The sequence below is a fragment of the Lolium perenne genome, chromosome 5, assembly GCF_019359855.2.
Source record: "Lolium perenne isolate Kyuss_39 chromosome 5, Kyuss_2.0, whole genome shotgun sequence".
Taxonomy (NCBI): Eukaryota; Viridiplantae; Streptophyta; class Magnoliopsida; order Poales; family Poaceae; genus Lolium; species Lolium perenne.
The window spans coordinates 42176406-42248494 of NC_067248.2; the positions used below are offsets into that span (position 1 = coordinate 42176406).

General features: G+C 46.5%; 1 long non-coding RNA gene across 1 annotated transcript; it reads right to left on the reverse strand.

Annotated features, from left to right (window-relative positions):
• Positions 1-22179: 22179 nt before the first annotated feature.
• On the reverse strand, positions 22180-39639 carry LOC139831244 (uncharacterized). The gene is made up of 2 exons (XR_011745920.1): positions 39563-39639; positions 22180-22497 (listed from the first exon to the last, which is right to left on the reverse strand). It is a non-coding gene; the product is annotated as an uncharacterized lncRNA (long non-coding RNA).
• Between the last annotated feature and the right edge of the window lie 32450 nt (positions 39640-72089).

Here is a 72089-nt window from a genome sequence, read left to right on the forward strand (position 1 = left end):
ACCACACTTTCCTTGGAACCCCAACAGTACGCGCCTCCAAGTCAGCTACCCGGATCCTGAACGCCATAGTTCCGGCTGTGCCACAGTACGTCAGGTGGTCGGAAATCCCGTGCACATTTGATTGGAAGGATCACCCCGCAATTGTGCCAAAAGAATGCTACGCCTTGGTTGTAAGTCCCCGCATAGACGGGTATGACTTCTCCAAGTGCCTCATGGATGGCGGAGCCAGCTTGAACATCATGTACCTGGAGACTCTAGAGCGGATGAACCTCACCAAGGAACAGCTCAAACACAGTAACACTGAGTTTCATGGCGTGGTTCCGGGTAAGAAGGCGAATTCCCTCGGCAGCATCACACTTCCCGTGGCTTTTGGCGATGTTCATAATTTCCGCGAAGAGAAAATCATGTTTGAAGTTGTGCCCTTCAAGAGCTCCTACCACGTCATCTTCGGCAGGCCCACCTACCACAAGTTCCACGCAAGAGCGTGCTACATCTACAACAAGCTCAAGATTCCGGGTCCTAAAGGTATGATTACCGTATCCGGAGACTACAAAAAGGCTCATGAGTGCGAGTTAGGCGAAGCCGCCTTCGCAGAGTCCGTGATATCCGGAGAAGAGCTGAAAGGCTACAGAGCCGCGGTGGATCCGTCTGAGATGCAGACCACCAAGAAGCAAATCTCCGAGCAGAAAACCTCCTTCAAGCCCGCGATAGAAACCAAGAAGCATGACCTCATTCCAGGTGACTCTTCCAAGCAGGTTTCAGTCGGAGCCAACATGGACCCCAAATAGGAAAGCGCGCTCGTCGAGTTCCTCCGTGCTAACATGGATATCTTCGCATGGCAACCTTCTGACATGTCCGGAGTACCTAGGGAACTCGCCGAGCACTACCTCAACATAAATCCGGGGGCCAAACCAGTGAAGCAAGCTATGCGACGCTTTGGAGATAAGAAGCGCCGCGCCATAGGAATGGAACTAGCAAAGTTACTAGAAGCAGGTTTTGTAATAGAAGTTATCCATACCGATTGGGTCGCGAATCCCGTCCTTGTACCCAAAAAGAACACTGAAATACTAAGAATGTGCATCGATTACTCTGGCTTGAACAAACATTGCCCGAAGGATCCGTTCCCCTTGCCGCGCATTGACCAAGTCATTGATTCGACGGCGGGGGCGGAACTTCTGTGTTTTCTTGATGCGTATTCCGGGTATCATCAGATCCGGATGAAGGAATCCGACCAAAAGGCAACTTCATTCATTACCCCGTTCGGTACTTACTGCTATGTTACTATGCCCTTTGGTTTGAAAAATGCAGGTGCTACCTACCAGCGTACGATGCAGCGGTGCCTGAAGGACCAAATTGGCCGGAACGTGCACGCTTACGTCGACGACATCGCGGTCATGACCCGGAAAGGATCCGACTTGATCAGCGACCTCACAGAAACCTTCGACAACCTCCGCAGGTACAAGATGATGTTGAATCCGCTGAAGTGCGTCTTTGGCGTGCCAGCCGGAAAACTCCTTGGCTTCATAGTCTCTCACAGAGGCATTGAGGTTAACCCGGAAAAGATCAAGGCAATCCTGTGTATCAAAAGGCCAACTTGTCTCAAAGATGTGCAACGACTAACTGGTTGTGTTGCAGCAATCAGTAGGTTTGTTAGCCGTCTTGGCGAGAAGGCACTACCTCTGTACAAGCTGCTGAAGAAAACAGACAAATTTGTCTGGGACGACGCAGCTGATGCACCTCTTTGAGGGTTGAAGGAAATACTTACCTCCCCACCTATCTTGGCAGCTCCAGTAGAGTCAGAGCCAATGCTCCTTTATCTGGTAGCTACCAACAAAGTCGTCAGCCTCGTCATTGTGGTGGAGCGAAAGGAAGAAGGTCACGAATATGACGTCCAGAGACCTGTCTACTACATCAGCGAGGTGCTGACGGAATCAAAACAAAGATATCCTCACTTTCAGAAGCTAGCTTATGGCGTGTTCCTAGGCAGCCGGAAGCTGAGGCATTATTTCCAAGAGCATCCGATGATCGTGAGCAAGGCTCCGCTGTCAACAATTCTCAACAACGCTGACGCAACAGGACGTACGGCTCAATGGGGCATCGAATTATCCGCCTTCGACATCGCTTACAAGCCAAGGACTGCGGTAAAATCCCAGGTTCTGGCAGATTTCATTGCAGATTGGACAGAAGCTCCGGATGCAAGTCTGGAGCCGGAACCGGAGACATGGGTCATGCACTTCGACGGATCCAAGCAGCATCAAGGCTCAGGAGCCGGAGTCACCCTGAAGTCCCCTACCGGAGAAGAACTGCAGTATGTTCTGCAGATCCACTTCGAAGCTACTAACAACATGGCGGAATATGAGGCTCTACTACACGGTCTGCGCATTGCCAAGGAAATGGGGATCAAGCACATCATATGCTGTGGAGATTCCGACCTGGTGGCACAGCAAGTAGCCGGAACTTGGAACGCCAGAAATTCCGTCATGGCGGCCTACAGAGACGAAGTTGACGAGATTGCCAAGAGCTTCCTCGGATACGAAGTCAAGTACGTCAGGAGAGACAATAACACAGCGGCAGACATGCTATCCAAGCTCGGATCCGGCAGGAAACCAATTCCGCCTGGCATTTTCCTGGAGCATCTCCGGATACCCTCAGTTAAGGGCGCTAACCCGGAAAACCCAGAGGTGGCAGTGTCTCCGGCTAGGGAAGTGATGGTTATCATTCCGGCTTGGACCCAGCCTTTCCTGGACTACCTCATCGATCAGAAGTTGCCCGAGGACGAGGTCCTCGCACGACAGATCGTCAGACGAGCAAGAACCTACACAATAGCTGATGGTCAGCTCTACAAACGAAGTGCAGCAGGGGTATTTCTTAAATGCGTCTCCAATCAAGATGGCATTGAAATCCTCAGAGAGATCCACGCAGGGGATTGCGGGCATCATGCCGCTCCCAGATCACTCGTTGCAAAAGCTTTTCGGTTAGGTTTCTATTGGCTTACAGCTAAAGAAGACGCTGATAAAATAGTCAAGACCTGCCGAGGTTGTCAGTACTACGCTACTCAACCAAACGCTCCAGCCCAAGAGCTGAAGACCATACCTATCACCTGGCCATTTGCGGTCTGGGGGCTCGATATGGTTGGTAAGTTAAAAAGATCATCTCCTGGCGGTTTTGAGTACCTCCTGGTCGCTGTTGACAAGTTCAGCAAATGGATCGAGGCTAAGCCAGTGAGAAAAGCCGACGGTGCTACGGCACTAAAATTCGTCTGCAGCCTCGTGATGAGATTCGGCATCCCACACAGCATAATCACAGATAATGGCACGAACTTCGCTCAAGGAGAATTGAGGGATTATTGTGAAACAATGGGGATACGACTGGACCTCGCATCTGTGGCTCATCCACAGTCCAATGGTCAGGTTGAAAGGGCTAACGGCCTAATATTATCAGGAATTAAACCACGCCTTGAAGGACCGCTGCGACGAGCAGCTGGAGCTTGGGCTGATGAGTTGGAAGCTGTTCTGTGGAGTTTACGAACTACCCCTAACAGATCAACAGGGTTTACCCCTTTTTTCCTGGTATACGGATCCGAAGCCGTGCTTCCCTCCGACATCATCCACGATTCACCGCGAGTTTCCGCCTACAATGAAGAAACAGCTGACGAGGCCAGACAGCTATCTGTGGACCTGATCGAGGAGGCTCGGAACTTAGCAGACCAGAGATCCGCCATCTACCAGCAAAAGCTCCGACGTTATCACAGTCGTCGAGTTCGGAAACGCTCTTTCATGGTAGGAGACCTGGTCCTCCGCCTTCGACAGGTGAAAGACCATAAGCTGCAATCTCCATGGGAAGGACCCTTCGTCGTTAGCAAAGTGCTCCATAACGGGTCGTACTACCTTGTTGATTTCCGTGAGCTAAGGGACAGACCTGCTAACTGGCACCGGAAACGCAAGCGTGAGGATCCGGATGACATCTACGATGAAACAGATCGCCCTTGGAACATTGCACAGCTACGTCCTTTCTACACTTAGCATATATTTTCCGAGTTCTAAACTCTGTAATAGTTATACATGATCAATGAAATAAAGCTTCTGGTTCACTCTTTGAGTCTTTTACCTCCTTTACTTGTTCATTTTAGATCGTGTATGTTTTTTCCGACTAAAACCGCAGAGCTGGATATTTCCGCCTAGGCGTGTATGAAAGTTGTGATTTTCAAAATCGTCCTTTAGGACGTAAGCTTAAGTTTTCTGATTAAGTTGTTATCTGTTGCGAACTCGTGGATTCCTAGTAGCGATTTCCGGCACCTATGCCTGGGGGCTTGTTTCCGCGGTTATGGACGGACTGCCATTGGGCTTCGTCGCCGCTGGCGAGCATTTCCGGCTAAGGTTTTCCGGCTCGTGGAAGGTCAAGCGGGCAAGCCGGAAAATAACGAAGTCAGCACTTGCTTTCTGACATAAAACGAAACATGCACATAATATTTAATGGATAGCAGGATAAGTGTTTCCGCCCCATGCATAATCGTTTCGTTCCTAGCTACTTAAGAATTTAAAGTCTTATTACAAACCCACTCCGGGGCCAAAATGATGCAACTTGTTTCAATGTTTCAAACAGGAACTCTACTCGGAGTCCTCCTCTTCAGATTGCTGGTAGCTGGAGCCGTCGTCGCTGCCACCAGATCCGGCTTCAGAGTCGTCTCCAGAGTTTTCTCCGGAGTGCTCGCTGCTGGACCCGGATCCTTCCCCATAAAACTCTGGCTCGCCTGCTTCCTCCTCTGCATCGGAAAAACCTTCGGGCAGATTGTGCTTGTTGTACCAGAACGAGTGATCCACTCGCCTGACAAACAGCTCTTCATAGCCTTCAGTTTCCGCGAGGAGGGCGCTCATGTCGGAACTCTCGGGGGCTCCGCGTGCAACTTGCGCCAGGTTGAGTGAGGGGAAGAAAGCCTTGCAGGTGGCCAGGACTAGGGATGCGGCTCCGCGCGCTGAAGACTTCTGCCAGTCCTTGATGAATTCCGGCACCTGTCGCATAAGTTTGGTCATCGTATCGATGACTGTGGTCTTGGCCTTCTTTAGCGATAGAGCCGTGGCGATTCCGCGACAGGCTTCAAACAACGCATCAATTGAGATCCGCGCTTCATCGTACGCCTCTGTCCTCGTCAGGTTTGAATCTTTTGTCCACTCAAAGCCAAGGCTTGCTGTGAGAGAAAAGAGGTTCAGCTCCGTCAGAGAAAACATACAAGGTGGTCGGAGCAACGACGCGGAAAAAATGCTTACGGAAGATAAGCTTGTCAATGGCTTCCGCCTCCGCTTCCAGAGCTTTGTTCTTGGCAATTGTGGAGAGCACGCGGCCTTGGCTTTTCTCCATCTTATCGATCAGTTCCGCCTTCTCACGGGCATGCTTCTCGGAGAGCTCCTTCCTCGCCTCAGTCTCTTTGCTTGAAGATTCTTTCATGAAGTTTTGGAGGGACTCGTTCTCCGCCTCAAGCACCTTGACCTTGGCGGATAGTTCATCAAGCGAGGAATGCTTGGCAGTTTCTTCTGAAAGCAGAATTGAACATATTATGCACCTTGAACAACTGTCAGCACAAAAAAAAGTGAAGATCCGGATCTCGTACCTTGAAGTCGGGTCTCAAGCAGCTGGATAGCCTTTCGGCTATTTTCCGCGTGTTCGCGCAGTCCCTCGATCTCTTTGATTTGCTCCAGCACGTGAATGCGCAAATCTTCGTGCAGTTTCCGCGTGGACTGAGAAGCAGCAGAGAGTTAGTCGGATATTAAAATCTGGGGGGCTGGCGAAGATTTCAAAGACTTGGCGAAGATTTCAAATTTCCGCCTAGCAGTACAATTTGAGAAAGCATCGGCTAATACATGTTACATGGAACTATATCACCCAATGCTTGGGGGCTAGTATTACCTGCCGCACTTCCTTGTGCTTGGCGAAAAATTCCTTCAGGCTGTCCTCCAGTTCCGCGAGATAACCCACTTCCTCCTCCGGCTTCCCCCATACCTTGTTCAGCATGGCGGAAACTTCCGCGTGACGCTCTGCGAGGGTAAGTTTTTGGAGGGACGGAGTTGGCTCGAGGCTGACGCGGGTCGCATTGGTAACTTGGAGGAGCTTGGCCTTTTGCTCTTGCTCCTCATCAGTAGGTCCCGCGAAAGCGGAACTTGGTTGATCTGGTGGAGGCATGGGTGAGGAGGTCCCCTGGGCGGAGTCGCCATGGTGGGCAGGGTCTTCCGGAAGGTCATCAAGGTCAATGATGTCCTTCGGATCCGGCTTGCTGGCAGATGAAGCCTTAGGCGGAACTTCCACCTCAGGAGTGATAGGGAAGGAAGCCGGAGATGGTTTGGCCTTCTTCTTGATGACCCTTGGGGCCTTGGGAGGCTGGCTTCCGGAACTTCAGGAAAAACATACAAATATAAGAGCAAGTGTTAAACCAGAACTTGGGTCTCGGAAGAAGACGCTTACCCGGAAGGCTTGAAAAAGTGCTGGATGGCAGGCTGCCCTTTGTTGCTGGTATTAATCAGCGCGAGGCGCTTCTTTTCCGCCTCAGCTTTCCGGGTAGCCGCGATGCTGAGCGTTTCGCGAGGGCGTTTCGCGTAAGGGCTGGAAGGGGCTGGCTTCTTCCTCTTCGCGGGACGTGGAGCTTCAGGAGCTTCCGCCTCTGACGTGGCTTCCGGATCCGCGTGGCCGGTGGATGGGACTCGGAGGAGAGTTCCGAGCTCATTTTCCTCAAGCGCCTCGAGCTAGTTTAAAGTTACGTTTAGCCAAAAGTTTGAAGAAAAATGATAAACCAAAGTCAAGACGACGTACCGCAGTTCCGGATCCCTCCGTGTGGATGTCTTTGTTGCATACGTGAACGTGGAGTTCACGTGGGATTTTGATGAGGACCCGGATCCTCTTGTCGATGGCGTCGGCGGAGAGATTATCCTTGGTGGCGCGCATCGGATCGTCGCGCCCTGTGTATTCGAACATCAGGCGGTCTCTATGTTGCAGCGGCTGGATCCGCTTCGTGAACCAGGAGAGGGTTAGGTCTTTCCCTGTCAGCCCCTCCTCCGTGAGCTTGCAGATCCGCCTGACAGCGCGGGTCAGCTGTGGCGAGTCGGAGAAGTGGGGGCAATGCGTCCATGACGGAAGCTCGGTGGCGGGGCAGTTCTTGAAAGGTGGTAGCTTCTTGTCGCTCGCGGGGTCGGAGACGTCCTTCAGATAGAAGAAACCCCCAGACCAGTATCTCGCGGATTCGTGGCGGTCGGTGGGGGGGGGGGGTAGACGCGGCCCGGGCGGATGATGAAGGTGACAGATCCGCAAGTCGCCAGCTCGGAAGTTTGGCGGATCTTCTCCTTCTTAACAGAGAAATAATATTGGAAGAGGGGAAGCTCTGGAGTTACCCGGAGGTGGCCTTCGCAGAGAAGCGACGTGGTTGCTGATGGCGAGCACGCTGTTCGGAGATATATTGTGGGGTTGGAGTCCATACGTCTTCAGAATCTCCCGGAAGAAATCCGAAGGCGGAAATGAAAATCCGCGCTCCACCAGTGCCTTCGTCAGCACCATCTCGTCGTCCCTTGGAGCCGGAGCTGGTTCGTCTGGAACGGACCTCCAGCTTCCGGGTTGCAGGAAGCCTTCCGACTCGAGATTCTTCAATTCCATCTCGGTGGTGGTGCAGGGCCACCACTTCCCCTTAGCTTCGGAGTCGCGCTTCCGAGCTTTTGATTTCTTGGCAGCTTCTTCTGTTTGCTGCTCCGACTGGCCCGCCCCAGAGGTTTTCTCCGGGTGAGCGGAGGTCCCCTCAGTTTCCTTGCCGGAATCCTTTGAAGGATCCAGCCTGATTGGGACAAAGGGAGGAGGGGCGGAGGAGATTGGCGTCGCCATGATCGGTTCCGAGCTCGGAGGCGGAGTCGTTGAAGACATCTGAAGAAAAAGGTTGGCGGAAACTTTCCTTAGTCGGATCCCACTTTGTCTTCCCCAAGTTCATCCCTACCAACTACGACACGAAGTTTGAGCTCGAGGACTTACCATAATGGCGCGTGCGGTGGTCGGAGTTGCCGGCGGCGAGTTTTCCGCGCGGTGGTTCTCCGGAGTTAAGAACACGAAGAACACTGCGGCGGAGGGCTCGTTCCGGCGATGTTCCGGCGACTTTCCGGTAGGTTCCGGCGCGGCGGAGGAACGGCTCTCGGGCGGCGCTCGGAAGAGAGGTGAAAGGGGGGTGAATGAGGGGTAAAGGGGTCGACGGCTGATATTTATAGGCTGAGGGGATAAGATTCGTGTTCCGCATCCTGTGGTCGGAATGCAAGCGTCGCGCCGTTGGATGTGTGACACGTGTCCCAAACCCTAGCGGTAAAAATGGCTAGAGATAAGTTACCGCGCAAATCGCGCAAAAATGGCGCCAGAATTGGCGGAACCGTTTGAGTCTTTTAAGATTCCGGGTAATTGCGTGAAGATAAGTTGGCTCTCGTTCGTGAGCAGGGAGTAACCCGGAAATGTTCTTTGGAACGTCGATGGATGAAGTCCCGCAGGATGAGAGCATTTTCCGGCTGTAAGTTGGAAAAAGAAGAAAATGCAAAATTGGAGCTCTTCAAGTTTCTCCGCGTTGCCGACGATGCCGGAAACCTAAGGAACAAGCATGGCGGAAACTGCAGGCGAAACTCGGAGAACTCTGGGGGCTACTGTTGTGGGTATACTTCATGGGTGTACCATCGACAGTGCCTAGATCCGGCAAGCCCGGGTGGCCCACAGACGGTGATGAGGCATGTGGCCCATCGGGCGGCCCAGTTGCTGTTGATCATGAAGGAAGAAGTCCAGCCCAGGATCAGCAGGCCGGATCCATACCGACCTAGGAGTGACCCAGATCCAGGGAGGCCCATGAGGAACCCGGATCCAGTACGACGTGTATGGAAGGCGGATCCGTGACGTGCACGGCAAGATATTGTACCGCAGCTAGGCTATCTGTAATCCGGCTAGGACTCTCCATGTAAACCCTAGATCCATGCGCCTTTATAAGCCGGATCCCGGGAGCCCTAGAGGCACAACCACAACTCATTGTAACAACGCGAAAGCGCCCAGATAATTCCAGACAAGCAGCAGTAGGCCCTGTCATCGTGCAGGTGTTCCGAAGCTGGGTAACTCGCGTACCTCCGTCCCGTGTGCACTCCGCCCTATGGCCCCTACTTCTTTTCCCCCTCGTGAGGATCCCTCCTCCGAGGTACCGTCGATTAGGCAACGACAGTACCGCTTGCTCCAAAGCGGTAGTACCGCTTAGGCCAAAACTGGGCATAACGGTTGGATTTGGAGGAGCCTATTTAAGGGCCCCTTCTTCCCCACCCGATTTTATCTCTTCCCCTTCTCTCTCCTCCATTGTTGCTGAGCTTAATCCTTGAGGATCTCCTTCCCCCTCCAACCAATCTTGCCCTAATTTTGAGGATAGGTGGGGGAGACCCCGATCTATAGTTCTACCAAGAGAATTTTCACAAATACTAGCTATTCCTTAGTGGATCTTGGTGGTAGGGTTCCTCTGGTGGATCTTGGAGAAGAGTTCCTTTGGTGGAGCATTGGGGAGTTCCTTTGGTGGAGCCTTGGAGAGTTTCTTGGTGGAGCATTGGAGGAGTTCCTATGGTGGAGCACTGGTGATGGGTTCCTATGGTGGAGCATTGGTGATGAGCAGCTATGGAGTCTAGCTTGGTGATGTACTAGCTCCATAGGGTGTTGGGAGCATCCTTGTGTGTGTGGAGCTCGCCCCAACCTTGTGAAGGAATCACCGCCTCGACCGGTGCCTTAGTGGAAGAGGGAGAGCACCTCCGTGGAGCTCTCTCGAGGAAGAGGGTGAGGCCTTCCTTCGTGGTGTGGCCACCTAGTCTCTTGTGTGAGACTAGCACCTCCTCAACGCAGACGTACCTCCTTTAGTGGAGGGAACTGCGGGAAACAAACCTCGACTCGCCTCGCGCCCCCCCGGTTGTCTCGCTCCTCACTTTGTTTATCTTGTTGATTCCTTTACTTGTTGCACATGCTCTAGCTTCATTGTAGGATCACCCCCATTGCTAAAAGTCACACCTTTACCTTCCGTTGCATAAAACTTGAAAAATACTAAAAATTGCCGTAGCGCCATTCACCCTCCCTCTTGTTCGCTACGATCCGTTCACCTTTTATATGTTGCCTGGAATTTTTTGAAAAAAGCGTCTACCAGATCGTCCCATGATTTGATGGATCCCTTCGGCAGGCCTCTCAACCAGGCTCGCGCCGAGTCTTCAGGTAAAGCTGCAAGCACTGCATCGCCGCTATTTGGTTTCCCTTGTGTAAGATTACAGTCTGCAGATAATCGTCTATCCAAGACCTCGGATCCTATTGCCCATCATATTTAGCGGCATCAGTAGGAGTAGGTTTGAACCTTTTGGGCAGCATTGTCTCGCAGATCTTGTAGCTTAAACAATCAGCTCCCTCATCTCGCCGTCGTACTCCTGGCTTTCCTCGGAATCATCACTGTCGTATTCTTCCCTTGCTGCTCGCCGTCGCCTGGCTCTGTCGATCCCGCTCTGAGTAACTTCATCTCGAGCGTCTCTCGAACGGTGCCTTGAACCGCTAGCTTGAAGCGTAGATTTTTCTTTCTGTGGAACTAGTTTATCTCCAAGGATTGCGAGGCTTTCCAGGGCACCCCGATGAGCTTGGGCCATAGGACCTTCGGGTGATGGTTGCTGGTTGATTAAATATGCCGCGAGGTTGGCGGTTGCTCCTTCGACGGTCTTTGACCTCAATATACCCGCAGTGTCTGTGGTCATGAAAGACTTGGATAGGTTTGACGTTATTTCCCTCGCATCATCCTCTGAGAGTCTAGATAACCTTGAACGGTGCCTCCCTACACCGTGACTGCTTCGAGAGGCGCTTCCATGCGAGGCCCTCCGACGCTCACTAGATTGATCTGCTGCGAGTATGCGACGATTGAGATTGGCTTGTTGTTATCACCAGAATTTGACCGAGTCAGAGGTGGGCCACGATCAAGATGGACTTGAAGGATATACATGGAAGAAATACGTGAATCGGCCTGTTATGCAAAGTTTGGGCTAGTTTGCCCGTGTATCTGTAATATAGTAGGATACGTGTCGGTTAGTTAGAGTTTGGCTCGTGCACGGTTGGGATTATTCCCACGTTAGAAAGTCTACGGACTATAAATATGTATCTAGGGTTTATGAAATAAACAACAATCACGTTCACCACAAACCAATCTAGGCGCATCGCCAACTCCCTTGTCTCGAGGGTTTCTTCCGGGTAAGCATCATGCTGCCTAGATCGCATCTTGCGATCTAGGCAGTACAAGTTTATTCGTCGTTCATGCGTTGCTCGTACTGAAGCCTTTTTGATGGCGAGCAACGTAGTTATCTTAGATGTGTTAGGGTTAGCATTGTTCTTCGTATCATATGCTGTCGGCGTGCAACCCTTAGACATCTAGCCGCCCTTACACCTATCTTAGGTGTAGGGGCGGCACCCCGCTTGATCATTATTCAGTAGATCCGATCTGTTATGGTTGCTCCTTGTTCTTCAAGGATTAGTTTAATATCTGCAATAGTTAGGCCTTACAAAGGGTTGAAGGATCCAGCGGCTCGTAGGGTGTAATTTGCTAGCCCTAGACAGGATGTTCCGGGGATCAACTTCGTGTTGGTTTTTAGGCCTTGTCTAGGATCGGCTTACGATCACCGTGCGTGGCCGCGAGGCTCAATCACGAGTAGGATGTTCCGATTATGCGGTGAAAACCCTAAATCGTAGTAGGTCGTTTTAGCTTTGTTTTGATCAAGCAGGACCACCATATATTCGTACACCTCGTGCGAATCATGGGTGGATCGGCTCTTTGAGCCGATTCACAGGACAACCTGAGAGCCGATCGAGGCTCGTATTTAATGTTTACGTGTATGCCATGCAGGAAACTAAGCGAGGCATCATCCATCACCTTCCTGACCAGGTATAGGTCAGGTGGCACGCCCTTGCACCAGCATCGTACGTGCGTGCCGAATCTTTGCGGGCCGTTGCTCGGAGGGACCAGGGCCAGCCGCAGCCCTAAGTTGTTCCCGGCTCTACTGTGTTGCCCGTCGCTGCTCGCCGGTGGGTTTCTGACCGCAACACATTCTGGCACGCCCGGTGGGACCATCTTCGACATCAACCACATCGCCATCTACATCTGAGATGGCGGACGGCACTCCAGTCACGTACGAGGATTTGACCGAGGAACTCAAGAAGAAGTATGACGAGGTCAAAGCGATCCTCGAAGCCGACCTCATCGGCTCTTTTCACAGAACCCGCTCACATGGCGTCAGGTGGAAAGGGTTCTCACCTGAAGGCGCGCTCGATGGAGTGGACCTGTCCGCCCCGTCCGAAGAACGCACCAGGTCCCTGCGTCAGGAGATTAACTACATGGTAGCTCACTCGCTGCACAGCCATTCTGAGAGCCTGGTAAACACTTTGGAGCGTGTCGCTCTTCGGGTGATCCAGGAAATCATGAGGCATCAGTACTCTCCGTCAGGACCAACTCTCGGGACTTACCAAGGAGAGATGCCACTCCAGTCCCGTCCACCGCTGCCATTCGCGTTGACAGCACCAGAAGTGCCGAGTTCACCGGCATACGTCGTCTACAAGATCGGTGGTGACCCTAGCGACTACTAGTTCTTGCATGAGGCGCCTAAGGAGATCCCTCACGGATACACGTGCACATACGTGCCGGACTGCGGTAACTGGGCACTCACAAACCAGGCTGCAACAGTAGGGACTTCTGGAACAACTGGAGGGACTTCGGGAACAGATCTTGAGAAGTAGACATGGCTAGCTAAGTATGCCACTCCGACAAACCTCCAGAGCTCAGCTCCTGCAGTTGGCTCAGAGCTGGAAAAGCAAGCATGGCTGGCTAAGTACGCCACTCCGGCGAATCTTCAGAGTTCGACTCCTACAGCCAGCACCGTGGATCAGATCAGTGCGATCCTGAGAGATCAGTTCGGCATGGTGCCGAAAAGGAGGACAATCGGCTATTCCAAGCCGTACCCCGATGAGTACGAGTTGATCCCGCTACCACCCAAATATCGGCTCCCTGATTTCTCCAAGTTTAATGGATCAGATGGTTCCAGCTCCATCGAGCATGTGAGCCGATATTTGGCACAGCTGGGCACGATCTCAGCATCCGATCCACTACGCGTGAGGTTCTTCGCACACTCCCTCACAGGATCGGCTTTCGGGTGGTACACTTCGTTGCCACCAGACTCGATCCGGACTTGGAAGCAGTTGGAAGAACAGTTCCACATGCAGTATCACTCAGAGGCTTCCGAGTCTGGCATTGCCGATCTAGCCCAAGTACGTCAGAAGCGTGGAGAAACCGTGGCAGAATACGTCCAGCGCTTCAGAACTGTTAGGAACCGATGTTACTCGGCTCGTGTGACTGAAAAAGAAGCAGTCGAGTTGGCAGTGGTGGGCCTTGCATCACCAATCAAGGATATGGCTTCCCAAGCAGACTACCCTTCGCTGGCGCACATGGTTCAGAAACTATCGTTATATGAACAGCGCCATCCAGACTTGTACCAGGACAAATTCAAGCGTGCGGTAGTCCTGGTTGAGGCAGATGAAGACGGAGGCTCTGCGGGAGATCAAGAGGTAGCAGTGGCTGAATGGACTCGGGGGGCAAGCCCCGTGTCCTGCAAATGGGTTAAGCCACCAGGTCCGCACAGAGGGTTTGATTTCGACGTAACTAAAACTGAGCAAATTTTTGACCTCTTACTTAAGGAGAAGCAGTTGAAGTTACCCGAAGGCCTCAAAATCCCCACAGTACAGGAGCTGAACGGAAAGCCATACTGCAAATGGCATAACTCGTTCTCCCATACCACCAACGACTGCAGGGTGTGGTGTCAGCAGATCCAAATGGCGATAGAACAGGGGCGTCTAATTTTCAACCAGTACGCCATGAAAGTCGACACGCACCCCTTCCCCGCCGTTAACATGGTGGAATGCACTTACCCTGGAGGGTGCCAGCCAGGATTCTCGTTCAACATCAACATGGTAGGACCTGGACACCACTCTGGTAAGGATGCAGATGAGGGCAGCTGCTCTCATAGCAAGGACACAGAGGAAGCCGCTCCACGCGATCGGCTCCGTCACGATGGCAAGCGCTACATCACAGAGGGAGAAGTAAGGAACGTAAGATATCAGCGACCTCTCTCTGATCACCTCCTCAACAAGTATGTGAGTCAGTATGACCAACGCCGACGATCCAACGATGAAAGAGATCGTCTGGCTAGGGAAGCCAGGAGACATCATCGGCATGATCGCGATGAGGAGGAGTACGAGCGCCGTGCCAAGGAAAAATCAAGGGAGCAAGACGACGAAGATAGGCACTGGGACTGTCCCTTCTTCATACACTGCTAGGATTCAGGAATGAGCCGATTGCCCACAATCGGCAACTGCCCAGAATGTAGACAGAAGAGGGAGGATGCAGCTAACGTGTCCGTGTTCCAACGTCTAGAACCTCTCCCGCCTCGGAACAAGCACGCTGAGTCCCCTCGAGTGGAAGATCTCGAGGATTTGGAAGACGATGTTGAAGAAGAAGAAGACAGGTACCACCGGCCAAGGTGGTGCCCTGATGGACTCAGCCGTTCCCAAAAGCGTAGGGTTCAGCGACTGCGTGGCTTGGAGGAAGCCGAAAGGCTATACCTGCACACGCTAAGGAAGGCGCGGCCTGACCTAGCCGCAAAAATTCAACGAACCCTAGATGAAGAGGGTCGACCACAAAAAATGGAGTGGCGCCCCAAGCAAAGGAAAGCCGATGATGAAACATCGGCTGGCACGAACATGGTGTTCATCCTTCCGACGGAGTTTAGTGCTCCAGGATTAGACGAAGCACCTGTGGCACAACTTGACTGCGGCCCACGGCCAGTTATCTTTGAGAAGCCACGAGAAAGAAGCTACAGACATCTGAAGGCCCTGTACTTGCGAGGTTATATCGATGGGAGGCCTGTCAACAAGATGCTGGTGGACACCGGAGCGGCAGTCAACATTATGCCATACTCCATGCTACGTCGGTTGGGACGCTCTAGCTCGGATCTGAACAAGACCAACGTGACATTGAGCGATTTCAATGGCCAAGCGTCTGACGCACAAGGTGTTCTGGACGTGGATCTGACCGTAGGAAGGAAAACCATCCCTACGACGTTCTTTATTGTTGATAGCAAGAGCACCTATGCTGTCCTGCTGGGAAGAGATTGGATCCACGCCAACTGTTGCATTCCATCCACAATGCACCAATGCGTAATACAGTGGGATGGAGATGAGGTAGAGATCGTCCAGGCCGATGACTCTGCCGAGATTTCAATGGCTGGCATGAACGCTTGGGAAACAGCAGGCCAAGAGCCACTCTCAGGCATCAATTTGGACGACTGCGAGCGCATCGATGTGACAAAGGATGGGGTTAGGCTGGTCTTATCTACCGGCCTGACCATGTAGCAAGAACGAGCCTATGGACAAACGTGGCGAGGCCGATCCTTGGGGTCGGCCCCAAAGATCTATGGAGGGACATTGCAAAACCTTCATTGAGCGCTTCCATCAACATGGAGGCCGATTCCAGCAATCGACCAAAATTATCCTCACCATACGTTCTGCCTGTGTTCAACGTCGATCTGATGGGCAGCGGTTTCACGTCGACTGATGAAAATCAACATTTGTTCTACCGAAGCCGACGTGCAAAAACAATATCTTGGCTAACTACAGAGCCGATATCTGCAGTTACCTGACAGATTCGGCTCGGGGGGCACCTAATCAGATGAACATGTGCGATACATGTGCAGTGAAATACTGGGGGCCGATAGAAAAATCGGCCAGTAAAAAAAAGAATCATCATCACGATATATAGCCGATGCACGGACATCGACTTTAGAGCTAAGAAACAAAGCCGATGCACAGCCATCGACTCTAGTACAGTTACGCAAGATCTACCAGCTGCGTGTTCAAAACGCGGATTTTCGCCAAGACGGTTTTCAGTTCAGCTTCAAGGCCTTCTGCCTCCGTGAGGGGGTGAACAAAGAGAGCTGCCTCAGTTGCAAGGAGCCGATTTTGCGCCAATTCAGCGGTACTGTCAGAAGCATCAGTTTTGGCATGCAAGGCAGCCTCTTTCTCATTAAGCTGCTGGTGTTTCGTCTGCAACATCGGCTTTCAGCGGAAGAAAGGTGGTCAATGGGGGCAAGTTTGGCTGACTCTGCATGGTGGCTGTCTCAGAATTACCTGAGTTCAAAGCTCTTTGTCTGATCTGTGCATCCTCACCGTTATTCTCGCCTTGACTAAGGCTCGGGGGCATAGTTTTAAAAACCGGACCGAACCGGCGGTCCAACCAGAAAAAACCGGAACCAATGCCTCTATCGGTTTTTTAAGCGCACTGGACCGCATGCGCTGGTGGGCCCGAATAAACCGGCTAAACCGTGGTCCAACCGCCGGGTTCACGCACTAAACCGGAAATCTGGTTCGACTGATTCAATTAGCTGAGTGTTGTAAAAATTTATTTGCACGCAATAGGATTCGAACCCAACAACACCTCACTTCCAAATACAGAGGGATAGCTGTCGCTGACCAGCTGGGCTGGTGTTACTTGATGTTATAAGTAGATATATACTTCTTTTCTATATGATCTATAAGAAAGTTCAACATTACAGCATATGTATGTGCATTCTGCCGGCTTCCATCGCATGCAAACTTCGTATATGTATATAGGCAGCGTGGGGAAGTTGGAAAAATGCATATAATTGGGTGTTGTAGTTTTTAGTTGGACGCCTGGTAGGATGTTAGTCTTGGACACGGCAAAAGTTAACAAGTTGTTGGTCAGCAGCTCACTACTCTTTTATATCATTATGTGGATTATTATGGAAAATTGCAATTCTAAATTGTTTTAAACAAATAATTATTTAATTAATGCATGATTTGTATGTAAAAGTATATTACTTTCTATCTAAAAAACCGGACAGTGAACCGGTGAACCAGTGCTCCAACCAGTGAAAACCTGAACCGATAACCTCACCGGTTCGATCACCGGTCCGGTTTTTAAAACTATGCTCGGGGGGCAGCTGGCCTGGTAGATGCTCTGTTTTGAAAGCCGATTGGGGCGTCATCGGCTGATCCTTCGTCGCAAATTTCTTCAAAAAATGGTGAAGTCTGGCAGAAGAAGATCACTGGACCTGGTGGGAGGAATTTAAGGGCTCTCTTGAAGACTCCACATTATCCACAGATCTCAAAGTCATCAGTTGAATTGAAGGATGGTTTGTGAAGGACCGATGCGTTGCTATCGGCTCATTAAGCATTGGCTAAGGGGATAAATCGGCAGAATCAGTATGAAGGGAGATCGGCTAAATTAGCTCGAAGGGAATCGGCAAAATCAAATTGGGGGAAATTCTTCATTGATAAGCAAGATTTCTTACAAAAAGAGCTGATTACTCTCAAAAGGAAGTACTAGGGGATACATTGCCCCATCTACTACTACTGATCCTATGCTAAGGGTCCTATCTACGGGCCGTCGCTGCCCTCATCGTCATCCTCGTCGTCGCCGCTGTCGGCGCTGCTCCCGGCGGGCTCGTCGTCGCTGCTCCAGCGGCCGCCGGCCGGGCCCTCGTTGTCCTCATCTTCCTCGTCAGCATCGTCGTCGTCGCTGTCGAAGTCGCTGAGGTTCCCCAGCCAGGGACAGAAGCGTTTGGCCGGCGGTTCGTCGGAGGAGGTGTCGTCCTCCTCCTCCTTCTCCTCCTCCTCCTCCTCGGGGGAGGTGAAGTCGTCACAGGAGAAGCGATCGTCATCGCTCTCCTCCTCCGTTTCCCCGTCGGCGAGGAAGTGGAGGTCACTTTCCCCGTCGGTTGAGGACTTGTCGTCCTCAGACCAGACGGAGAAATCGTGACTGGATTCCTCCCCGGCTGCGATGGCGCGGCGGATGTTCGCCGCGTGGGCCTCCTCCGGGTTCAACTCCGGCGTCGGCTCTCGAGAGGAGGAGGATTGGGTGGAAAGACCCGATGAGGCAGAGGAGGAGGAAGACATGGTGGCGCAGGAGGGCTTTTTGGAGTGCTAATGCGAAGGGGATGAAGAAGCAAACTGTTTGAAGCGGTTAAATAAAAGGGGATATAGTGGAAATTCAATGCCATAGCAGTTTTCGAGGAAGTGGTGCCCAACGGAAAAAAAAAACTGCCAAGTCACGCAGAGAAGTTGAGAAGGCAGGGCATCATGATGAAGAATGCTGCGACGGTTCTGCTCTGCCACGACATGACCCGACGAAGAAAAGCAGAGTGATTTTGGAATTATCAATTCCAAAACCAGGGGGGCATGTGTTATCACATGAATTTGACCGAGTCAGAGGTGGGCCGCGATCAAGATGGACTTGAAGGATATACATGGAAGAAATACGTGAATCGGCCTGTTATGCAAAGTTTGGGCTAGTTTGCCCGTGTATCTGTAATATAGTAGGATACGTGTCGGTTAGTTAGAGTTTGGCTCGTGCACGGTTGGGATTATTCCCACGTTAGAAAGTCTACGGACTATAAATATGTATCTAGGGTTTATGAAATAAACAACAATCACGTTCACCACAAACCAATCTAGGCGCATCGCCAACTCCCTTGTCTCGAGGGTTTCTTCCGGGTAAGCATCATGCTGCCTAGATCGCATCTTGCGATCTAGGCAGTACAAGTTTATTCGTCGTTCATGCGTTGCTCGTACTGAAGCCTTTTTGATGGCGAGCAACGTAGTTATCTTAGATGTGTTAGGGTTAGCATTGTTCTTCGTATCATATGCTGTCGTCGTGCAACCCTTAGACATCTAGCCGCCCTTACACCTATCTTAGGTGTAGGGGCGGCACCCCGCTTGATCATTATTCAGTAGATCCGATCCGTTATGGTTGCTCCTTGTTCTTCAAGGATTAGTTTAATATCTGCAATAGTTAGGCCTTACAAAGGGTTGAAGGATCCAGCGGCACGTAGGGTGTAATTTGCTAGCCCTAGACAGGATGTTCCGGGGATCAACTTCGTGTTGGTTTTTAGGCCTTGTCTAGGATCGGCTTACGATCACCGTGCGTGGCCGCGAGGCTCAATCACGAGTAGGATGTTCCGATTATGCGGTGAAAACCCTAAATCGTAGTAGGTCGTTTTAGCTTTGTTTTGATCAAGCAGGACCACCATATATTCGTACACCTCGTGCGAATCATGGGTGGATCGGCTCTTTGAGCCGATTCACAGGACAACCTGAGAGCCGATCGAGGCTCGTATTTAATGTTTACGTGTATGCCATGCAGGAAACTAAGCGAGGCATCATCCATCACCTTCCTGACCAGGTATAGGTCAGGTGGCACGCCCTTGCACCAGCATCGGACGTGCGTGCCGAATCTTTGTGGGCCGTCGCTCGGAGGGACCAGGGCCAGCCGCAGCCCTAAGTTGTTCCCGGCTCTACTGTGTTGCCCGTCGCTGCTCGCCGGTGGGTTTCTGACCGCAACACTTGCTCGTTCGATAACTGTACTCGATTCCTCTCCAAGATTCTCCGGTATGCATTAAGAGTTCCAACCGAAGTTCCGGCGGGAAGTGGCGTGTTGTTGGTTATGGCGTCTCGAGCTGCTCCGCGATAGTGTAATCTCTATCGTCGTTACCGGCGCTATTCTCGGAGTTGCGTCGCCTGTTGGCGTGTGGAGTGTGATCTCCTTCTTCTCCTCCTCCGTTCCCCGTGCTTCCTGCATTGAGGATAGCATAGATCTGGTGGTGCGCCATCCTCCAAGTGGTTGTCCTAACAGCGCTGTCGATGCTTTCTTCTCCTGACGAATATCCAGCACTGCAGACGAACGGGGTATCGCTTGATCCCAATCCATGCCTGGTATCACAGTTTAAGTATGAGGTCATATCGGATGACTCAGAGTCATCGGATCCAATTGACACAGATGATATCGACCGAGGGGCGGGTGATGGGTAAGAGTTTGTTGACGCTGTCAAACCAGCCGACAGATCAATTGACGACGACATGGTCGATTCTGCGATTGGCGAAGACGACTTCCTTGCTGATTCGGAGACAAACGGCTCAGGCAATCGAAGGATCCCTTCCGTATTGATGTTTGCTTGTGACGGTAAAGCACATGTCCATTGGGAACCCCAAGAGGAAGGTGTGATGCGTACAGCAGCAAGTTTTCCCTCAGTAAGAAACCAAGGTTATCGAACCAGTAGGAGATGAAGGCCACGTGAAGGTTGTTGGTGGAGGAGTGTAGTGCGGCGCAACACTAGGGATTCCGGAGCCAACGTCGAACCTGCACAACACAATCAAAATACTTTGCCCCAACTTAACAGTGAGGTTGTCAATCTCACCGGCTTGCTGTAAACAAAGGATTAAACGTATGGTGTGGAGAATGATGTTTGTTGGCGAAGAACAGCAGAGAACAATGATTGCAGTAGATTGTATTTCAGATGTAAAAGAATGGACCGGGGTCCACAGTTCACTAGTGGTGTCTCCAATAAGATAAATAGCATGTTGGGTGAACAAATTAGAGTTGGGCAATTGACAAATAGAGAGGGCATAGCAATGCACATACATATCATGATGACTAATATGAGATTTACTTAGGGCATTACGACAAAGAACATAGACCGCTATCCAGCATGCATCTATTCCTAAAAAGTCCACCTTCGGGTTAGCATCCGCACCCCTTCCAGTATTAAGTTGCAAACAACAGACAATTGCATTAAGTACTGTGCGTAATGTAAACAATACAAATATCCTTAGACAAAGCATTGATGTTTTATCCCTAGTGGCAATAACACACCCATAACCTTAGAACTTTCTGTCACTATCCCAGATTCAATGGAGGCATGAACCCACTATCAAGCATAAATACTCCCTCTTGGAGTTACAATTATCAACTTGGCCAGAGCCTCTACTAGCAACGGAGAGCATGCAAGATCATAAACAACACATATATGATAGATCAATAATCAACTTGACATAGTATTCCATATTCATCGGATCCCAACAAACACAACATGTAGCATTACAAATAGATGATCCTGATCGTGATAGGCAGCTCACAAGATCTAAACATGATAGCACAAGAGGAGAAGACAACCATCTAGCTACTGCTATGGACCCATAGTCCAAGGATGAACTACTCACGCATCAGTCCGGAGGCGGGCATGGTGATGTAGAGCCCTTCGGTGATGATTCCCCTCTCCGGCAGGGTGCCGGAGGCGATCTTCAGAATCCCCCGAGATGGGATTGACGGTGGCGGCATCTCAGTATGTTTTCTCGTATCGTGGCTCTCGGTACTAGGGTTTTCGCGACGGGGAGATTATATAGGCGAAGGGGCAGAGTCAGGGGACGCTCGAGGGGCCCACCCCATAATGCGGCGCGGCCAGGGGTGGGGCCGCGCCCCCCTATGGTGTGGCCGCCTCGTCGCCCCTCTTCGTCTCCTCTTCGGACTTCTGGAAGGCTCCGTGGAAAATAAGACCGTGGGCTTTTGTTTCGTCCAGTTCTGAGAATATTTCCTGTGTAGAATTTCTGAAACCAAAAACAGCATAAAACAGGAACTGGCGCTTCGGCATCTTGTTAATAGGTTAGTGCCGGAAAATGCATCAAAATGATATAAAGTGTATATAAAACATGTGAGTATTGTCATAAAACTAGCATGGAACATAAGAAATTATAGATACGTTTGAGACGTATCAAGCATCCCCAAGCTTAGTTCCTACTCGCCCTCGAGTAGGTAAACGATAACAAGGATAATTTCTGAAGTGAAATGCTACTATCATAATCTTGATCAATACTATTGTAAAGCATATGAGATGAATGAAGTGATTCAAAGCAATGGTAAAGATAATGACTAAACAACTGAATCATATAGCAAAGACTTTTCATGAATAGTACTTTCAAGACAAGCATCAATAAGACTTGCATAAGAGTTAACTCATAAAGCAATAGATTCTTAATAGAAGGTTTTTGTAAGCCCCAGGAGTAGGAAAACCCAGAGCGCGCAGGTAAGAGGGGTTTATGTGCATGAGGTCACTACAAAGGACTGTGAGGTCGCCTCGCATTCCCAAGCATATGGGTAGGCCAAGCAACAGCTCGACACGCCCATGCACACAACAGCCACCTCAAAGGCTCACGATAGGCTTTCCAAGCCTGAGTGCTTCACCTTCCTGTGCACTTCACACATACACACACTGTGCACATGATACGAGGGTAGAATACAGCTTGAATATCACAACATGACTATGTATGACACAAAAGATGGAAATAAGGTTCATATATATAGCAACGCTCTAATGAGCAAGATCCAAATGACACTCAGAGAACACATGTCCCAACATTACATCATACATAAGATAGCCAAATAGTCTAGGTACAGACAAGAACCAAATGGGACTAAGAGTCCTGAAAATAATCAAACGGTGTTTCCATAACCAACAAGCCACAAGCTGCTGCCTTAGGAACGATCCTGCTACGCAACGAAGTCGTCGTCCGTGAACTCGACAAAGTAGCCACCTGCATACTGCTCATCATCTGTCGTACCTGTTTGTCGAAAAGCGGGTTCCGAAAAAAGAGGGAGAAAAATGAGGGTAAGTACCAAATGGCACGTACTTGCGAGACAAGACCAGCTATGCTTGCTGGTGGGCGGTGTAAACTTCGCCCGGCTATATGTGGAGTTTAGCGGCAGCAAAGCACTAACTAATATAGACACGCTACAACTTCCGTCTAATAGAGAAGGTGAGAGAGCGCATAATCTAGCAGTTCTATACTCTGCAAACAACAACCCAGCCAGTGCGATCCCCCTTAGCCAAGAGGTACTAACAAGGCACTCACACAGTTGACAATTTTATATCATTCCATTATAATAGGGTTAACTTACTACGCAAGTAATTAGCAAGTTATTAGCGACAACTTTAGGTGTAAGTTGTTCTATGATCGAGTTAAACAGCTCCAAGTCGTCCATAACCGCGGACACGGCTTATCGATAAGATTTAACCCTGCGGGGGTGCACCAATGTTACCATACACGCATGCTCGAACCCGCTTAATTACGGCGGAGTCTCACAACAAGACCGTTCCCAGATCAACAAGAATGCCTAGGGGGGCCACCCGACTAAGCTACCCGAAACGAAGTTCGGCCGTACTCCGATGCGGACTCAGGGTTTGCGTCGGCGGCTAGGCGTGCAAACCACACGCTTCGCTAAACGTCCCGCAGGGTACAGTACAAAATATAAACACCCAAAGGCAACAGGAAGTAAACACCCGAAGGCAACAATAATAAAGCATGGCATAGGCAAATAAAACCAAGGTTGTGGCCCTGTTGCGGTCAGAAACCCACCGGCGAGCAACGACGGGCAACACAGGAGAGCCGTGAGCAACTTAGGGCTGCGGCTGGCCCTGGTCCCTCCGAGCGATGGCCCGCAAAGACTCCGGCACGCACGTCCGATGCTGGTGCAAGGGCGTGCCACCTGACCTATACCTGGTCAGGAAGGTGATGGAGATGCCTCGCTTAGTTTCCTGCATGGCATACACGTAAACATTAAATACGAGCCTCGATCGGCTCTCAGGTTGTCCTGTGAATCGGCTCAAAGAGCCGATCCACCCATGATTCGTACGAGGTGTACGAATATATGGTGGTCCTGCTTGATCAAGATAAAGCTAAAACGATCTACGACGATTTAGGGTTTTCACCGCATAATCGGAACGTCCTACTCGTGACTGGGCCTCGCGGCCGCGCACGGTGATCGTAAGCCGATCCTAGACAGGGCCTAAAAACCAACACGAGGTTGATCACCGGAACATCCTGTCTAGGGCTAGCAAACTACACCCTACGCGCCGCTGGATCCTCCAACCCTTTGTAAGGCCTAACTATGCAGATATTAAACTAATCCTTGAAGAACAAGGAGCAACCATAACGGATCGAATCTACTAAATAATGATCAAGCGGGGTGCCGCCCCTACGCCTAAGATAGGCGTAAGGGCGGCTAGATGTCTAAGGGTTGCACGACGATAGCATATGATACGAAGAACAATGCTAACCCTAACACATCTAAGATAACTACGTTGCTCGCCATCAAAAAGGCTTCAGTACGAGCAACGCATGAACAACGAATAAACTTGTACTACCTAGATCGCAAGATGCGATCTAGGCAGCATGATGCTTACCCGGAAGAAACCCTCGAGACAAGGGAGTTGGCGATGCGCCTAGATTGGTTTGTGGTGAACGTGATTGTTGTTTATTTCATAAACCCTAGATACATATTTATAGTCCGTAGACTTTCTAACGTGGGAATAATCCCCACCGTGCACGAGACAAATTCTAACTAACCAACACGTATCCTACTATATTACAGATACAAGGGCAAACTAGCCCAAACTTTGCATATAAGGCCGATTCACGTATATCCTTCCATGTATATTCTTCAAGCCCATCTTGATCGCGGCCCACCTCTGACTCGGTCAAATTCTGGTGATAACACATGCCCCCCTGGTTTTGGAATTGATAATTCCAAAATCACTCTGTTTTTCTTCGTCGGGTCATGTCGTGGCAGAACCGTCGCAGTATCCTTCATCATGATGCTTTGCCTCTTCCACTTCCGCGTGTCCTAGCAAATTTTTTTTTTCTTTTCGTTGGGCACTACTTCCTCGGAAACTGCTATGGCATTGAATTTCCACTATATCCCCTTTTATTTAACCGCTCCAAACAGTTTGCTTCCTCATCCCCTTCGCATTAGCACTCCCAAAAGCCCTCCTGTGCCACCATGTCTTCTTCCTCCTCTGCTTCATCGGATCTTTCCACCCAGTCCTCCTCTTCCCGCGAGCCGACGCCGGAGTGGAACCCGGAGGAGGCCCACGCGGCCAACATCCGCCGCGCCATCGAAGCCGGGGAGGAGTCTAGCCATGACTTCTCCGTCTGGTCCGAGGACGACAAGTCCTCGACTGACGGGGAAAGTGACCTCCGCTTCCTCGCCGATGGGGAAACGGAGGAGGAGAGCGATGACGATCGCTTCTCCTGCGACGACTTCACCTCCCCCGAGGAGGAGGAGGAGGAGGAGAAGGAGGAGGAGGAGGATGACACCTCCTCCGACGAACCGCCGGCCAAGCGCTTCTGCCCCTGGCCGGGGAACCTCAGCGACTTCGACAGCGACGACGACGCTGACGAGGAGGACGAGGACAACGAAGGCCCGGCCGGCGGCCGCTGGAGCAGCGACGACGAGCCCGCCGGGAGTAGCGCCGACAGCGGCGACGATGGCAACGACGAGGGCAGCGACGGCCCATAGATAGGACTTTTAGCATAGGATCAGTAGTAGTAGATGGGGCAATGTATCCCCTAGTACTTCCTTTTGAGAGCAATCAGCTCCTTATGTAAGAAATCCTGCTTATCAATGAAGAACTTCCCCCAATTTGATTTTGCCGATTTCCCTTGAGCTAATTTAGCCGATTTCTCCTCATACTGATTTTGCCGATTTGTCCCCTTAGCCAATGCTTAATGAGCCGATAGCAACGCATCGGTCCTTTACAATCCATCCTTCAATTCTTCAACTGATGACTTTGAGATCTGGTGGATAATGTGGAGTCTTCAAGAGAGCCTTTAAATTCCTCCCACCAGGTCCAATGATCTTCTTCTGCAAGAACTCACCATTTTTGAAGAAGGTTGCAATGAAGGATCAGCCGATGACACCCCAATTGGCTTCTAAAACAGAGCATCTACCGGGCCAGCTGCCCCCCGAGCCTCAGCCAAGGCGAGAATACTGGTGAGGATGCACAGATCAGACAAAAGGCTTTGAACTCAGGTAATTCTGAGACAGCCACCCTGCCGATTCAGTCGCTCTTGACCCCATCGATTGCCTCTTCCTCCGTTGAAAGCCGATATTGTAGATGAAACACTAACGGCTTAACGAGCAAAAAGCCGCCTTGCATGCCAAAACTGACTTCTAACAGTACTGCTGTAATCGGCTCATTGCAGCTGAGGAAGCTCTCATTGTTTGCCCCCTCGAGGAAATAGAGGGCCTCACAGATGAACTGGACTTGGTGAAAATCCGCGTCTTGAACACGCAGCAGGTAGATCCTGTGTAATTGTACTAGAGTCGATGGTTGTGCATCGGCTTTGTTTCTTAGTTCTAAAGTCGATGTCCTTGCATCGGCTGTATATCATGAAATTTTTTTTACTGGCCAATTTTTCTATCGGCCCCCAACATTTCACTGCACACATGTTCATCTGCACATGTTCATCTGACACACATGTTCATCTGCACATGTTCATCTGATTAGGTGCCCCCCGAGCCGAATCTGTCAGGTAACTGCAGATATCGGCTCTGTAATTAGCCAAGGCACTGTATTTGCATGTCGGCTCCGGTAGGACCAATGTTGATTTTTCCTAACTCATCAGCCGGCGTAAAACCGCTGCCCAGTAGATCGATGTTGAACACAAGCAGATCATGTGGTGAGGATAATTTTGGCCGATTGCTGGAATCGGCCTCCATATTGATCGAAGCGCTCAATGAAGGTTTTGCAATGTCCCTCCATATATCTTTGGGGCTGATCCCAAGGATCGGCCTCGCCACGTTTGTCCGTAGGTTGGTTCTTGCTACACGGTCAGGCCGGTGGATAGGACCAGCCTAACCCCGTTCTTCGTCACGTCGATGTGCTCGCAGTCGTCCAAATTGATACCTGAGAGTGGCTCTTGGCCTGCTGTTTCCCAAGCGTTCATGCCAGCCGTTGAAATCTCGGCTGAGTCATCGGCCTGGACGACCTCTACCTCATCTCCATCCCACTGTATTATGCATTGGTGCATCGTGGAGGGAATGCAACAGTTGGCGTGGATCCAATCTCTTCCTAGCAGAACAGCATAAGTGCTCTTGCTATCGACGATGAAGAACGTCGTAGGGATGGTTTTCCTTCCTACGGTCAGATCCACGTTCAGAACACCTTGTGCGTCAGACGCTTGGCCGTTGAAATCGCTCAATGTCACGTTGGTCTTGATCAGATCCGAGCTAGAGCGTCCCAACCGACGTAGCATAGAGTATGGCATAATGTTGATTGCCGCTCCGGTGTCCACCAGCATCTTGTTGACAGGCCTCCCATCGATATAACCTCGCAAGTACAGGGCCTTCAGATGTCTGTAGCTTCTTTCTCGTGGCTTCTCAAAGATAACCGGCCGTGGGCCGCAGTCAAGTTGTGCTACAGGTGCCTCGTCTAAGCCTGGAGCGCTAAACTCCGTCGGAAGGATAAACACCATGTTTGTGCCAGCCGATGTCTCATCATCGGCTTTCTTTTGCTTGGGGCGCCACTCCATTTTTTGTGGTCGACCCTCTTCATCCAGGGTTCGCTGGATCTTCGTGGCCAGATCAGGCCGCGCCTTCCTTAGCGTGTGCAGGTATAACCTTTCGGCTTCCTCCAAGCCGCGCAGTCGCTGAACCCTACGCTTTTGGGAACGGCTGAGTCCATCAGGGCACCACCTTGGCCGGTGGTACCTGTCTTCTTCTTCTTCATCATCGTCTTCCAAATCCTCGAGATCTTCCACCCGAGGGGACTCAGCGTGCTTGCTCCGAGGTGGGAGAGGCCCTAGACGTTTGAACACGGACACGTTAGCTGCATCCTTCTTCTTCTGTCTACATTCTGGGCAGTCGCCGATTGTAGGCAATCGGCTCATTCCTGAATCCCAGCAGTGTCTGAAGAAGGGGAAGTCCCAGTGCCTATCCTCGTCGTCTCGCTCCCTCGATTCTTCCTTGGCACGGCGCTCGTACTCCTCCTCATCGCGATCATGCCGACGATGTCTCCTGGCGTCCCTAGCCAGACGGTCTCTATCATCATCGTCGCTGGATCGTCGGCATTGGCTATATTGACTCACGTACTTGTTGAGGAGGTGATCGGAGAGAGGTCGCTGATATCTTACATTCTTCACTTCTCCCTCTGTGATGTAGCGCTTGCCATCATGACGGAGCCGATCGCGTGGAGCGGCCTCCTCTGTGTCCTTGCTACGAGAGCAGCTGCCCTCGTCTCCGTCCTTACCAGAGTGGTGTCCAGGTCCTACCATGTTGATGTTGAATGAGAATCCTGGCTGGCACCCTTCAGGGTAAGTGCACTCCACCATGTTAACGGCGGGGAAGGGGTGGGTGTCGACCTTCATGGCGTACTGGTTGAAAATTAGACGTCCTTGTTCTATCGCCATTTGGATCTGCTGACGCCACACCCTGCAGTCGTTGGTGGTATGGGAGAACGAGTTATGCCATTTGCAGTATGGCTTTCCGTTCAGCTCCTGTACCGTGGGGATCTTGAGGCCTTCGGGTAACTTTAACTGCTTCTCCTTGAGTAAGAGGTCGAAGATTTGCTCAGTTTTAGTTACGTCAAAATCAAACCCTCTGGGCGGACCTAGTGGCTTAACCCATTTGCAGGACACTGGGGTTGCCCCCGAGTCCATTCAGCCACTGCTACTTCTTGATCTCCCGCAGAGCCTTCGTCTTCATCTGCCTCAACCAGGACTACCGCACGCTTGAATTTGTCCTGGTACAGGTCCGGGTGGCGCTGTTCATATAACGACAGTTTCTGAACCATGTGCGCCAGTGAAGGGTAGTCTGCTTGGGAGGCCATATCCTTGATTGGTGATGCAAGGCCCACCACTGCCAACTCGACTGCTTCCTTTTCAGTCACACGAGCCGAATAACATCGGTTCCTAAGATTTCTGAAGCGCTGGACGTATTCTACCACAGTTTCTCCACGCTTCTGACGTACTTGTGCTAGATCGGCAATGCCGGCCTCGGAAGCCTCTGAGTGATACTGCATGTGGAACTGCTCTTCCAGCTGCTTCCACGTCCGGATTGAGTCTGGTGGCAGCGATGTGTACCACCCGAAAGCCGATCCTGTGAGGGACTGTGCGAAGAACCTCACACGTAGCTCATCTGCTGCTGAGATCGTGCCCAGCTGTGCCAAATATCGGCTCACATGCTCGATGGATCTGGAACCATCTGATCCATTGAACTTGGAGAAATCAGGGAGCCGATATTTGGGTGGTAGCGGGATCAACTCGTACTCATTGGGGTACGGCTTAGAATAGCCGATTGTCCTCCTTTTCGGCACCATGCCGAACTGGTCTCTCAGGATCGTACTGATTTGATCCGCGGTGCTGGCTGCAGGAGTCGAACTCTGAAGATTCGCCGGAGTGGCATACTTAGCCAGCCATGCTTGCTTTTCCAGCTCTGAGCCAACTGCAGGAGCTGAGCTCTGGAGGTTTGTCGGAGTGGCATATTTAGCTAGCCACGTCTGCTTCTCAAGATCTGTTGCCGAAGTTCCTCCTGCTTTTCCAGAAGTCCCTGCTGTCGCGGTCTGGTTTGTGAGCACCCAGTTACCGCAGTCTGGCATGTATGTGCACGTGTATCCGTGAGGGATCTCCTTAGGCGCCTCGTACAAGAACTGGTAGTCACTAGGGTCACCACCGATCTTGTAGACAACGTATGCCGGTGAATTCGGCACTTCTGGTGCTGCCAACGCGAACGGCAGCGGTGGACGGGACTGGAGTGGCATCTCTCCTTGGTATGTCCCAAGAGCTGGTCCTGACGGAGAGTACTGGTGCCTCATGATTTCCTGGATCACCCGAAGAGCGACACGCTCCAAAGTGTTCACCAGGTTCTCAGAGTGGCGGTGTAGCGAATGAGCTACCATGAAGTTTATCTCCTGACGCAGGGACCTGGTGCGTTCTTCGGACGGGGCGAATAGGTCCACTCCATCGAGCGCGCCTTCAGGTGAGAACCCTTTCCACCTGATGCCATGTGAACGGGTTCTGTGAAAAGAGCCAATGAGGTCGGCTTCGAGGATCGCTTTGACCTCGTCATACTTCTTCTTGAGCTCCTCGGTCAAATCCTCGTACGTGACTGGGGTGCCGTCCGCCATCTCAGATGTAGATGGCGATGCGGTTGATGTCGAAGATGGTCCCACCGGGCGTGCCAGAATGTGTTGCGGTCAGAAACCCACCGGCGAGCAACGACGGGCAACACAGGAGAGCCGGGAGCAACTTAGGGCTGCGGCTGGCCCTGGTCCCTCCGAGCGACGGCCCGCAAAGACTCCGGCACGCACGTCCGATGCTGGTGCAAGGGCGTGCCACCTGACCTATACCTGGTCAGGAAGGTGATGCAGATGCCTCGCTTAGTTTCCTGCATGGCATACACGTAAACATTAAATACGAGCCTCGATCGGCTCTCAGGTTGTCCTGTGAATCGGCTCAAAGAGCCGATCCACCCATGATTCGTACGAGGTGTACGAATATATGGTGGTCCTGCTTGATCAAGATAAAGCTAAAACGATCTACGACGATTTAGGGTTTTCACCGCATAATCGGAACGTCCTACTCGTGACTGGGCCTCGCGGCCGCGCACGGTGATCGTAAGCCGATCCTAGACAGGGCCTAAAAACCAACACGAGGTTGATCCTCGGAACATCCTGTCTAGGGCTAGCAAACTACACCCTACGTGCCGCTGGATCCTCCAACCCTTTGTAAGGCCTAACTATGCAGATATTAAACTAATCCTTGAAGAACAAGGAGCAACCATAACGGATCGGATCTACTAAATAATGATCAAGCGGGGTGCCGCCCCTACGCCTAAGATAGGCGTAAGGGCGGCTAGATGTCTAAGGGTTGCACGACGATAGCATATGATACGAAGAACAATGCTAACCCTAACACATCTAAGATAACTACGTTGCTCGCCATCAAAAAGGCTTCAGTACGAGCAACGCATGAACAACGAATAAACTTGTACTGCCTAGATCGCAAGATGCGATCTAGGCAGCATGATGCTTACCCGGAAGAAACCCTCGAGACAAGGGAGTTGGCGATGCGCCTAGATTGGTTTGTGGTGAACGTGATTGTTGTTTATTTCATAAACCCTAGATACATATTTTTTTTTTGAGGGTGAAACAGTAGGGAAAATCCCCACTGCAATTTTTATTAATATTATAAAAGAGTTACATGGGCACAAGAAGTGCAAAAAAATAAAAAGAAGAATAAGAAAGAAAGAAAGAAAAAAAGAAGAAAGAAAGAAAGAAAGAAAGAAAGAAAACTATGACTAAAGCAAAAAGACTAAGCTAAGAGGTCATGAAAAACTGAAGCCAAGATTTGAACGCTGGTTCCTTTTTCTTCTTCATTCTATAAGAAAGCAGTTGAATCTCCTGTTTAAGCACAGTCTTCCAGGCCATAAAAGATGGTGCTTGTCCTTCAAAGATCTTTCTATTTCGAATAATCCAAATGGACCATGAAGCAAGCATGATTATCTCCACCGCAAATGGCAGATTTAGCTTCTCTTTAATATCATAGAAGGCTTCCAGAATTGAGCTTTGGGTTGAGATTTGAGGACATAAGAACGACCAGCATTGTTGTGCAAAAGGACAGCTCCAGAAGAGATGAACTAAAGTTTCTTCTTGACTGCATTGAAGGACTGCACAATTAAAGGCTTGTAAATGACAATTTTTCCTCCTAAGCAAATTCCTTGTGTTTAGCCTATCATGTAGCAGTAACCAGAAGAAAAATTTGTGTTTTGGCTGGCATGAAGATTCCCATATCCAAGAAAAGAATTTAGGAGCATGTTGCACACCAATCAGAAATTTGTATGCCTGGGTGGTAGAGAATTTATCTGTCCCCCATATGTAACTCCATGAATCTGCTTGATGGGAAAGTGCTTGGAATTGGGTGGGTTCACATAAGATTTCTAATTGTTCAAACTCCTCAAAAGCTTGTTGTGAAAGAGGGAGATGAAACATGTCTTGAAGGAACTCCATTTGCATGACTTTGCCCACAGATATGTCAGTTTTTTTAGCAAAGGAGATAAGATGTGGGAATTTCAGGTGCAAGCAATTATCACTCCAAAGATCAGTCCAAAATAAAGCAGTTTTCCCATTACCCACATTGCATCTTGCCAGAGCTTTATAGGAATCTAGTAGCTTCAAGTGTGCCTTCCACCAGAAAGAACCTTCCATTTTAATTCCTGGTGGCCTGTCTTCATCATAATATGTATCTCTTATTAGATTCACCCAAGGAATGTCTAGATTATTATAGAATTTATGCAAATTCTTGAGAAGCAGAGTTTTATTTTGAACATCCAGGTTAAGAACTCCCAGACCTCCTTGTTCTTTTGGTCGACAGATTTTTTTCCATGAAACCAGAGCACTCCCTTTTGCTTGCACATCTGATGTTTTCTTTCTCCATAAGCAATGCCTCATGTACTTAATGACCTGATCCTTGATTGTGACAGGAACATCCAAACAGCACATAAAGAAAACTGGTAGAGAAGCTAGAACAGATTTTACCAACTGTAGTTTCCCTCCATAATTCAAGAAATCTGCAATACCACCTAGCCTTGATTGCACTCTTTGGACCATTGGAAGGAAGTATTCAAGGGAAGGCTTTGTGATGCCAAGGGGGAGTCCCAAGTAAGTGAAAGGAAGAGATCCAACTTGGCAGTTCAAAGTGGCAGCAAAATGTGCAAGTCTTTCAGGTGTCATGTTAATTGGCATCAGATTTGATTTCTTGTAATTCACTTTGAGTCCAGTGGAAGCAGCAAATGAGTGAAGAATGGCCTTAAGACAAATCAACTGATTTGCATCTGCCTTCATGATGAGGAGAGTATCATCTGCATATTGGATAACTGGAAAGTCTGGGCATGAAGGGCATGGTATAGGTTTTGCAATGAGATTTTGATTCATAGCTTTGTTCAGTATGGATTGTAAGAAATCTGCAGCCAACACAAAAATCAAAGGTGATAATGGATCCCCTTGTCTTACTCCTCTTTTACAGTAAAATTTTTTCCCAGGGACTCCATTCAACAGGACAGAGGAAGTTCCAGAACTTAAGATCATAGTGATCCATTTTATCCATTTGTCACCAAACCCTTTTGCCTTTAGAATGTGAATAATTGTAGAATGTTCAATCATATCAAAGGCTTTCTCAAAGTCAAGCTTCAGAATCAAAATTTCTTCTTTTGATTGGTGGCATTGAAAAAGGTACTCAAATGCCCATCCAAGGCAATCTTGAATAGATCTTTTCTTAAGGAACCCATATTGGTTTTTATGCACTAAAGATAGAATGATGCCTTGTAGTCTATTAGCTAGTAACTTTGTTATGATCTTGAGCACACAGTTCAGCAGAGAAATGGGCCTGAAATCACCAGAGGTGGAGGGATTATCTGATTTTGGAATAAGGGTGATATATGAAGAGTTTATACTTTCCAAGGCAATTGTCCCCTCATGAAAATCATATATCAACTTCTTAAAGTCTGGAGCAAAAATGTCCCAACAGTTTTTGACAAACTCATTGTTAAAACCATCAGGTCCTGGGGATTTTTCATTTGGCAGATGCTTGACAACTTCTTCAATCTCCTTGTCAGAAAAGGGTGCTTGCAGAGTAGCATTCATTTCTTCAGTAACATTTGAGTTGATGATTGTATCTAGATTGAACTCCATGAAAGGGTTATCTGTTTTGCCCATTCTCTCCTTAAAAGCATGCCACAAAATAGCAGCCTTTCCATCATGATCAAAAACTTCAGCTTGATCTGAATTTTGCAACATGGCAATGTAATTATGTCTGTAGTTAATAGTTGCTTTAGAATGGAAGAACCTGGTGTTTGCATCCCCTAGCTTAACCCACTTAATTTTCCCTCTTTGCTGCCAATAGGATTTTTGATTCTGTAACAAAGTGATAAGATGTGCTTTGAGCGTGTCCCTCAAATCCCATTCATAAACTGTCAAAGTTCTATACTCCTCTATGAAGTCCACCAAGGATATGACTTCATTAACTTTTGTGATCAAATTCTTCAAACAAGGGAGACTTTTTGCCCATAACTTCAAGCTTCTTCTCAGGTTTTTGAACTTGGCATTGATGCTTTTAGCACTATCTATGTGACCTACTGGAATATTCCAAGCAGTTTGAACAATCTGTTTAAAGTCACTATGCTGCAACCAGTGATTTTCAATTCTGAAGACTTTTGCTTTTGGGATTTTTGTATTGAACACAACAACACAAGGCACATGATCTGAGGTAGGTTTTACAAGGGGGTAAGCAAATGTTGCAGGGTAGGAGACAGTCCAAGATGCAGAAGTAAAGAACCAATCAAGCTTCTCCAAGAGAGGATCTTTTTGCATGTTGCTCCAAGTAAATTTTCTCCCCTTTAGAGGTAATTCTACTATGCCCAAATTACTAATTGCCTCATTAAAAAGTAGCATATCATTTAAATCCCCTCCAGGTTTGTTTCTGTCTGAAGGACTCCTTATGAAGTTAAAGTCTCCCATTATTATCCAATCAGTATCTTGAGGCATATCTATATTGGCAAACCAGTCAATGAATAAAGATTTCCTCTCAGGTTGACATGGCCCATAAATATTTGTAAGGATCCAGGAATCATTGGACAGATTACATTTAAAGTTCACTGAGAGAGAGAAGTCATTTTGAAAAGCCATTTCTCCTGTGAAAAGAGAACCATTCCAAATGATGATCAAACCTCCAGATGCTCCCACAGAAGGCACAAATTCAAACTTGTTAAATTTCTTTGGGCAGAATTTTTTGATATAAGCTAAGTCAAAGGACTCTCTTTTTGTTTCTTGAAGGCAGATAATATCGCATCCAGATTCTTCAATTTTACTAGAAAGTGCCACCCATTTTTTATCTGAGTTAATACCCCTCAGATTCCAGTTCATAATTTTCCATGATTTGTAATTATCCATATATAACATATTGGTTGATCAAGAGCAAGCCCAGAGTAAAGAAGTACTCTAGGCACCAAGTACATAAAAAGGGTGTCATAACATCTCTAGCAACAAACTTGCTCAAATAGTTCTCAGAGCCCAAAAGCATGCTGACACAACCACTGATAGACAACTGTTCAAACCAAACTGGTAACAAACCAAGCCCAACAAAAGCAAAATTACATAAGTTTGTCTGCATATTTGACTACTTGGGGGCTTTTTTCTTGGTCTGCTGCACAAAGCCAGCAGATTTTTCTTGCCCAGTAGATTTGTTCTGGGGAGCTGATGTTGCAATCTTGCTCTTCCTGGTTCCAATCACTCCTTTAGGTTCTGCATGCTTGTTTTCTTCCACAGGGAGCTTGCTCTTCTTCAGGATTCTTTTTTCAACAGTCTCTCCTGGCACCTTACAAAAGGACATGGCCAGATTTTTAACCACTTTAGAGTTGATAATAGGAGGGGCAGCATTACAAGTGAGACAATGTCTGTCAGAGCAGTTTACATGATTTTTATACCCATCATTTAACAATACAAGCCTGGGACTCCTTCTTACCTCAGACTCAACCAGAGGTATTTTCCCTTCCCTTCTTTTCCTCTTTGGAGTGATGAGAGCATCCTCAGAGAGAGAGCTAGGGAAAGGTAAATCATCAATTTCAGACAGAGAAACACAAGAGGGTGCCTTTGTGGTGACACACTGATCAGGAATAGCAAACCTGACAGTATCTTCCTTGAGTAAAGGTTCCTTGAGAATTCCCCAGAGCTGTGAGGAAAGAAACCCCTTAGTCCAATCAAATTTCTCAGGTGTTAAGAGCATTAAGGTTATAAAATTGAACCAACTGACAGGGATATCTACCATTGAGCAATTGGGTGTATTTGAGGAACCAAGCATATTAGGAGCAAAGTATTTCTCCCAGAGAGCCATGCCTTCAGAAGAGAACCTTGTTGACAGATCATGCTCTACAGGAATTGAGGTAAAATAAGTCTGAACTTTTCCAAGGGTCAGCTGCAGATGTGCTTCATTTGGGGGCACCACATTAACATTTGCTGGCAAGAACAAATCATCTTCCAGTACTTGTGAAGAAGGAATTGGTAATGAAGACTCAACCAAACCATTTTCTGAATCATCAGCCATGAGATCATCATGAGCAGAGTATGCTTGGAGGATATTAAGAAGACCATCTCCTAAGGGCAAGGTGGGTGCAGCAGATGACTGTTGAGGATTCTCATGTTGACCTTGCTGTATAGGAGCAGATGAAGAACCAACACCCTGGGGATCATGAGTAGCAGTATCTTCAGAGTTGGAAGAAGAAACATTGATGAAACTGTCAGTATCCAGGAGAGGAGGATCTTGATGTTGATCATCCAGGACCATTTCTTCCTGTTGCACAGGAGCCTGTTCCTCAACCTCCATTGGTTGAGGCAAATTCTCAGCCACCCCCATGGCCTAGTGGCCCCAACCAGCATCATCTTCTTGATTATCTTGCACTACAGGGTCCACTGGTGCAGGATTAAAAACAGGTGCAGGTAGAGCATGACCAGGTAAAGGGTGGGGGTCCACTCCTTCATCAGGTAGAGGATCTTCATCTGCAGGCCCACCACCCAGCAAGTTGTTTAGCAGAACTTCAACAGAAAAAGTCCAAGATTCAGCATCTGGCCTTGAGCTTTCTGTCATCCTAATACTTTTGGGAATATCCAGAATATCAGTGACCCTAACTTTAACCAAAACTCTTCCTTTTCGGTTAGGATCTTTTTCCCAGAGCAACAGAGAGCCAATGTCAGCAAAGCAAGCATTGAGATCTTCAGTAGTCATGTGATCTAGAGGGGGACCAACAAGAAGTAACCAAACATCTCTGTTAAAGGTGACCCCCCTCCAGTTAATGCCCTCATCATGCCTAACAAAAGAAACATTGACATCCCCAAACTGATTGGGACTCGAAGAAATGAGCCTGTCTCTGTCACTAACATTTCTGAACTGTACATAGGCGGCCCCAAACGGACAAGATTGCAGACTAACGAACCCAACTCTAGCCACCTCAGTAAAGAACTCTTGAAGAACATCACGAACATTTTGGAAAGGGACCAAACCTTCAGGGAAAGGATCAATGGTGGCAATGGCATACTGCTCGTGCTCCCTTGGGCGGTGCGGAACCACCACCCGCTTCACTCCGACACGGCCGGCGATGTTCTGTATCTGATATCCGTGGGGGATGAACGGCCTTGGATCGATAGGAATGTTGGCCATTGCCGATGGCCGTGCTTCCGATTGCTCGACAATGGCGGTCTCTGACAGAGGCGGTTCCGGAGAAGACGAGGGTGTCGAATGCGAGGAGTCAGAAGCGACAAAACCTGGGAGGATATTTTTTCCAGAAAGGGAAACCGAGAGGGCTCTAAAAGAGGAAACCTCCTGGATTAAAGGGGACGGCCCGTGGGCCTTGAACCAGGTAAGGTAACTGTCATTGGGCCAAGGAATGGCATTGAAAGTTGGAAATTTGAAAAAGGGAATCAAGCCCGGTAATCGTGCGGGAGAGGAAAAATTTGATGCTCTGTGATCTCCATCAACGTGATTAAAGGGTGTAACCGTTTGAGGATTCAAAATGGGAAGGGAATCAATGTGATTGGATGAATCAGGAGTAATGGGAGCCTGCATGCGATGAAAAACAGAAACACGTTTTGTGCCAAAAGCAGCAGATTTTTTCCTTTGTACTACTTGCCATTCTGACTCTGATTCTTTGTAAAATTTCTTTTCTTCAACCATCCAATTAGGACCACCATGTCCCCAAAGATTCAGGAATAATTCAAACATAGGAGTTGAAATCTTTGATAAGTTGTAAATTTCAAACCCTATCGCCGATGAAGCCACAACAAATTGAAATGTTCTATCTCTTAGTAGTTTGACCTTGTACAACGAAGCAAGACCTCCAAAGCAAGATTGCAAAGCAATGGCCACAGTATGATTGTCAAGTTTAAAGCATGCTCTCCCAAAAGAGACAACAAGCAAAAAACCTCGTCTTCTAAAGTGATTGATAAGATTAACAGAATGACCAAACTTACTTTTGCATGCTTCTTCAAAAGAAGATCCTCTTGAGAAATCCAAGGCAAGATTCTTGTGGGGCAACACTGAAGAGATATCCTTCTGATGATTTTCCTTAGGGCTTGTGGACTTCAACATTTGCACCCCAAAATCAATGGAATCAGAGATAATACGCTCACCCACAACCACAGTATGAAATTTCAAATCTAAAATCAAACCAGTATGAATCTTCTCATTTTCCAAGAGAAACCTAGCATCCAGAACTTCTTCTTGCGTATCCAAAAGAACCAACCTTTTAGCCTGTGGCCTTAACAAAAGAAAAGCTTGTGATGATGAAGATCCATTCTGAAAATGGGAGCACGTGGCTTTCCAGCGGACAAGAGGAGCTTCTGGCAAAAGGACATTTGAAGGATTCACTGATTTCACTACATCCACAAAGCTTCTGGTGCAATTTGACTTCTCAGTGCTAGATGCACGCAAGATATTCTCAAGATCGTAAACAGAAGAACCAATACATTCTCCCACCAAAACAGATAGATCTTTGAAGTCCACAATATTTCCAATCATAATATTTTCCTCTTGGTGCAAGAATCTAGCAGAGATCACCTGCTCTTTTGAGTCCAGCAGCAATAATCTTTTTGCATGAGGTTTCAGAATAAGGAAGGCAGATTTACCCATAGGGATTTTAGCATCCATTTTGCCTTTATCCGAGTAAGTGACCCTCCAACGAATAGGCGTAGGTTCTTTGAATGAAGAAAAAGTCGGTGGAGAAACAAGACATTCTTGCACAAAAACCAGATGGGAAGGAAATCTTATAGAAGATCCAGGGTAAAAAACTTCATCATCACGAAGGGTTTTGCCAACCAAGGGTGAATCCTTGTGATTAACAAGAGCCAACCAGTTCTTTGGCCACAAAAGGAGAAAACCAGAGCCAGAGACGGGAGAACCATCTTCGATGAGAGATTCAAAGGAGATCTTCCATCTGCCAAGGGGGGAAGGAGGGGGAGCCATGAAGGGATCACCTTAGGAAGGATCCAACGCTGCACAAGTTGATCGGAGAGGCTTGGAGAGATCACCGGAGATCCGACGATTCACCTAGGGAGACGCCGGGAGAGGTGGTGGTGGAGGAGCCATTCTTCCATGCTGTGGACAATTTGTTGATAGTCCGTAGACTTTCTAACGTGGGAATAATCCCCACCGTGCACGAGACAAATTCTAACTAACCAACACGTATCCTACTATATTACAGATACAAGGGCAAACTAGCCCAAACTTTGCATATAAGGCCGATTCACGTATATCCTTCCATGTATATTCTTCAAGCCCATCTTGATCGCGGCCCACCTCTGACTCGGTCAAATTCTGGTGATAACAGGCCCCCTTTTCAACAGACTTGAGAAATGGTAATGGGTGATGGGGGGTCCCGATAAATACTCCCATGAGTGGTTAGCGCTTAGTCTTAGAAACAAATAACAAGAACTCGGGTCCTAGGGGACACAAGCGAGACAAAAATCCGATGCTTTCGCAAAGGGGCTCAGCGATGCCTCTGCATATTATTATCCCTTAGCAATTTTAGTTGTAGCAAAAGTTATCCACTTCATTTTCGAAAAGGTAGTATATGTGTCAACATCCCAACAAGATATCCCAAACATTTCGAGATATCAACAAAAACCCTAAACTCGCCTACGACTCGCAAAGCTGGCAAACAACAAACAATAGGTAGGGCGAGGAGGTGTATCTCGGAGATATAGGTAACAGGTGGATAGGACACGTGACACAACAGAATCGCAACATAGGGATAGCAATAGATCAAAAGAGCATGTAAAATGTAAAATAGGTGAAGGGGTGGGCTCGCCTGTCAGATCAGAGGTAGAAGCACAGACACGATCCTCCTGGGGGTGCTCAAACTCCTGCTCGTACTGCTCTGCGTCGGTGTCTACTCGAGAAGACGCAAATAGCACATACAAGAAAGTAATAGCACAAATCAATACAAGGAAATGCAATGCGCAATATGATGCATGATGGCATGGCAAGATGATATGTGCAAGGTTTCATGTATATCAAAATTAAGTGGGGTGTTCAAATATAGCAAGAAAAGATAGACACCCTCACATAACATTTAGTTTCAAATGCAAATTTTATTTAGGCCGAGGCAGTAGTTGAGGAAGTGGGTGTTCTCGAGCAGATCTTGGTGATCCAGGTTCCGTGAAGTAGTCCAAGACGGTGAGGAGACCGAGGTGGTTCTTTTCCACGGCTCAGGTTGGATCCACGACGGCCATGGCATCGGCGGTGGAAGGTAGACGGCGGCGGTGGTTTTCTCTCGGTGGAGTTTTCTTGCAGAGGAGAACAGGGTGGCGGCGCTCGACGGAGGAGGATGGCCGGGTTAGGGTTGGCTAGAGTTGCCGCTGTGCTGCTTTTATACAGGAAGGGGTGGCCAGAGGATGAAAGGAAGAGGTTGCATGGCGTACAGGGAGCTTCCATGGCCTGATATGGAGCTCTCGTCGACGTGTAAAGGGAAGGACGAGGGGTCCTCGTTACCTCTTTGGTCTGGATGGGTTTGGGCCAGAGCTGGGGCTTCGGTGGAAGAGGGAAAAAGAGAAGGGATGTGGGCTGCTGTGGCTGGGTTGGGCTGCCGAGTGAGAGGAGAGAAAAGGGTTAGTCTTAGGTTTTCTTTTATTTCCTTTTAGTTCCCTGTTTTTATTTCTTCCTCCTTTCAGATAACTTTCTGATATTTTGAGAAGAGAAGAATTGGAAATGAAATCAGGGAAGAACTCAAGCATGGGATACCAACATGGTAGGCTTGAGAAATAAAAGAGAGAAAGTGAGAGGGAGCCATAGAGAAAATAAAGAGAGATGAAAATATGTGTTATTCAAATATTTGGCAAACCTTAATGGGCTCAACCATTTGAGAAGGAAGAAATCCAACTCAAGAACATCTTATTAGCATTGCAAAATAGAAAGAGAGGGAGGTTTATAGCAACCATATAATAGAAAATTTTGGCATGACCTATTTGAATTTAGATCAAGTAGAGGGATAGGTTTAGGCTTGTGCTTTTCTTGGAACATCACAAGAGGAGGGGATGAGCCAAGAGAGAGATAGAGAGAAACATCAAGCAACAAAAAGAAAACCAAAACCAAATGCAATTTTATAAAAGCCAAAAGTGGTGATATGTATGAATGCAACATGATGGTATGACAAAAATGCAAGAAAAGGTAAAAAGGATCTATGTATTACTCTTGGGATGTTACAAACGCCCCCCTTGAAGGAATCGCGCCCCGAGATTCTCAGGAAGAAGAGAAAAAGGCCGGGTACTCGGAACGGAGTTGATCTTCCCGCTCCCAAGTTGCTTCTTTATCGGAATGGTGCGACCACTACACCTTGAGGAACTTGACAGAGTTGTTGCGAGTTTGGCGTTCAACTTCATCAAGAATCCGAACGGGATGCTCTTTGTATGAGAGATCTTCTTGGAGGTCAATGGACTCGTGATCAACTGCACGGCCCGGATCTTTGAAGCACTTCTTGAGCTATGACACGTGGAAGACATCGTGCACTTTTGAGAGCTTCTTAGGGAGTTCAAGGAGGTAAGCGACTTCACCACACTTTGCTAGAACCTTGAAGGGACCAATGTATCTTGGCGCCAGCTTGCCTTTGATACCGAAGCGATGAGTGCCCCTCATAGGAGTAACACGGAGGTAGGCTTGATCACCAGGCTGATATAACATATCACGGTGCTTGCTATCATAATAGCTTTTCTGCCGAGATTGTGCTATCTTGAGATTGTCACGAATGATTCGCACCTTTTCTTCAGCCTCATTGATGACATCGTGGCCAAAGATTTGCCTTTCACCAGTTTCAGACCATTTTAGAGGTGTTCTGCATTTGCGACCATAGAGAGCTTCGAATGGTGCCATGCCCAAACTGGCTTGATAGTTGTTGTTGTAAGAGAAATCAGCGAATGGAAGGCATTCTTCCCATTTCATGCCGAAGGAGATAACACATGCGCGGAGCATGTCCTCGAGAATCTGATTCACTCTTTCGACTTGCCCACTTGTTTGCGGATGGTAAGCTGTGCTGAAGAGCAGATTAGTTCCCATAGCTTTCTGAAAGCTTGCCCAAAACTTGGAAGTGAAGATACTTCCACGATCAGATCTTATTTCCAAGGAAACACCATGAAGAGAAACAATCTTTGCAGTGTAGAGCTCAGCCAACTGACTAGCAGATATTGTTTCTTTGACAGGAAGGAAGTGAGCAACCTTGGAAAGACGGTCGATCACCACGAAGATAGCATCATTGCCTTTCCAAGACTTTGGAAAACCAGTCACAAAGTCCATCTCAGTCTTATCCCATTTCCACTCAGGAATCTTCAGGGGTTGGAGGACACCGGCGGGTCTCTGATGTTCTGCTTTGACACGGCGACAAACATCACATTCTGAGACATAGCGAGCAACATCCCTTTTCATCCTAGTCCACCAATAGGTAGACTTGATGTCGAGATACATCTTTGTGCTGCCAGGATGGATAGAAAGAGGAGTGTGATACGTCTCCGACGTATCGATAATTTCTTATGTTCCATGCCACATTATTGATGATATCTACATGTTTTATGCACACTTTATGTCATATTCGTGCATTTTCTGGAACTAACCTATTAACAAGATGCCGAAGTGCCGATTCTTTGTTTCTGCTGTTTTTGGTTTCAGAAATCCTAGTAAAGAAATATTCTCGGAATTGGACGAAATCAACGCCCAGGGTCCTATTTTGCCACGAAGCTTCCAGAAGACCGAAGAGGAGACGAAGTGGGGCCACGAGGTGGCCACACCCTAGGGCGGCGCGGCCCAGGCCCTGGCCGCGCCGGCCTATGGTGTGGGCCCCTCGTGCCGCCTCTTGACCTGCCCTTCCGCCTACTTATAGCCTCCGTCGCGAAACCCCCAGTACCGAGAGCCACGATACGGAAAACCTTACTGAGACGCTGCCGCCGCCAATCCCATCTCGGGGGATTCAGGAGATCGCCTCCGGCACCCTGCCGGAGAGGGGATTCATCTCCCGGAGGACTCTACACCGCCATGGTCGCCTCCGGAGTGATGTGTGAGTAGTCTACCCCTGGACTATGGGTCCATAGCAGTAGCTAGATGGTTGTCTTCTCCCCATTGTGCTTCATTGTCGGATCTTGTGAGCTGCCTAACATGATCAAGATCATCTATCTGTAATTCTATATGTTGCGTTTCTTTGGGATCCGATGAATAGAGAATACTTGTTATGTTGATTATCAAAGTTATGTCTATGTGTTGTTTATGATCTTGCATGCTCTCCGTTACTAGTAGATGCTCTGGCCAAGTAGATGCTTGTAACTCCAAGAGGGAGTATTTATGCTCGATAGTGGGTTCATGTCTCCGTGAATCTGGGGAAGTGACAGAAATCTCTAAGATTATGGATGTGCTGTTGCCGCTAGGGATAAAACATTGGTGCTATGTTCAAGGATATAGCCACTGATTACATTACGCGCAATACTTAATGCAATTGTCTGTTGTTAGCAACTTAATACTGGAGGGGGTTCGGATGATAACCTGAAGGTGGACTTTTTAGGCATAGATGCATGCTGGATAGCGGTCTATGTACTTTGTCGTAATGCCCAATTAAATCTCACAATACTCATCATAATATGTATGTGCATGGTCATGCCCTCTTTATTTGTCAATTGCCCAACTGTAATTTGTTCACCCAACATGTTGTTTATCTTATGGGAGAGACACCTCTAGTGAACTGTGGACCCCGGTCCAATTCTCTATACTGAAATACAATCTACTGCAATACTGTTTTACTGTTTTCTGCAAACAATCATCATCCACACTATACATCTAATCCTTTGTTACAGCAAGCCGGTGAGATTGACAACCTCACTGTTTCGTTGGGGCAAAGTACTTTGGTTGTGTTGTGCAGGTTCCACGTTGGCGCCGGAATCTCTGGTGTTGCGCCGCACTACATCCCGCCGCCATCAACCTTCAACGTGCTTCTTGGCTCCTACTGGTTCGATAAACCTTGGTTTCATACTGAGGGAAAACTTGCCGCTGTATGCATCACACCTTCCTCTTGGGGTTCCCAACGGACGCGTGTTGTACGCGTATCAAGCTCTTTTTCTGGCGCCGTTGCCGGGGAGATCAAGACACGCTGCAAGGGGAGTCTCCACTTCCCAATCTCTTTACTTTGTTTTTGTCTTGCTTAGTTTTATTTACTACTTTGTTTGCTGCACTAAATCAAAATACAAAAAAAATTAGTTGCTAGTTTTACTTTATTTGCTATCTTGTTTGCTATATCAAAAACACAAAAAAATTAGTTACTTGCATTTACTTTATCTAGTTTGCTTTATTTACTACTGCTAAAATGAGTAATCCTGAAATTGAAGTTCGTTCGTTTAAGCAACAAGGGGGAGAATGTTTAAAAGATGCTTGGTATAGAATTAGTGATGCTCATAGTAGGTGCACTAAGAAACACTCCACCACTATCCTGCTCAGGAATTTTTATGTTGGTATCTCTAGCTGGAATAGATATGTTCTTGATTGTCTCGCGGGAGGTAACTTCCTAGGCGCTCCCGCTTTAGAAGCTAGTTGCATTATTGAGAGTTTATTTGGAACACCACCTGTTAATGGAACTAAAATTGAAATCTCTCTTGAGGATGTTATGAAAAAATTGGAAACCATAGAGAAAAATTTTCCGAGTGTAGAAACTAAATTGGAGATGTTACTTGATAAAACTGATGCACTTGATAAATCCTTAGGAGGAATTGATAAAAGAATTAGTGTCCTAGGAACTTGTGTTGTCCATGATGATCAAATCAATAGGATTGGTGAGCTTGAAAAAGCCATGGGAACCTTGGGTTCAACCTTTTCATCTATAAAGTTCGGAGAAAAAGCTTATGTGGGTAAGGAGCAAAAGTTTATGTATGTCTCTAAAGTGCCTAAACCAAAGAAAAATTATTATAGGCCTAAAATTGACAAAGCCCTTAGTACCACTACAGATGGGGGAAATTATGATGCCAATGCATCATCTCTTGATAATACTTGATACACACTTTCTGCGCCTAGCTGAAAGGCGTTAAAGAAAAGCGCTTATGGGAGACAACCCATGTTTTTTACTACAGTACTTTGTTTTTATTTTGTGTCTTGGAAGTTGTTTACTACTGTAGCAACCTCTCCTTATCTTAGTTTTGTGTTTTGTTGTGCCAAGTAAAGTCTTTGATAGTAAAGTTCATACTAGATTTGGATTACTGCGCAGTTTCAGATTTCTTTGCTGTCACGAATTCCGACCTGCCTCTCTGTAGGTAGCTCAGAAAAATATGCCAATTTACGTGCGTGATCCTCAGATATGTACGCAACTTTCATTCAATTTGGGCATTTTCATTTGAGCAAGTCTGGTGCCATTTTAAAATTCGTCAATACGAACTGTTCTGTTTTGATAGATTCTGCCTTTTATTTCGCATTGCCTCTTTTGCTATGTTGGATGAATTTCTTTGATCCATTAATGTCCAGTAGCTTTATGCAATGTCCAGAAGTGTTAAGAATGATTATGTCACCTCTGAACATGTTAATTTTTATTGTGCACTAACCCTCTAATGAGTTGTTTCGAGTTTGGTGTGGAGGAAGTTTTCAAGGATCAAGAGAGGAGTATGATGCAACATGATCAAGGAGAGTGAAAGCTCTAAGCTTGGGGATGCCCCGGTGGTTCACCCCTGCATATTCTAAGAAGACTCAAGCGTCTAAGCTTGGGGATGCCCAAGGCATCCCCTTCTTCATCGACAACATTATCAGGTTCCTCCCCTGAAACTATATTTTTATTCCATCACATCTTATGTGCTTTGCTTGGAGCGTCGGTTTGTTTTTGTTTTTTGTTTTGTTTGAATAAAATGGATCCTAGCATTCACTGTATGGGAGAGAGACACGCTCCGCTATAGCATATGGACAAGTATGTCCTTAGTTTCTACTCATAGTATTCATGGCGAAGTTTCTTCTTCGTTAAATTGTTATATGGTTGGAATTGGAAAATGATACATGTAGTAATTGCTATAATGTCTTGGATAATGTGATACTTGGCAATTGTTGTGCTCATGTTTAAGCTCTTGCATCATATGCTTTGCACCCATTAATGAAGAAATACATAGAGCATGCTAAAATTTGTTTGCATATTTGGTTTCTCTAAGGTCTAGATAATTTCTAGTATTGAGTTTTGAACAACAAGGAAGACGGTGTAGATTCTTATAATGTTTACAATATGTCTTTTATGTGAGTTTTGCTGCGCCGTTCATCCTTGTGTTTGTTTCAAATAACCTTGCTAGCCTAAACCTTGTATCGAGAGGGAATACTTCTCATGCATCCAAAATACTTGAGCCAACCACTATGCCATTTGTGTCCACCATACCTACCTACTACATGGTATTTCTCCGCCATTCCAAAGTAAATTGCTTGAGTGCTACCTTTAAAATTCCATCATTCACCTTTGCAATATATAGCTCATGGGACAAATAGCTTAAAAACTATTGTGGTATTGAATATGTACTTATGCACTTTATCTCTTATTAAGTTGCTTGTTGTGCGATAACCATGTTCACTGGGGATGCCATCAACTACTCTTTGTTGAATTTCATGTGAGTTGCTATGCATGTTCGTCTTGTCTGAAGTAAGAGAGATCTACCACCTTATGGTTAAGCATGCATATTGTTAGAGAAGAACATTGGGCCGCTAACTAAAGCCATGATTCATGGTGGAAGTTTCAGTTTTGGATATATATCCTCAATCTCATATGAGAAAATTATTAATTGTTGCCACATGCTTATGCATAAAAGAGGAGTCCATTATCTGTTGTCTATGTTGTCCCGGTATGGATGTCTAAGTTGAGAATAATCAATAGCGAGAAATCCAATGCGAGCTTTCTCCTTAGACCTTTGTACATGCGGCATAGAGGTACCCCTTTGTGACACTTGGTTAAAACATGTGTATTGTGATGATCCGGTAGTCCAAGCTAATTAGGACAAGGTGCGGGCACTATTAGTATACTATGCATGAGGCTTGCAACTTGTAAGATATAATTTACATGATACATATGCTTTATTACTACCGTTGACAAAATTGTTTCATGTTTTCAAAATCAAAGCTCTAGCACAAATATAGCAATCGATGCTTTTCCTCTATGGAGGACCTTTCTTTTACTTTTATGTTGAGTCAGTTCACCTATTTCTCTCCACCTCAAGAAGCAAACACTTGTGTGAACTGTGCATTGATTCCTACATACTTGCATATTGCACTTATTATATTACTCTATGTTGACAATATCCATGAGATATACATGTTACAAGTTGAAAGCAACCGCTGAAACTTAATCTTCCGTTGTGTTGCTTCAATGCCTTTACTTTGAATTATTGCTTTATGAGTTAACTCTTATGTAAGACTTATTGATGCTTGTCTTGAAGTGCTATTCATGAAAAGTCTTTGCTATATGATTCACTTGTTTACTCATGTCATATACATTGTTTTGATCGCTGCATTCACTACATATGCTTTACAAATAGTACGATCAAGGTTATGATGGCATGTCACTCCAGAAATTATCTTTGTTATCGTTTTACCTGCTCGGGACGAGCAGAACTAAGCTTGGGGATGCTGATACGTCTCCGACGTATCGATATTTTCTTATGTTCCATGCCACATTATTGATGATATCTACATGTTTTATGCACACTTTATGTCATATTCGTGCATTTTCTAGAACTAACCTATTAACAAGATGCCGAAGTGCCAGTTGCTGTTTTCTGTTGTTTTTGGTTTCAGAAATCCTAGTAAAGAAATATTCTCGGAATTGGACGAAATCAACGCCCAGGGTCCTATTTTGCCACGAAGCTTCCAGAAGACTGAAGAGGAGACGAAGTGGGGCCACGAGGTGGCCACACCCTAGGGCGGCGCGGCCCAGGCCCTGGCCGCGCCGGCCTATGGTGTGGGCCCCTCGTGCCGCCTCTTGACCTGCCCTTCCGCCTACTTATAGCCTCCGTCGCGAAACCCCCAGTACCGAGAGCCACGATACGGAAAACCTTACTGAGATGCCGCCGCCGCCAATCCCATCTCGGGGGATTCAGGAGATCTCCTCCGGCACCCTGCCGGAGAGGGGATTCATCTCCCGGAGGACTCTACGCCGCCATGGTCTCCTCCGGAGTGATGTGTGAGTAGTCTACCCCTGGACTATGGGTCCATAGCAGTAGCTAGATGGTTGTCTTCTCCCCATTATGCTTCATTGTCGGATCTTGTGAGCTGCCTAACATGATCAAGATCATCTATCTGTAATTCTATATGTTGCGTTTGTTGGGATCCGATGAATAGAGAATACTTGTTATGTTGATTATCAAAGTTATGTCTATGTGTTGTTTATGATCTTGCATGCTCTCCGTTACTAGTAGATGCTCTGGCCAAGTAGATGCTTGTAACTCCAAGAGGGAGTATTTATGCTCGATAGTGGGTTCATGTCTCCGTGAATCTGGGGAAGTGACAGAAATCTCTAAGATTATGGATGTGCTGTTGCCACTAGGGATAAAACATTGGTGCTATGTTCAAGGATATAGCCACTGATTACATTACGCGCAATACTTAATGCAATTGTCTGTTGTTAGCAACTTAATACTGGAGGGGGTTCGGATGATAACCTGAAGGTGGACTTTTTAGGCATAGATGCATGCTGGATAGCGGTCTATGTACTTTGTCGTAATGCCCAATTAAATCTCACAATACTCATCATAATATGTATGTGCATGGTCATGCCCTCTTTATTTGTCAATTGCCCAACTGTAATTTGTTCACCCAACATGTTGTTTATCTTATGGGAGAGACACCTCTAGTGAACTGTGGACCCCGGTCCAATTCTCTATACTGAAATACAATCTCTTGCAATATCTTGTTTTGTTTTCTGCAAACAATCATCATCCACACTATACATCTAATCCTTTGTTACAGCAAGCCGGTGAGATTGACAACCTCACTGTTTCGTTGGGGCAAAGTACTTTGGTTGTGTTGTGCAGGTTCCACGTTGGCGCCGGAATCTCTGGTGTTGCGCCGCACTACATCCCGCCGCCATCAACCTTCAACGTGCTTCTTGGCTCCTACTGGTTCGATAAACCTTGGTTTCATACTGAGGGAAAACTTGCCGCTGTACGCATCACACCTTCCTCTTGGGGTTCCCAACGGACGCGTGTTGTACGCGTATCAGAGTGTCGTGAGCTTCTTTGAGAATGAGATTTCTCAGGTATGGATCATTCGGAACAAAAAAAAACGATCTTGGAAGAAGAGAGTTCCTTGATCGTCGAGAGAGAAGGACTTGTACTTGGGCTTGTGCATATTCTCTTTGATATTCTTGCTGCAAATATCTCGCAACTGTCCTTTTCGGATCTTATCTTCAAGAGTTTGCGTAATCACCAAGTTTGCAAGGTAACCTTGGGGAACAAGCTCAAGATTCAATTTCCTGAATTCTTCATAAAGAGCAGGTTGACTTTCTTGAATCATGAGATTGTTGCAATAGGACTTGCGACTAAGGGCGTCAGCCATGACATTAGCTTTGCTTGGAGTGTAGCTGATAGAGAGATCAAAGTCCTTGATGGTTTCCATCCATCTCGTTTGACAGAGGTTCAAGTTGGGTTGTGTGAAGATGTATTTGAGACTCTTGTGGTCGGTGAAGATCTCACATTTGTTGCTCAACAAGTATTGGCGCCATGTTATTAAAGCATGTAACACGGCTGCAAGCTCAAGATCATGTGTGGGATAGTTGAGTTCATGCTTTTTCAACTGACGAGAAGCATACGCCACAACTTGACGTTCTTGCATGAGGACATCACCTAGACCATGAAGAGTGGCATCACAGAATATCTAGAAAAGGCTTAGAAGTATCTGGAAGAACAAGGACAGGTGTGGAAGTGAGCTTCTGCTTGAGGAGGTCAAAGCTTTCTTGACACTGAGGAGACCAAAGGAACTTCTTGTCTTTCTTCAGGAGATCGGTAAGAGGCTTGGCGATCTTGGAGAAATTCTCAACAAAGCGGCGGCAGTAACTTGCCAAACCGAGGAAACTTCTCACTTGCTTGACATTCTTCGGAGGAAGCCATTCAACGATCGCCTTGACGGTTTCAGGATTGACAGCAATGCCTTTTCCCGAAATGACATGGCCAAGATAGACGACTTGAGGAAGCCAAAATTCACATTTGGAGAACTTGGCATAGAGACGGTGTTCACGAAGCTTCATGAGGATGAGGCGAAGATGCTCTTCATGCTCCTCATTGGACTTGGAGTAGACAAGGATATCATCGAGATAGACTACCACAAACTTGTCGAGGTACTCCATGAAAATGTAGTTCATCAACCGAGAGAAAGTGGCAGGAGCATTAGTGAGGCCAAAGGACATGACAGTGTATTCGTAGAGACCATAACGAGTTTTGAAGGATGTCTTGGGTACATCCTCCTTGCGGATTTTAATTTGGTGATAACCACTTCTCAAATCCATCTTAGAGAACACAGTTGCACCCGCAAGCTGATCAAAGAGCTCATTGATGCGAGGAAGAGGATATGTATTCTTGATCGTTTTCTCATTGAGAGGGCGGTAGTCAACCACCAATCGGTCAGTTTTATCCTTTTTCTTCACGAAGATGGTAGGACATCCCCATGGAGAAGTGCTTGGCTGAATGAAACCAAGTGTTTGCAACTCGTCAAGCTACTTCTTGAGTTCAGCCAACTCATTGGGACCCATTTTGTATGGCCTCTTTGAGATAGGAGCTGTTCCAGGCTCTAGTTCAATGACGAACTCAACAGCCCTGTCAGGTGGCATACCTGGAAGTTCTTCAGGAAAGACATCAGGGAAGTCGCAAACCACCGGTATAGACTCAAGCTCTGGAAGAGAACTAGGATTCAAAGCAAATGTAGCACCCTACCTTTTAATAAAGGCAAGATACCTGTGTATAGTGCTATTCCCGGGATCACTGATAGCACACACATTACAAAATGTAGTAGTCATTGCAATAGTATCAAATTACTACATCGTTGATACAAAGGGTAATGTAATACCTTACAAATTGCATAGTCACATGGACTAGCTCAAATAAAAGGGTTCAAGCAAACACATCGGAAAAATAAATCTTCAATGAGCCTCCATCATCTTCATGTGCCACAGGAAGACATGTTGGAATGTAGACTCGAGATCCTACTAGTAATCCTCTTCAGACGAACCTGCACGTTTGAATATGCAGCCCCACGAATGGAGGTCAGTACAATGATATACTGGCAAATGACACTTATTTGGTGGCATTTTTAGGCATGACTATCTACATGATATTTGGCTAGTGGAGTTTATTTGCATAAAGCCAATTTTATCCTATATTTATTTTAAAACAAAACAATTTTGAATTCTCGAAAAGGTTTTACACCAAAATGGGTACATGGTTAAATCCACCATGCACACCAAGTCGATATGACTCCCAAGTCACCACCATATACTATGGTTAAATCCACCATGTACATAGCCCTGGGGTCACTCGACCGGGATAATCCTCAGGTCACCACCACATACTATGGTTAAATCCACCATGTATGTAGCCCTGAGAGAATCCAGTCCTGAGATTGTTTCTACACAAGTTTTAATCATTCAGAAAAGGTGACGAGATTATTCCGTACATCCTTGTCTAGAGACTCAAGTTGTCCATAACCGGGGACACGGCTAAGATCTTAGTTTTTAACTCTCGAGAGGTTGTGCACTTTCACCTTACGACCCATTCTACCCAGAGAGAAGAATGAGACGAGACCTTTCAGAAGGAGAGAACAACCATACACGCAAGACTCGTTCCCACCTATAATTCTGCTACCAGCCAATGTTTTGCAACAAGTTGAACCCTCACATCTTACTCAATCAAGACAGAGCCCATAATATCATAAGGCTGCACTGGAAGTACACTAAACACGGAAGACATAGCAATCTCTTTGTTCCTGGGTGGCAAACCACAAGTGTACTAACCCACGGGTCACCACCACATACCATGGTTAAATCCACCAGGTATGTAGCCTCGAGTAGCCACTCAACATAATCCAAACCACTCCAATTCCACCCAAGTGTTTCATTAAGGTTATTAGTTTTCAATTTTTCAAACAACACTTTAACCAACAAGTGAAACAAAGCATTGGCATCATTTTTTTAAATCACTTATGACAATCCTAGCAAGTTGTGTTTAAGGGGTGGCTACACACTACTAGGATCTAAGCATAGCATATATACTTTACTTTTGAAAACAAAAACTCTACCATGCATTCTAGTTTCGAAAACACTAATGCATAATAAAAATAAGTAGGATTTGAATGTCACTTGCCTTTTTGGTAATTGGATATTGTTCACTCCTCTCAACAAAACATGTCGCTCTTCACACGAACTATAAGATAAAAAAATATAGCACAACATAAACGCACCATTCAACAACAACAAAATCAAACAAGACAACAATCAGAAATCGCTCTGTGGTACTAGGGTGTGGCATGAGGTTTGGCTTGCAAGATATGGCTGTGAGAGTTTGGATGGCAAGTCACATGATTAGAAAGAGATGGATTATCTAAGATATAACTGAAGAATCTTTATGCTTTACAAAAAGCTTGAAAAGAATTTTAAACGGCTTATGTTAATTGAATCACATAAGTGACAAATAGTGCAACAACAATACTACTGAATAAGTGTGACAACAATTATTCAAAAATAGTATGAATTACACATAGGCTTGGGTATAGATTTGTGATATATTTAATTACTCAGTTAACTCATTTGTATATTGAATAGTTCAATATAAGCCAACAAGATTAAATGGGCATGAGGTTGAATACGCATGATAGGTGTCGGGATTTGGTTCATGGATTCTAATGGATAACAAGGCTTCAACACATCGGATATGTAGTAGAGTTTCTCGACCTCACCGGAGCAAGGTGAAAGTCTAAAATAGGACATGCCATATTTTACTCAAATAACTCAGTTGTTATTTGAATAATATGAACTAGGATAATCATTTGGACATATGATGATTGTGTCTATGAGATTTTGATAGATGTGTTTGACTAAAGGATTCACTTTTGCAGAAATGAACCTTGTTTAAAATAATTAAGGAAATGCATCTATAATAAAAAAATACTTAAATCCTCATGTTTGAATTTGAATAGTCGGAGAAGGGTTGAACTAAGCTTGGTGTTTGTGTAAGTGGATAGAGAGCATCAATATGATCCATTTGCAAAAAGAATCACTTGATTTGGGTTTATAGAAGTTGAGTTATGTCAAAATACTCAAATTCACATATTCAAATTTAAATATTTGAACATTACTCGAAAGTCAGATTTAAAAATCACATTTGTGTTCTAAACATTTTTATGAGTCCAGTGATATATTATTTACCAACTTTGGATGTGTAATTATTTTTCTATAATTTTTTACAAGATTAAACATGTCGCGGTTAAAATTTGATGTTGTACGAAAAGTTGTCAGAAAAAGTTTTTCGGATGGAAAAACTTTCTACACGAAAGTTTTAGAGAATTGTATTACAAAATCAATGCAAAAACAAATATCTAAAACGGAGCTCTAAATCTACGGATTTAGAATTTTGAAGTTTAACATGAGTTATGAGCTAGTAGAATTTTCAAACGATCGATCGGTACCGGAAAAGAAAAGAACTATACGTGGCAAATCTTGAGTGGAGGATACCTTCCATGTTCCAACGATGACAAGAGAAAAGAGGCACGCCATGCGAAAATGGTGAATGGAACCTAGGTCCGCGCGCACCCATTTACAAAAAGTTCTAAAAAATGCTATTTAAAAGTTTCAAAAAAATATGAAGTAAATTTTTGCATGTAGATATTATGTTGATACTTACCCGTGTGTGTTTTCACGGAGAAATACCATTGTGTGTGACCTACACAAAAATGACAAAATGCAAATTCCTATTCCTGTGAATAGTACAAATTCCTATTCACTATTCTTATTTGGACAATTTGTCATTTTTGTGCAGGTCACACACAATGGTATTTTTTCGTGAAAACTCACACGAGTAAGTATCAACATAATATGTACATGCAAAATTTTACTTCATATTTTTTTGAAATTTTTAAATATTAATTTGTTTGAACTTTTCGTAAATGGGTGCGCGCGCACCCAGGTTCCATTCCTCCGGGTCGCACGCCATGCTGTTTTAGTCATTGAACACGCACACATGCAGCGGCGGCCAGATCGGTTGCTCCGTGTCGTCGATGGCCTCCAGACTTGGGAGAAGTGTGGAGGACGTATGGAGGTTGAAGCTGAATACGATGGCCCAGATCGGTTCCATCCATATGCTAAGCGAAGCGGCTGGCGATGTCGGGCCAAACTCCGGCTCGTCGCGGTCGTAAGAAGCTCGCGGTGGCCGGCGAATGGAGTGGCGGAGGCATAACCAACAAAGACGATATGACGCACGAACATGTCCTGGATATAGGCGACGGATTGGAAACTATAAGGTTGGAAGGAATCAAGTTATAAGCTACTAGATACGACGTACCGTCGAGATGAACTCCGACGACGCCGCGGTCAACAGCGACAATATGATGCATGGCCATGTCCTGGAGGTAGCCCTTGATGAGTATAGTTATCTGGCCAAAGGAATCAGCGAGATGGTGACTGAGGACGTCGGCATCTAGCGATGAACTCGATCTTGGAGGTGGTGTTGGCATGGTTGGCACGTAGTGTATAGGCTTTCTCTGGAGAAACTCTGAGAACAAAAGTGATGGAGAAAGATAAGAGACACACGGTGCTCCTCTCGGTTTGCATCGATATCGACTAAGGTGGGAGATCAGAAGATGTGTGCCACCGGTTGGCATTCGGTGCACGACGTCCGTTTGGTTAATTGAGACAATGAATTGAAGATATAATTCCATGAACGGATTCTCCATTCAATTTTCAGTAACTTTTGTGTTAAGATCGAGAAGAAACGGTCGCTATAATGCATGGAAAAGAGGAGGAAAGAGCTACAGCAGCCATGAACGTGAACGTACGTCCCTGGAGGTCAACGACCGAGAAGGAAGACGAGGAGGTGGCTTCGGTCGCTCTTGTTGGGCTGAGACGGTCCAGAAGAAAAATTCGGCCCAAAAAAAAAGAAAAAGGAAAAAAAAGGAATCTGGTTGGGCTGAAAAAAAAAGGGGGCAGGGGAGGCCGGGTGGGCTGGGGACGCTGGGCCGAGTGGCGGCTGGCTGGCTGCCGCTCGCGCGTTGGGCCCAGCGGCGGTTGGCCGGCCCGATCAATTTTTTTTCTTTTTACTTGTTTCTTTTATAAAATGAGTTTCGTAATTCCGATTTGAGTGAAACAAAGTTCTATAAGTTTGTAAACATATTTTGCTCAGTTTAGTACGACAAAAAGATTTAATTTTATAATTTGTTATTTTATATTATTTTATTAATATTATGCTATTTTGGCCATATGTGATAGATTCAACATATGCGCACCAAATAAATTTATAAAAATTTGTAAAATAAAAATATTGTTTTAGGACACTAAGTGACCTTTTTAATATCCATTTGGAAAAATAAAATAATCATTTTATACACTTTGCCTATATGGCTATTTGGGCATTACTTTGCAAATAGAGTTTTCTAGGTTTTATTTTTTTCAAATAAAAATCCATTAAGGATTTAAAAACTTTGAAAGTCGATATATGTTTTTTAAAAAAAAAATACTTTGAAACCAAAAGTATTTGTAAACCAACATTTTGGAAAAATACTTTTAAATAACTCCAAAAAGTTTTAATTTCTTGTGAAATTTCAATCAAGTTCAAACAATCAAGCATTAAATTTATTTTTATTTTACATTTCGAAATTTAGAAAATTTCGGGATGTGACAGACTACCACCCTTAAAAGAAATCTCGTCCCCGAGATTTGAAGAGGCTAGAAAGAAAGATGGGGTTGGAATATGTTGTGGTGGCTACCACCCTTAAAAGAAACTTTTGTAGGAAGTCTTAGGTCTTGGGTTTAGGCTAAGCTCATCTTGGATATGACTTGGCACATCCGAGGATATGACTTGACAATAGGTCATATTTGGAAAATATCTATGGCTTAGGGCTTCTGAGTTAAAATACAATAGGTAGTTGTTTATTCACATATAGTGAACAACATATCTCTCCAAGGTGAGTCAAATAGGTTCCTTCATAGTAGGGTTTCTAATCCAAATGATTGGTTGTTGAACTACTATGTATACCGATGGGTCACTCTTTGGGTCAATCGGAAAACCAAGATGAGAGGACTTCATGAATTTCCTCACCTTTGTTTATTGGTCTCTTCGACAACTTTCCACCACTCTTCATCTAGTGACTAGATCTTCAAACTAAAGGTAGTCCTACGCTTGGCAGCACTTGCCTACTATAAGGACATAATATCTATTCACCCTATGGTTCAGTCTTAACAACGATGTCTCTCTTGTAGGTACGTCTCTCCAGATTTACCATTCCTCATAACAAGAGCGAACAATATGAGTAGTCGTCATGGGGGCCAATCCATGTCGTGCTCAATCATTTCCTTGTTTTTAGTTTGGTATATCTCGTATTCTAACTCTTGGTCAACCTCACAAGTTTGACAAAAACTTCCATGGAGAATTGAATCAATGTTTTAATCCCCATTATTGAACTATTCTGAAAACATTTCTATCGATCCCTAACTAGGGTTTTGCGTATCTCGCACTCTTTGGTTCTTCATCTTGATAGGAACATGAAGGTTGGTTTCAGTACTATTGTTTTCATGGCGAGTTGCTAAGAAAACATTCTTTGGGTTGGATATAGATGAGAATAGATAGAAAGATTCTAAGGAAGATTCCTACCCAAACACAACAGATCAAGGCAAAACATCTTCAAACAACATCTAACAAGCATCAAGCAATATGTTTCAAACACAAATAAACTAGTATGGTCATACCTCAATTTGGTAAGATCAATACTTTCTAATGCTAGCGTTGTTTCAACAAAGAGAGCTAATGGTGGTCTGGTCTATTTCTGCGTTGGATGTTTCAATTTTCTATTCTACTCCTTCGGTGTATCTTCATGTGTTGTGCAGTCTGCATCGAAGTCTTTCTTCAAGTTCTTCCTTGGTCTCTCATGCAACGCTTTTACAGCAAAGTCGAAGAATGTCACATGAAGCAGCAGTCCCTCACTTCAAGCACAAGGTCATAATTTTTACTTCCTTGATGGTTTCACAAGTTAGGTCATCTAAGGCAAGAGGAAAACAATTTTGAAGATGGAGTAGATGAGAATACAAGAGGTTCGAAATCCAAACATATTTTTAATTGAAATAGGATTAGATAAAATTTTCATCCTAGGGTCTTCCTATTTCTAATCCAAACCTAGGGTCTCGATCCTACAGGCAACACTATGCTCTGATACCATTCTATAGCACCCTACCTTTTAATAAAGGCAAGATACCTGTGTATAGTGCTATTCCCGGGATCACTGATAGCACACACATTAAAAAATGTAGTAGTCATTGCAATAGTATCAAATTACTACATCGTTGATCCAAAGGGTAACGTAATACCTTACAAATTGCATAGTCACATGGACAAACTCAAATAACAGAGTTCAAGCAAACACAGCGGAAAAATAAATCTTCAATGAGCCTACATCATCTTCATGTGCCACAGGCAGACATGTTGGAATGTAGACTCGAGATCCTACTAGTAATCCTCTTCAGACGAACCTGCACGTTTGAATATGCAGCCCCACGAATGGAGGTCAGTACAATGATGTACTGGCAAATGACACTTATTTGGTGGCAGTTTTAGGCATGACTATGTTATCACCAGAATTTGACCGAGTCAGAGGTGGGCCGCGATCAAGATGGATTTGAAGAATATACATGGAAGAAATACATGAATCGGCCTTATATGCAAAGTTTGGGCTAGTTTACCCTTGTATCTGTAACATAGTAGATTACGTGTCGGTTAGTTAGAGTTTGCCTCGTGCACGGTTGGGATTATTCCCACGTTAGAAAGTCCCTTGGACTATAAATATGTATCTAGGGTTTATGGAATAAACAACAACCAACGTTCACCCCAAATCAATCTCGGCGCATCGCCAACTCCTTCGTCTCGAGGGTTTCTACCGGTAAGCATCATGCTGCCTAGATCGCATCTTGCGATCTAGGCAGCACAAGCTTGTCTCGTTGTTCATGCGTTGCTCGTACTGAAGCCTTTTTGATGGCGAGCAACGTAGTTATCTTAGATGTGTTAGGGTTAGCATTGTTCTTCGTATCATATGCTGTCGTAGTGCAACCCTTACGCATCTAGCCGCCCTTACACCTATCTTAGGTGTAGGGGCGGCACCCCGCTTGATCATTATTTAGTAGATCCGATCCGTTACGGTTGCTCCTTGTTCTTCAAGGATTAGTTTAATATCTGCAATAGTTAGGCCTTACAAAGGGTTGGAGGATCCAGCGGCACGTAGCGTGTCGTTTGCTAGTCCTGGACAGGATGTTCCGAGGATCAACCTCGTGTTGGTTTTTAGGCCTTATCTAGGATCGGCTTACGATCACCGTGCGTGGCCGCGAGGCCCAATCGTGAGTAGGATGATCCGATTATGCGGTGAAAACCCCAAATCGTCGTAGATCGAGTTAGCTTTATCTTGATCAAGCAGGACCACCATATATTCGTGCACCTCGTACGAATCATGGGTGGATCGGCTCCTTGAGCCGATTCACAGGACAACCTGAGAGCCGATCGAGGCTCGTATTTAATGTTTACGTGTATGCCATGCAGGAAACTAAGCGAGGCATCTCCATCACCTTCCTGACCAGGTATAGGTCAGGTGGCACGCCCTTGCATCAACATCGGACGTGCGTACCAGAGGCTTTGCGGGCCGTCGCTCGGAGGGACCAGGGCCAGCCACAGCCCTAAGTTGTTCCCGGCTCTACTGTGTTGCCCGTTGCTGCTCGCCAGTGGGTTTCTGACGCCAACACATTCTGGCACGCTCGGTGGGACTATCTTCTACATCAACCTCATCGCCATCTATATCTGAGATGGCGGACGGCACCCTAGTCACGTACGAGGATCTGACCGACGAGCTCAAGAAGAAGTATGACGAGGTCAAAGCTATCCTCGAGGCCGATCTCATCGGCTCTTTCCACAGAACCCGTTCACATGGCATCAGGTGGAAGGGGTTCTCGCCTGACGGTGCGCTCGATGGAATAGACCTATCCGCCCCATCGGAAGAACGCACCAGGTCCCTGCGTCAGGAGATCAACTACATGGTGGCTCACTCGCTGCATCGCCACTCTGAGAACCTGGTGAACACTTTGGAGCGTGTCGCTCTCCGGGTGATCCAGGAGATCATGAGGCACCAGTACTCTCCGCCAGGACCAGCTCTCGGGACGCATCAAGGAGAGATGCCACTCCAGTCCCGTCCACCGCTGCCATTTGCATTGGCAGCGCCAGAAGTGCCGAATTCACCGGCATTCGTTGTCTACAAGATCGGTGGTGACCCTAGTGACTGCCAGTTCTTGCATGAGGCGCCTAAGGAGATCCCTCACGGATACATGTGCACATATGTGCCAGACTGCGGTAATTGGGCACTCACGAACCAGGCCGCAACATCAGGGACTTCTGGGAAAACAGGAGGAACGTCAGCGACAGATCTTGAGAAGCAGACGTGGCTAACTAAGTACGCCACCCCGATGAACCTCCAGAGCTTAGCTCCTGCAGTTGGCTCAGAGCTGGAAAAGCAAGCATGGATGGCTAAGTATGCCACCCCGGCGAATCTTCAGAGTTCGACTCCTGCAGCCAGCACCGCGGATCAAATCAGTACCATACTAAGAGACCAGTTCGGCATGGTGCCGAAAAGGAGGGCAATCGGCTATTCCAAGCCGTACCCTGACGAGTACGAGTTGATCCCGCTACCACCCAAATATCGGCTCCCTGATTTCTCCAAATTCAGCGGATCAGATGGTTCCAGCTCCATCGAGCATGTGAGCCGATATTTGGCACAGCTAGGAACGGCCTCAGTGTCGGATCCACTACGCGTGAGGTTCTTCGCACAGTCCCTCACAGGATCGGCTTTCGGGTGGTACACTTCGTTGCCACCGGACTCGATCCGGACTTGGAAGCAGTTGGAAGAACAGTTCCACATGCAGTTTCACTCAGAAGCTTCCGAGTCTGGCCTTGCCGATCTGGCACAAATCCGTCAGAAGCGTGGAGAAACTATGGCAGAATACATCCAGCGCTTCAGAAATCTAAGGAACCGATGTTATTCGGCTCGTGTAACTGAAAAGGAAGCAGTCAAATTGGCAGTGGCGGGCCTTGCATCGCCACTCAAGGACATGGCCTCCCAAGCAGACTACCCTTCACTGGCGCACATGGTTCAGAAACTGTCGGCATATGAACAGCGCCACCCGGACTTGTACCAGGACAAATTCAAGCGTGCAGTAGTCCTGGTCGAGGCAGATGAAGATAAAGGCTCTGCAGGAGACCAAGAGGTAGCAGTGGCTGAATGGACTCGGGGGGCAACCCCCGTGTCCTGCAAATGGGTGAAGCCACCAGGTCCGCCCAGAGGGTTCGATTTTGACGTGACCAAAACTGAGCAAATCTTCGACCTCCTACTCAAGGAGAAGCAGTTGAAGATACCCGAAGGCCTCAAAATCCCCACGGTACAGGAGCTGAACGGAAAGCCATACTGCAAATGGCATAACTCGGTCTCCCATGCCACCAACGACTGCAGGGTGTGGCGTCAGCAGATCCAAATGGCGATAGAACAAGGACGTCTGATTTTCAACCAGTACGCCATGAAGGTCGACACCCACCCCTTCCCCGCCGTTAACATGGTGGAGTGCACTTACCCTGAAGGTTGCCAGCCAGGATCCTCGTTCAGTATCAACATGGTAGGATCTGGACACCACGCTGGCAAGGATGGAGACGAGGGCAGCTGCTCTCGTAGCAAGGACACAGAGGAGGCCGCTCCACGCGATCGGCTCCGTCACGATGGCAAGCGCTACGTCACAGAGGGAGAAGTGAAGAACATAAGATATCAGCGACCTCTCTCTGATCACCTCCTCAACAAGTATGTGAGTCAGTATGACCAACGCCGATGATCCAGCGATGATGATGAAAGAGATCGTCTGGCTAGAGAAGCCAGAAGACATCGTCGGCATGATCGCGATGAGGAGGAGTACGAGCGCCGCGCCAAGGAAAAGTCAAGGGAGCGAGACGACGAGGATAGGCACTGGGACTGTCCCTTCTTCAGACACTGCTGGGATTCAGGAATGAGCCGATTACCTACAATCGGCAATTGCCCAGAATGTAACCAGAAGAAGAAGGAGGCAGCTAACGTGTCCGTGTTCCAACGCTTAGGGCCTCTCCCGCCTCGTAGCAAACACGCTGAGTCCCCTCGGTTGGAAGATCTCGAGGATTTGGAAGACGAGGGAGAAGAAGAAGAAGACAGGTACCACCGGCCAAGGTGGTGCCCTGATGGACTCAGCCGCTCCCAAAAGCGTAGGGTTCAGCGACTGCGTGGTTTGGAGGAAGCCGAAAGGTTATACCTGCACACGCTAAGGAAAGCGCGGCCTGATCTGGCCGCAAAAATTCAGCTAACCCTGGATGAAGAGGGTCGACCACAAAAAATGGAGTGGCGCCCCAAGCAAAGGAAAGCCGATGATGAAACATCGGCTGGCACAAACATGGTGCTCATCCTTCCAACGGAGTTTAGTGCTCCAGGATTAAATGGTGCACTCAATTTAGACGATGGCGAGCATATCGACGTAACAGAGGATGGGGTTAGGCTGGTCCTTTCTACCGGCCTGACCGTGTAGCAAGAGCGGACCAACGAGCAAACGTGGCGAGGCTGATCCTTGTGATCGGCCCCAAAAATCTATGAAGGAAAATTACAAAACCTTCATTGAGCGCTTCGATCAATATGGAGGCCGATTCCAGCAATCGGCCAAAATTATCTTCACCATATGTTCTGCTTGTGTTCAGCATCGATCTATTGGGCAGCGATCACGTCGGCGGATGAGAGTCAACGTGAATCCTAACGAAGCCGACGTGCAAATACAGTGCCTTGGCTAACCACAAAGCCGATATCTGCAGTCACCTGGCAGATTCGGCTCGGGGGGCATCTAATCAGATGAACAGGTGCAGATGAACATGTGTGCAGTGAAATGTTGGGGGCCGATAGGAAAAATCGGCCAGTAAAGTAAAAAAAAAATCAGCATCACGATATACAGCCGATGCAAGGACATCGACTTTAGAACTAAGGAACAAAGCCGATGCGCAGCCATCGACTCTAGTACAATTACACAAGACCTACCGACTATGTGCTCAAGGCTCGGATTTTCGCCAAGATGGTTTTCAGTTCGGTTTCAAGAACTTCTGTTTCCTTGGAGGGAATGTACAATGAGAGCAGCCTCGGCTGCAATGAGCCGATAACCCTTTGCGCTAGTTCAGCGGCTTGGGCATATAGGGCAGCCTCTTTCTCATTAAGCTGTTGGTGTGTCATCTACAACATCGGCGTTCAGCGGAAGAAAGCTGATCAATAGGGGCAAGTTTGGATGACTTTTCCTGGTGGCTGTTTTGGATTACCAGGTTACCTGAGGTCAAAGCCTTTTTGTTTGATCTGTGCATCCTCGCTGGTATTCTCGCCTTGACTGAGGCTCGGGGGGCAACTAACTTGGTAGGTGCTCTATTTTTGGGGAGCCGATTGGAGTTGCATCGGCTGACCCTGCATCATGACCTTCTCCGAAAGCGGTGAGCTGTTTGCAGAAGAAGGATGCTAAGGCTACGGAGAGGAGCCGGAAAGAGAAGCCGTCGTTTTTTACAGGGATTGGACCGTCCTGTTGCTGCAAGAAAAGGGAGGAGACTGGATTCTCAAAACAGCCGATGAACAGTCATCGGCTATAAGGTTGCGAAATATCATGGTCATGTATCAAATCACATTCTGAATTTGAGAAGTGCTTGACTGACGGTCTGATCGATATCTGAGTCCGGCTTCATGGGCGTCTAAGGAAGAAGAATCCGATACGTTGCTATCGGTCTTGGTGTGGCAAGCGGAAGGATTGAAATTGGATTAATTGGAAGAACAATTCTCATTAATTCAAAGGAGCGGCTTTACAGGAAAGAGCCGATGGCTCTCAAAAGAGGGATCTGGTGCCTAGTGCACTGCTACTACTAGTCCTACTCTACTAGTCGTCGCTGTCCTCATCGTCGCCGTCGTCGATGTCGTCGGCGCTGCTCCCAGGAAGTTCCTCGTCGCTGCTGCCCCAGCCCTCGGCCGGAGCTTCGTCTTCCTCGTCATCATCATCATCATCATCCTCGCTGTCCGCCCAAGAGCGGAAGCGCTTTGTCGGCGGGTATCCGATGGAGGAGGAGGATTCATCCTCCTCCTCTTCCTCCTCGTCATCATCATCGTCTTCGCTGTCCGCCCAAGCGCGGAACCGCTTTGCCGGTAGAAGCTTAGCGGGGGAGGAGGGGTCGCCCTCCTCCTTTTCTTCTTCGTCCCCTACTTCCTCTTCTTCCTCCTTCCCGTCGGAGGAGGTGGGTTTCACCCAGGGATGAAGGTCGTCTTCGCTTTCGCTTATCAGCTTCCCTTCGGTGAGGAACTTGAGGTCGTCTTCCCCATCGGTTAGAGGCAGGTCGCCGTCTGGCACATGATCGGAGTTCCACTCCGGCTCGCTCGAGGAGAAGGACTGGAGGGAGAGGCCGGAGGAGACGGAGGAAGAGGAAGACATTGCTACAGGGAAAGAGGGTTTTTTCGGTGCCGATAGCTAGAACAGAGGAAGGGGATGAAGAGGGCTGATCAATCGGCGCAGTTAAATAAAGAAGGAGCCTAGTGGAGATTTAATGCCATTGCAGTTTCCGATGAAGGATACTGCAACGTTTCTGCTCTGCCATGACATGACCCGACGAAGAAAAAGCAGAGTGATTTTGGAATTATCAATTCCAAAACCAGGGGGGCATGTGTTATCACCAGAATTTAACCGAGTCAGAGGTGGGCCGCGATCAAGATGGATTTGAAGAATATACATGGAAGAAATACATGAATCGGCCTTATATGCAAAGTTTGGGCTAGTTTGCCCTTGTATCTGTAACATAGTAGATTACGTGTCGGTTAGTTAGAGTTTGCCTCGTGCACGGTTGGGATTATTCCCACGTTAGAAAGTCCCTTGGACTATAAATATATATCTAGGGTTTATGGAATAAACAACAACCAACGTTCACCCCAAATCAATCTCGGCGCATCGCCAACTCCTTCGTCTCGAGGGTTTCTACCGGTAAGCATCATGCTGCCTAGATCGCATCTTGCGATCTAGGCAGCACAAGCTTGTCTCGTTGTTCATGCGTTGCTCGTACTGAAGCCTTTTTGATGGCGAGCAACGTAGTTATCTTAGATGTGTTAGGGTTAGCATTGTTCTTCGTATCATATGCTGTCGTAGTGCAACCCTTACGCATCTAGCCGCCCTTACACCTATCTTAGGTGTAGGGGCGGCACCCCGCTTGATCATTATTTAGTAGATCCGATCCGTTACGGTTGCTCCTTGTTCTTCAAGGATTAGTTTAATATCTGCAATAGTTAGGCCTTACAAAGGGTTGGAGGATCCAGCGGCACGTAGGGTGTCGTTTGCTAGTCCTAGACAGGATGTTCCGGGGATCAACCTCGTGTTGGTTTTTAGGCCTTATCTAGGATTGGCTTACGATCACCGTGCGTGGCCGCGAGGCCCAATCGTGAGTAGGATGATCCGATTATGCGGTGAAAACCCAAATCGTCGTAGATCGAGTTAGCTTTATCTTGATCAAGCAGGACCACCATATATTCGTGCACCTCGTACGAATCATGGGTGGATCGGCTCCTTGAGCCGATTCACAGGACAACCTGAGAGCCGATCGAGGCTCGTATTTAATGTTTACGTGTATGCCATGCAGGAAACTAAGCGAGGCATCTCCATCACCTTCCTGACCAGGTATAGGTCAGGTGGCACGCCCTTGCATCAGCATCAGACGTGCGTACCAGAGGCTTTGCGGGCCGTCGCTCGGAGGGACCAGGGCCAGCCGCAGCCCTAAGTTGTTCCCGGCTCTACTGTGTTGCCCGTCGCTGCTCGCCAGTGGGTTTCTGACGCCAACAGACTATCTACATGATATTTGGCTAGTGGAGTTTATTTGCATAAAGCCAATTTTATCCTATATTTATTTTAAAACAAAACAATTTTGAATTCTCGAAAAGGTTTTACACCAAAATGGGTACATGGTTAAATCCACCATGCACACCAAGTCGATATGACTCCCAAGGCACCACCATATACTATGGTTAAATCCACCATGTACATAGCCCTGGGGTCACTCGACCGGGATAATCCTCAGGTCACCACCACATACTATGGTTAAATCCACCATGTATGTAGCCCTGAGAGAATTCAGTCCTGAGATTGTTTCTACACAAGTTTTAATCATTCAGAAAAGGTGATGAGATTATTCCGTAATCCTTGTCTAGAGACTCAAGTTGTCCATAACCGGGGACACGGCTAAGATCTTAGTTTTTAACTCTCGAGAGGTTGTGCACTTTCACCTTACGACCCATTCTACCCAGAGAGAAGAATGAGACGAGACCTTTCAGAAGGAGAGAACAACCATACACGCAAGACTCGTTCCCACCTATAATTCTGCTACCAACCAATGTCTTGCAACAAGTTGAACCCTCACATCTTACTCAATCAAGACAGAGCCCATAATATCATAAGGTTGCACTGGAAGTACACTAAACACGGAAAGACATAGCAATCTCTTTGTTCCTGGGTGGCAAACCACAAGTGTACTAACCCACGGGTCACCACCACATACCATGGTTAAATCCACCAGGTATGTAGCCCCGAGTAGCCACTCAACATAATCCAAACCACTCTAATTCCACCCAGGTGTTTCATTAAGGTTATTAGTTTTCAATTTTTTGAACAACACTTTAACCAACAAGTGAAACAAAGCATTGGCATCATTTTTTTAAATCACTTATGACAATCCTAGCAAGTTGTGTTTAAGGGGTGGCTACACACTACTAGGATCTAAGCATAGCATATATACTTTACTTTTAAAAACAAAAACTCTACCATGCATTCTAGTTTCGAAAACACTAATGCATAATAAAAATAATTAGGATTTGAATGTCACTTGCCTTTTTGGTAATTGGAGATTGTTCACTCCTCTCAACAAAACACGTCGCTCTTCACACGAACTATAAGATAAAAAAATATAGCACAACATAAACACACCATTCAACAACAACAAAATCAAACAAGACAACAATCAGAAATCGCTCTGTGGTACTAGGGTGTGGCATGAGGTTTGGCTTGCAAGATATGGCTGTGAGAGTTTGGATGGCAAGTCATATGATTAGAAAGAGATGGATTATCTAAGATATAACTGAAGAATCTTTATACTTTACAAAAAGCATGAAAAGAATTTTAAACGGCTTATGTGAATTGAATCACATAAGTGACAAATAGTGCAACAACAATACTACTGAATAAGTGTGACAACAATTATTCAAAAACAGTATGTATTACACATAGGCTTGGGTATAGATTTGTGATATATTGAATTACTCAATTAACTCATTTGTATATTGAATAGTTCAATATAAGCCAACAAGATTAAATGGGCATGAGGTTGAATACGCATGATAGGTGTCGGGATTTGGTTCATGGATTCTAATGGATAACAAGGCTTTAACACATCGGATATGTAGTAGAGTTTCTCGAACTCACCGGAGCAAGGTGAAAGTCTAAAATAGGACATGCCATATTTTACTCAAATAACTCAGTTGTTATTTGAATAATATGAACTAGGATAATCATTTGGACATACGATGATTGTGTCTAAGAGATTTTGATAGATGTGTTTGACTAAAGGATTCACTTTTGCAGAAATGAACCTTGTTTAAAATAATTAAGGAAATGCATCTATAATAAAAAATACTTAAATCCTCATGTTTGAATTTGAATAGTCGGAGAAGGGTTGAACTAAGCTTCGTGTTTGTGTAAGTGGATAGAGAGCATCAATATGATCCATTTGCAAAAAGAATCACTTGATTTGGGTTTATAGAAGTTGAGTTAAGTCAAAATACTCAAATTCACATATTTAAATTTAAATATTTGAACATTACTTGAAAGTCAGATTTAAAAATTACATTTGTGTTCTAAACATTTTTATGAGTCCAGCGATATATTATTTACCAACTTTGGATGTGTAATTAGTTTTCTATAATTTTTTACAAGATTAAACATGTCGCGGTTAAAATTTGATGTTGTACGAAAAGTTGTCAGCAAAAAGTTTTTCGGATGGAAAAACTTTCTACACGAAAGTTTTAGAGAATTGTATTACAAAATCAATGCAAAAACAAATATCTAAAACGGAGCTCTAAATCTACGGATTTAGAATTTTAAAGTTTAACATGAGTTATGAGCTAGTAGAATTTTCAAACGATCGATCGGTACTGGAAAAGAAAAGAACTATACGTGGCAAATCTTGAGTGGAGGATACCTTCCATGTTCCAACGATGACAAGAGAAAAGAGGCACGCCATGCGAAAATGGTGAATGGAACCTAGGTCCGCGCGCACCCATTTACAAAAAGTTCTAAAAAATGCTATTTAAAAGTTTCAAAAAAATATGAAGTAAATTTTTGCATGTAGATATTATGTTGATACTTACCCGTGTGTGTTTTCACGGAGAAATACCATTGTGTGTGACCTACACAAAAATGACAAAATGCAAATTCCTATTCCTGTGAATAGTACAAATTCCTATTCACTATTCTTATTTGGACAATTTGTCATTTTTGTGCAGGTCACACACAATGGTATTTTTTCGTGAAAACTCACACGAGTAAGTATCAACATAATATGTACATGCAAAATTTTACTTCACATTTTTTTGAAACTTTTAAATAGTAATTTGTTTGAACTTTTCGTAAATGGGTGCGCGCGCACCCACGTTCCATTCCTCCGGGTCGGCCGCCATGCTGTTTTAGTCATTGAACACGCACACATGCAGCGGCGGCCAGATCGGTTGCTCCGTGTCGTCGATGGCCTCCAGACTTGGGAGAAGTGTGGAGGACGTATGGAGGTTGAAGCTGAATACGATGGCCCAGATCGGTTCCATCCATATGCTAAGCGAAGCGGCTGGCGATGTCGGGCCAAACTCCGGCTCGTCGCGGTCGTAAGAAGCTCGCGGTGGCCGGCGAATGGAGTGGCGGAGGCATAACCAACAAAGACGATATGACGCACGAACATGTCCTGGATATAGGCGACGGATTGGAAACTATAAGGTTGGAAGGAATCAAGTTATAAGCTACTAGATACGACGTACCGTCGAGATGAACTCCGACGACGCCGCGGTCAACAGCGACAATATGATGCATGGCCATGTCCTGGAGGTAGCCCTTGATGAGTATAGTTATCTGGCCAAAGGAATCAGCGAGATGGTGACTGAGGACGTCGGCATCTAGCGATGAACTCGATCTTGGAGGTGGTGTTGGCATGGTTGGCACGTAGTGTATAGGCTTTCTCTGGAGAAACTCTGAGAACAAAAGTGATGGAGAAAGATAAGAGACACACGGTGCTCCTCTCGGTTTGCATCGATATCGACTAAGGTGGGAGATCAGAAGATGTGTGCCACCGGTTGGCATTCGGTGCACGACGTCCGTTTGGTTAATTGAGACAATGAATTGAAGATATAATTCCATGAACGGATTCTCCATTCAATTTTCAGTAACTTTTGTGTTAAGATCGAGAAGAAACGGTCGCTATAATGCATGGAAAAGAGGAGGAAAGAGCTACAGCAGCCATGAACGTGAACGTACGTCCCTGGAGGTCAACGACCGAGAAGGAAGACGAGGAGGTGGCTTCGGTCGCTCTTGTTGGGCTGAGACGGTCCAGAAGAAAAATTCGGCCCAAAAAAAAAGAAAAAGGAAAAAAAAGGAATCTGGTTGGGCTGAAAAAAAAAAGGGGGCAGGGGAGGCCGGGTGGGCTGGGGACGCTGGGCCGAGTGGCGGCTGGCTGGCTGCCGCTCGCGCGTTGGGCCCAGCGGCGGTTGGCCGGCCCGATCAATTTTTTTTCTTTTTACTTGTTTCTTTTATAAAATGAGTTTCGTAATTCCGATTTGAGTGAAACAAAGTTCTATAAGTTTGTAAACATATTTTGCTCAGTTTAGTACGACAAAAAGATTTAATTTTATAATTTGTTATTTTATATTATTTTATTAATATTATGCTATTTTGGCCATATGTGATAGATTCAACATATGCGCACCAAATAAATTTATAAAAATTTGTAAAATAAAAATATTGTTTTAGGACACTAAGTGACCTTTTTAATATCCATTTGGAAAAATAAAATAATCATTTTATACACTTTGCCTATATGGCTATTTGGGCATTACTTTGCAAATAGAGTTTTCTAGGTTTTATTTTTTTCAAATAAAAATCCATTAAGGATTTAAAAACTTCGAAAGTCGATATATGTTTTTTTTTTAAAAAAATACTTTGAAACCAAAAGTATTTGTAAACCAACATTTTGGAAAAAACACTTTTAAATAACTCCAAAAAGTTGTAATTTCTTGTGAAATTTCAATCAAGTTCAAACAATCAAGCATTAAATTTATTTTTATTTTACATTTCGAAATTTAGAAAATTTCGGGATGTGACAGCAAAGATCTGAACGGAAGGTGTTTGAGAAGGTGTATAGGTCAAGGTTCCTGATGAAGTAGGAAAAGAAACTGAATGGTTGGCGCAATCAATGACGACTTTGTTGGCCTTCAACCAATCCATGCTAAGGATGACATTAAAGCCGGAATTAAGAAGAAGAAAGAGGAAAACCTCGAACAACAAGTTCAAACTTTGATAGATGAAAGAATGTGACGCTCCGGTATCAAGCAGAACTGTAGCTGAAAAAGGGTTGATTGGAAGGATGAGGAACCATTTGTCTTGTAGAGCTGAAACAAAACTTTTGCTGAACTTGAGATCTGCGTGGAACAGAAAGAGGGGTGGGAGGGCGGGAAACAAAACCTTCGGACAAGGCACGTAGGTGGGTTGCGCCGGAACAACAAGATCAACACATTTATCGAATTTAACAAAACCCAATATTAGTGCTAACGGGAACTTCGGAGGAAACATGAATATGACAAGATATCTTCAAGGTACAAGAATTCAAGTACACGAGAGGTAGCCATAACATGTAAAAGATTGGAACGATAGCAGCAACAATACTTCACAAAGATACCTTGTGAGGTTTATGAATTGCAGCTATATAGAAGTTTTTGCAATAGCAAGTGTCAATAACTCGGGTCGTGTTGACACTAGTTATGCATATTGGAAGGGGAAAAAACAAGGTATGAGCTTGGCGAAAACAACTCCGGGGAAGGAAAGTTGATATATGCACCGGAACAAAAAGTGGTCGAGATAGCAACGGAACAACAGAGAGAAGACACATTAGCATGAAAATACCAATATGGCAAAGGAACAGATTATATGTGGAGATTGACAAAGGATGATAATGAAGCAACCATAGTACAGAAATTTTTGAAAACACTTTTCTTTATGGCACTATGGTTTCCCCGAACACGTCCAAACCTAGGTGAAACAAGATAAGAATAGAGTAAAACCGTTGCTCTTCCTCACCAGAGGGTGGGTGGGTGGGGTAAGAAATAAAAGCAGAGTTGCTACTCTCGCGCATAATTTTTTTTCCTATGTAGCTACTAAAATATGAGTTTCTAGACACAACTTCGTCCGCTGCAAGGGCTCCTAAAGGCAGTCCTGCTCTGATACCAAGTCTGTAAGCCCGAGGAGTAGGAAAACCCAGAGCGCGCAGGTAAGAGGGGTTTATGTGCATGAGGTCACTACAAAGGACCGTGGGGTCGCCTCGCATTCCCAAGCATATGGGTAGGCCAACCAACAGCTCGACACGCCCATGCACACAACACCCACCTCAAAGGCTCACGATAGGCTTTCCAAGCCTGAGTGCTTCACCTTCTTGTGCACTTCACACATACACACACTGTGCACAGGATACGAGGGTAGAATACAGCTTGAATATCACAACATGACTATGTATGACACAAAAGATGGAAATAAGGTTCATATATATAGCAATGCTCTAATGAGCAAGATCCAAATGACACTCAGAGGACACATGTCCCAACATTACATCATACATAAGATAGTCAAATAGTCTGGGTACATACAAGAACCAAATGGGACTAAGAGTCCTGAAGATAATCAAGCGGTGTTTCCATAACCAACAAGCCGCAGATTGCTGCCTTAGGAACGATCCTGCTACGCAACGAAGTCGTCATCCGTGAACTCGACAAAGTAGCCACCTGCGTACTGCTCATCATCTATCGTACCTGTTTTTCGAAAAGCGGGTTCCGGAAAAAGAGGGAGAAAAACAAGGGTAAGTACCAAATGGCACGTACTTGCGAGACAAGACCAGCTATGCTTGCTGGTGGGCGGTGTAAACTTCTCCCGGCTATATGTGGAGTTTAGCGGCAGCAAAGCACTAACCAATAGAGACACGCTACAACTTCCGTCTAATAGAGAAGGTGAGAGAGCGCACAATCTAGTAGTTCTATACTCTGCAAACAACAACCTTGCCAGTGCGACCCCCCTTAGCCAAGAGGTACTAACAAGGCACTCACACAGTTGACAATTTTATATCATTCCATTATAATAGGGCTAACTTACTACGCAAGTAATTAGCAAGTTATTAGCGACAACTTTAGGTGTAAGTTGTTCTATGATCGAGTTAAACAGCTCCAAGTCGTCCATAACCGCGGACACGGCTTATCGATAAGATTTAACCCTGCAGGGGTGCACCAATGTTACCATACACGCATGCTCGAACCCGCTTAGTTACGGCGGAGTCTCACAACAAGACCGTTCCCAGATCAACAAGAATGCCTAGGGGGGGCCACCCGACTAAGCTACCCGAAACGAAGTTCGGCCGTACTCCGATGCGGACTCAGGGTTTGCGTCGGCGGCTAGGCGTGCAAACCACACGCTTTGCTAAACGTCCCACGGGGTACAGTACAGAATATAAACACCCGAAGGCAACATGAAGTAAACACCCGAAGGCAACAGTAATAAAGCATGGCATACATGGCATAGGCAAATAAAACCAAGGTTGTGGCCCCCTTTTCAACAGGCTTGAGAAATGGTAATGGGTGATGGGGGGTCCCGATAAATCCTCCCACGAGTGGTTAGCGCGCTCAGTCTTAGAAACGGATAACAAGAACTCTGGTCCTAGGGGACACAAGCGAGACAAAAATCCGATGCTTTCGCAAAGGGGCTCACCGATGCCTCTGCATATTATTATCCCATA